This window comes from Dendropsophus ebraccatus, chromosome 9 (genome assembly GCF_027789765.1).
Source record: "Dendropsophus ebraccatus isolate aDenEbr1 chromosome 9, aDenEbr1.pat, whole genome shotgun sequence".
NCBI classification, from domain to species: Eukaryota; Metazoa; Chordata; class Amphibia; order Anura; family Hylidae; genus Dendropsophus; species Dendropsophus ebraccatus.
In genome coordinates, this window is record NC_091462.1 from 14,785,101 (window position 1) to 14,857,189 (window position 72,089).

Genomic DNA, 72,089 nt, shown 5'->3' on the forward strand with positions numbered 1-72,089 from the left:
CCTGACTTGCAACTGAACCTGGGCACGGCAGTAAGAGTGTATATTACTAACCACTAGACCACCAGGTATAGAAGCAAAACTATGCTGAACACTTTCCTGGAACTGAATCTGGAATGTGGCAATGAGAATGCTGAGCCCTAGCCACTAGATGACTGGGAATTGAAACTAAGCTGTGAAAGACATAGCACTGAATCCTAACCACTAACCCAGCTGGGCTATCTTTACCTTCTTCTATCCAACTAGTGATGGAGTTAAAAATTAGGTGCAAATCATATAGACACTGATCAGGTAGTAGTATATGTTAGTGTCCACTCAGTAGTGTCAGGATATTGCTTCAATACCTGCCCTTGCAGCAATGCCATAAAGTAGCGCTTGCAGACAGTAGTGCCCATATAGTGCCCATCAATGTCACCCACATATATCCCACTACTCCTTATACTGCTCAGTATGAACCCTCTGAAGAATTTATTAGGTGCAACAATACTGGTGCAAACCCGGTGCTGCTGACAAAAACGTATCTCATTTGGGGAATTGGATGTTTTTGCACAATATTGTAAAGCTAAGAAGAGTCGGAGAATACAGTCATTGCATTGTCTCCCAGTCCGCACGTGGTAACATCTGACACCTGCTCAACTGTCTTTAGATGGTGGGAGAAGTCTTGGGACGCACGTTACAGATGTTTTTTTCATCAGGTGTAAGCATATTTCCCGCCAGCGGAGGCAGCAGAGAGCGGTTTTGTTATTGTGTATGTTGTACTTGCTGTATATCTTCATATCACTACATAGATAGATGATGTTTTCATTATATTTAATTAAATTCACTGACAGCAAGCAGAGGCTGTGATATTGGTAATAAAGTGATATCGCAGGTTTCATTATGCCATAAGGTCATAGAGTTGTTGTTTTTCATGACATTCGCACTTCTTGTGGCACTTTGCGCAACAAAACCACCAGACTACCTCACCGACAATGTGTAACTAACTAACGCCAGGTGCTCATCTGATAATAGACGTAACAGCGGTAACAGAACGCTTGTTTATTATTTACACTCCAATGCTTCTAACCAAAGAAACAGGTGATGGGCGGAGCAAACCGACCATCAAAGCGGACGTCTGCCGTCATTTACCAACATAGGACATATATAAGAAGGACAGAGGCATCGGGAAGTGACATGCAAATCGATAGTGATGGCTACTAACTGACTGAAGAAGCAAATCAAGTAGTTACAGTATATTTATCTGTACATTTACTCTGGCAGGAGTGTTCTGTGTGCATTGTCGCCCCCTACTGCTGGTGAACTGTAAAAAAGAAGGGGGGGAGGGGTGATAAGGATCTGAGACAATTCTGACTAACAGTATACTTCCGCCAGTAGTAGAAGCTGAACAACATGTTTACCATATTTACTTCTATATTACCTATGTACAAGAATGTAACTACTATAATACTGCTCCCTATATACAGGAATATAACTACTATAATACTGCTCCTATATACAAGAATATAACTACTGTAATTCTGCTCCTATATACAGGGATATAACTACTATAATACTGCTCCTATATACAGGAATATAACTACTATAATACTGCTCCTATATACAGGGATATAACTACTATATGTCACGGCCTCCCTCCATCTCATGCAGCTGCCGGGGTTCCTGTGCAGGGACCCGGCGCTGCTACATGTTCGGCCCCGGGGGGCGCCTTACCTGGTCCCGCTCCTGCCTCCGTCTGTGCCGGCCGGCGCGCGCGTCCCCGCCTCCTAGGGCGCGCGCGCGCCGGCTGTCTCAGGTTTAAAGGGCCAGTCCGCCCCTAATTGGCCAGTTGCACCAATCACTCCCTATTTATTCCAACCCTGCCCCACCACAGGTGTTGGAGCCTCTACATGCTTCCTTAGCGTTTGGCCCAGCTCCCTGTTGTTCCTGATTCCCGTCCGCTACCTGGTTCCTAGTCCCTGTTCCTGATTCCTATCCGCCACCTGGTCCCTAGTCCTTATTCCTGGTCCCTGTTCCCCTGCGTCACCACTGTTCCGGTGTACAGTCTGTCACCTGCGGTTACGTCCACTGACCTCTGCAGCACCATCTCCTGCCTACTGCTCCTGCCACGCCTCGCCTGCCGTCACCAGCAACCAAGCCAGGGGTAGCGACCTGGGGGTCGCCTGCCGCAGCAAGTCCATCCCGCCTTGCGGCGGGCTCTGGTGAAAACCAGCGGCCCCTTAGACTCCGCCCCCTGGGGAGGTTAGTGCCATCGCTGGTGACGGTCCAGTGGATCCACTACTCCAGGCGTTACAGTAGGCTTCAACCATGGATCCTGATCCCATGGTGCCTGATATCCGCGAGGTAGCCCGAGTGGTCGCCCTACAGGCTCAACAGATCCAGCAACAGTCACAGCTGATCCAACAACTGACTGCAGCCGTACAGCAGCATACCACAGCTCAGCAGTCATCACCCCCGGCAACCTCTTCAAAACTACGACTGGCTCTCCCAAGTAAATATGGAGGTGACCCCAAGTTGTGCAGAGGATTCCTGACCCAGTGCACTATGTATATCGAACTTTTAAGCAGTCAGTTTGCCACCGAGCGCTCTAAAGTGGCTTTCATTATCAGCCTATTGGAAGGTCGAGCTCTGGCCTGGGCCACACCACTATGGGACCGTAATGATCCGGTTGCTGCCAATTTCCGAATCTTCCTGGACGAGTTCCGCTCTGTCTTTGAGGAACCTGCCCGTGCGTCTTTGGCTGAGACTGCTCTTCTCAATCTATCCCAAGGTACTTCCTCCGTTGGTGATTACGCCATCCAGTTCCGCACCCTGGCTGCGGAACTAGACTGGAATGAGGCCGCTCTGATTGCCACCTTTAAAAAGGGCCTGTCCAGTCAAGTGAAGGATGTGCTCGCTGCCCGGGACCTGCCTACCTCCTTGAACGAACTTATCCTACTGGCTACCAGAGTCTACACCAGGTTCTCCGAGAGAGAGGAGGAGGTCCGGCAAGGACGGCGTCTGAGTCTGCCCCGTCGCCATCCTCGGCTGGCACCGGTGTTCCAGAATCCCGTGGCTCCTATGTCCCAGTCGCCTCCAGAGGTTCCTATGCAGGTGGAACGTGCTCGCCTGACGACTGATGAGAGGAACCGTCGACTGGACCAAAATCTCTGCCTCTATTGCGGTGGCGCGGATCACTATCGGCAGAGATGTCCCCAACGCCCTCAGCGTCCGGGAAACGCTCGCACCTAGGTCCGGTGGGAGAGGCCTCCCTAGGTGTGAATGCCACCTCTCCAAGGTTGACTATGTCCGTCTCCATCCAGACACCCTCAGGGCAAGTTTTCCAGACTACTGCCCTCATCGACTCTGACTCTGCTGGCAGTTTCATCTCTGCTTCGTTGGTCCAAAGATGGCGGCTACCCGTTATCCAGCTAGCCCAACCCCGGTCTATCTCTTCGGTTACGGGGGAGATTCTTACCGAAGCTGTGTACAGCCAGACGGCACCCCTAGTCCTCCAGGTGGGCGCCTTACATCAGGAGAAGATCTCCTTCTATGTCTTGCGCCATTCCTCTTCCAACCTCCTGCTGGGTCTTCCTTGGCTGCAATTCCATACCCCTAAGCTGGACTGGAGAACTGGGGAGGTTCTCAGCTGGGGCCAGGACTGTCATAACCGGTGTCTGAGATCTCCTCAACCTAAGTGCTCTACAAGGTCACCTGCTTATGTCAAGCCTCTATCCGGGCTACCGGAGGACTACCAAGACTTTGTCGATGTGTTCTCGGTCAAGGAGGCGGACTCACTACCACCTCATCGAGCCTATGATTGCCCCATAGACCTTCTTCCAGGGGCTTCTCCTCCACGTGGTCGAGTATACCCTCTCTCTGTGCCCGAGACTGAAGCCATGTCCTCCTACATCCAGGAGAACTTACAAAAGGGCTTCATCCGTAAATCCACGTCTCCAGCTGGCGCCGGATTTTTCTTTGTTCAGAAGAAGGACGGTTCCCTCCGCCCATGCATAGACTATCGGGGCTTAAATAAGGTGACTGTTAAGAACCGCTATCCTCTTCCGCTTATTCCTGAACTATTCGACCGTCTTCGTGGAGCTAAGATCTTCTCCAAGCTGGATCTCAGGGGAGCGTATAACTTGGTCCGTATTCGTAAAGGAGACGAATGGAAGACCGCTTTCAACACCAGAGATGGGCACTACGAATATCTGGTCATGCCATTCGGCCTATGCAATGCCCCAGCGGTCTTCCAGGAATTCGTGAACGATATCTTCCGAGACCTCCTCTATGTCTGCGTCATTGTCTATTTGGACGACATTTTGGTCTTCTCCCCGGACCAGCAGACTCATGTGGCACAAGTGCGTCAGGTCCTACGAAGACTACGGGCCAATCATCTATACGCCAAGCTAGAGAAGTGTGTTTTCCATCAGCGCAGTCTTCCATTTCTTGGCTATATCGTCTCCGATCAGGGCCTACAAATGGATCCAGCCAAGCTCGCAGCTGTCCTTCAATGGCCACGCCCTGTGGGACTTAGAGCTATCCAACGTTTCCTTGGCTTCGCCAACTATTACCGGCAATTCATCCCTCACTTCTCTACCCTGGTCGCACCCATAGTGGCTCTCACTAAAAAGAAGGCGGACCCCAGACGTTGGCCTCCAGAGGCCGAACAAGCCTTCAATAGCCTCAAGTCTGCCTTTGCCTCTGCTCTAGTCCGCCCGGATGTCTCCAGGCCGTTTTCTCTCGAGGTCGATGCTTCTTCTGTGGGCGCAGGAGCCGTTCTCTCGCAAAGGGACACATCAGGCAAGACCAGAACCTGCAGGTTCTTTTCTAAGACTTTCTCCCCTGCCGAGAGGAACTATACCATTGGGGACCGTGAACTCCTTGCCATTAAGTTGGCACTGGAGGAGTGGCGTCATCTATTAGAGGGGGCTAAACACCCTGTTAACATCTACACGGACCACAAGAACCTCCTCTACCTCCAATCGGCTCAACGCCTCAATCCCAGGCAGGCTCGGTGGTCCCTCTTCTTCTCTCGGTTCAACTATACCATCCACTTCCGTCCAGCCGAGAAGAATCTAAAGGCCGATGCATTATCCCGAGCATCCGATGTCATGGGGCAAGAGGAATCTCCTCGTCACATAATACCTCCCGACCGCCTAGTACCAGTCGCCACTTCTGCTCTGCAGAGACTGCCTCCCGGGAAGACTTATGTGCGCCCCGCACTCCGTAAACGCATCTTGAAGTGGGGGCATTCCTCCTTGGTAGCCGGGCATCCAGGAGCCCAAAAGACCGGGCAATTGATCTCCCGTCACTACTGGTGGCCCAATCTCCTCCAGGATGTCAAGGATTTTGTGGCTTCCTGTGCAGTTTGTGCCAGGAATAAGTCTCCCCGTCAAAGATCTGCCGGCCTACTATTGCCCTTGCCAGTCCCGGACCATCCCTGGCACCACATTGGGATGGATTTTATCACAGACCTACCTCCATCTGCGGGCAATACAGTCATTTGGGTGGTGACGGACCGCTTCTCCAAAATGGCTCACTTCGTGGCCCTTCCTGGTCTGCCCTCTGCTCCTCGTCTGGCTCAGTTGTTCTTCCGACACATCTTCCGCCTGCATGGACTTCCTCTTCACATTGTGTCCGACCGAGGCTCTCAATTTGTCTCTAAGTTTTGGCGTGCCCTCTGCTCGCAACTCCAAGTGAAGCTGGACTTCTCATCGGCCTATCATCCTCAGACTAACGGGCAAGTGGAGAGAGTCAATCAGATTCTGGGTAACTATCTACGCCATTTTGTTTACAGCCACCAAGACAACTGGTCCGATCTACTCCCATGGGCAGAATTCTCATATAACCATCTGGACTCGACTTCCACAGGCAAGTCCCCTTTCTATGTGGTCTACGGGCATCATCCTCGTCCTCCTCTGCCTCTCTCTCCATCCTCCGAAGTCCCAGCCGTGGAGGAGTTGTTATCTGACCTGCAATCGATCTGGGAACAAACTCGACAGTCATTACTCAAAGCCTCTGAACGCATGAAGGATCAGGCTGATAAGAAGAGGAGACCTGCCACAAATTTTCTCCCAGGTGACAAAGTCTGGCTCTCGGCCAAATATGTCCGACTCAAGATTCCCAGCTACAAGTTGGGCCCTCGATTCCTCGGTCCTTTCTCGGTGCTAAGACGCATCAACCCTGTCACCTACAAGCTCCGCCTACCCCCCACTATGCGGATTCCGAACTCCTTCCATGTTTTCCTCTTAAAACCAGTGGTCCTGAACCGGTTCTCAGATAAGTCTTCGTTCTCTGCTCCTCAAGCCGTCTCTGACGACGTCTACGCTGTTAAAGACATTCTGGCCATGAAGACTGTCAGAGGGAGAAGGTTCTTCCTGGTGGATTGGAAAGGATTTGGTCCTGAGGAGAGGTCCTGGGAACCCGAGGCTAACATCCTGGACCAAGATCTCATCAAGAGGTTCCTGCAGGCTAGAAAGAGGGGGAGGCCAAAGGGGGGGGTACTGTCACGGCCGCGGCGGCGTCCCGTGCTCCGGGCCGCCGCCGCGACCTCCCTCCATCTCATGCAGCTGCCGGGGTTCCTGTGCAGGGACCCGGCGCTGCTACATGTTCGGCCCCGGGGGGCGCCTTACCTGGTCCCGCTCCTGCCTCCGTCTGTGCCGGCCGGCGCGCGCGTCCCCGCCTCCTAGGGCGCGCGCGCGCCGGCTGTCTCAGGTTTAAAGGGCCAGTCCGCCCCTAATTGGCCAGTTGCACCAATCACTCCCTATTTATTCCAGCCCTGCCCCACCACAGGTGTTGGAGCCTCTACATGCTTCCTTAGCGTTTGGCCCAGCTCCCTGTTGTTCCTGATTCCCGTCCGCTACCTGGTTCCTAGTCCCTGTTCCTGATTCCTATCCGCCACCTGGTCCCTAGTCCTTATTCCTGGTCCCTGTTCCCCTGCGTCACCACTGTTCCGGTGTACAGTCTGTCACCTGCGGTTACGTCCACTGACCTCTGCAGCACCATCTCCTGCCTACTGCTCCTGCCACGCCTCGCCTGCCGTCACCAGCAACCAAGCCAGGGGTAGCGACCTGGGGGTCGCCTGCCGCAGCAAGTCCATCCCGCCTTGCGGCGGGCTCTGGTGAAAACCAGCGGCCCCTTAGACTCCGCCCCCTGGGGAGGTTAGTGCCATCGCTGGTGACGGTCCAGTGGATCCACTACTCCAGGCGTTACACTATAATACTGCTCCTATATACAGGAATATAACTACTATAATACTGCTCCTATATACAGGAATATAACTACTATAATACTGCTCCTATATACAAGAATATAACTACTATAATACTTCCCCTATATACAAGAATATAACTACTATAATACTGCTCCCTATATACAAGAATATTACTACTATACTACTGCTCCTATATACAAGAATATAACTACTATACTACTGCCTCCTATATACAGGAATATAACTACTATAATACTGCTCCCTATATACAGGAATATAACTACTATAATACTGCTCCCTATATACAGGAATATAACTACTATAATACTGCTTTTATATACAAGAATATAACTACTATAATACTGCTCCTATATACAAGAATATAACTACTATAATACTGCTCCTATATACAGGGATATAACTACTATAATACTGCTCCTATATACAGGAATATAACTACTATAATACTGCTCCTATATACAGGAATATACTACTATAATACTGCTCCTATATACAAGAATATAACTACTATAATACTGCTCCTATATACAAGAATATATCTACTATAATACTGCCTCCTATATACAGGAATATAACTACTATAATACTGCTCCTATATAGAAGAATATAACTACTATAATACTACCTCCTATATACAAGAATATAACTACTATAATACTGCCCCCTATATACAGGAATATATCTACTATAATACTGCTCCCTATATACAGGAATATAACTACTATAATACTACTCCTATATACAAGAATATATCTACTATAATACTGCCCTCTATATACAAGAATATAACTACTATAATACTGCTCCTATATACAGGGATATAACTACTATAATACTGCTCCTATATACAAGAATATAACTACTATAATACTGCTCCTATATACAGGGATATAACTACTATAATACTGCTCCTATATACAGGGATATAACAACTATAATACTGCTCCTATATACAAGAATATAACTACTATAATTATTTCTCTAATTTCTCTAATTGTTTCTCTCTTTTCTCCGTGTATTGCACTCCTCCTGGTGAGACCCACATGACCGCAATTAGCAGGAGACACCTGAGTGCACATGGTTTTAATCCCTCCTGTCTTTTCCCATTCTGTCTGCAGCAGCTATGGTGAGTGCAATACCTCATCCAGACTTGTGCTGTTTGGGGGCGACCTTCTCCGCCGGCGGTGCTGGCCGGGTTCTGGTGTGGTGTTTTTGGGTCTGGTCCTGTGGCATGGGGGTCGCAGGGCCGTCCCATGGCCCCCGTTCCCTGACTGTGCACGCCTGGGGGGTTGGTGGCCACTGACTGGCACGGTGTGGACTTAGTGTAGGGACCCATGTGTATCAGATACCGGCACGAGGTACATGGGGCAGTATGGCTTGATCAATTCATACACAAAATTCTGATGTGTTTTTTATTTAGCCTAGCGGCACTAGTATCAGCCATAGGTGTGAGGTGCAGCGCTCTTTTTCTTCCCTGAACCGCATAACTACTATAATACTGCCCCCTATATACAGGAATATAACTACTATAATACTGCCCCTATATACAAGAATATAACTACTATAATACTGCTCCTATATACAAGAATATAACTACTATAATACTGCTCCTATATACAAGAATATAACTACTATAATACTGCCCCTATATACAAGAATATAACTACTATAATACTGCTCCTATATACAAGAATATAACTACTATAATACTGCTCCCTTTTTATAACACTATACTTTAATAATTTATACTGTGACATACTGTATAGATTCAGACATCTCCCATAGTGTTCAGTGTTGCCTACATCTGTGTGCTGTTAGCTCCCCCTAGTGCACAGAAATGAGAACCTAAAACAGACTGGTGGATATAAGGCTATAACCTTAATTAAAGGCACGGTACATTGTGAAGAGCTCATGCTATAGGTCACTATAGGGATCTGTACGCTACTCTGAACTTTTCAGACCTGTCAGTACTGATGTGTCCGGGACAGGTCAGTTTATTGATTCAGTATTGGTCCAGCTGATCAGCTGATCCTCCAGTGACTGGACTGTGACTTTATGACTGTCTGTAAGTGATTTTGCACATATACGTATAATTAGCCATTCCCAGCCACTGTCCCTTTAATAGCATCATGGTGTAGTTGTTGGGAGGATGTCGCCCCTTGAATCCCATATAACCTGCGCCCGCTCCACGTTCGCTCGGCTTGAGATATTTCCTATGATATGTTTACAGGCGATGTGGGACGCTCGCTTTAAATTTTACATTTATATGATGAATGTGATACATAACAGCTGGGACCGCTCTCCGTTCATCGATCAATATAGGAGCGTTCCCCAACCGTACAGTGCCGCAGGAAATATCGACGAAATTACACTCAACCGTATCGTAAAACAATGGGACAGAAGAAAACTGAGCGCCGGAATAACAATTGTGTTTGCACTCGAAATAAAGAATTTGCGAATTCTAATGAATGTGGAGGCAGCTGGCAGGCAGCATAGTAATGGAGGCCTGGGCAGGAGCATGGCGCGCTGCTGACACCTACTGTCCGCAAATGGAATGACATTCAGGGAATGTTAAGACTTTAAGCTTCGGCCACATTTACAGTATATATTATTATTATTGATATTATTATTATTATTTCTTGTAGTTTATTATTTTGTCAGTTGTCAGTAGAATATTGTATATATTATGGACTTCTGTGGCTTTATTGGGGTTTAGATAAAGGCTTATATGGGTACAAAAGTTTATTTCGGCCCTCTTCTGGGCATCTTCTCTTCTCGCCTGGGGACCGTGGTTCATAAGAGTAATCAATGATATTACTGGCAATATTTCCTCTAGTTACATAGTTAATAAAGTTGAAAGAAGACAAGAGTCCATCAAGTTCAACCTACAGAATCCCTACTGTGTTGACTCAGAGGAAGGCAAAACCCCCTATGAGCAGTGGCGTCACTAGGTATAATCACTCAGGCCCGAGATGGGGCCAGAGTGGGGTAAAATTTATGTGTGTGTGTGTGAAGGGGGGGGGGTAGTTAGTCAGGTGGTGTAGTATGTGTGTATGGAGGGGGTCAGGTGAGGTAGTATGTGTGCAGGGGCGTAGCTAATGTCTCCTGGGCCCTGGTGCGAGAGGCCAACTTGGGCCCCCCCCTCCTTTCACGACCCCCCCCGTCCCCCCCCCCCCCTCCTTTCACGACCAAGTGATGCTATTGTTGTGTGTGTGTGTGTGTGTGTATATATATATATATATATATATATATATATATATATACACAGTGGTGCCTTGGATTATGAGCATAATTCGTTCCAGGACCGTGCTTGTAATCCAAATCCACTCTTAAACCAAAGCAAATTTTCCTATAAGAAATCATGTAAATGCAGACAATTGGTTCCACACCCCAAATATATTTATTATTCTGTACTGTACAGTAATGGAGAGGATGGGAAACACAAGGGCTGACAGAGACTGCAGGGAGCATGAAGGAATGAGCAGTACAGATGTGGGCACATACATGCAGCACTCTCTGTCCGGGGAGAGAGGGGTTACAGCTATGGAGAGATTACCCCCCCCCCCACAGTCCTGTCCCCTGATGTAAGCCCCAGCCTGAAGGGGATCTGCTATGATTTGGAAGGTGTTTAGAGTACAGTGCTGTAGACCCCGCTATGCAGGCCATGCCCCTTCTCCACTCGCGCTCCCACCCAATACAGGAAGTTCTTAAACCAAAGCAATGCTCTTAAACCAAGTCACAATTTTGAAAAACTGTGAGCTCTTCAACCAAAACGCTCTTAAACGAAGTTACTCTTAAACCAAGGTACCACTGTATATATATATAATATATATATATATATATACACACACACACACACACCAAGACAGATATTACCTATTACCGCCATACTGTTACCGACCAAATCCTGTATACTGAGACCAATATTACCAGTAATACCAGTATATAGGGAGGAAACATTACCGCCACACCACAACCACTACCATCACCACCATATTGTTACTGACCAAATCCAGTATACTAAATCACCTCATCCAGTCATATAGAGGTGGCCCCAGCTCTACACAGGCTCTATACACCATATACATTACAGTGCAGTTATATCAGGTGACTCACAGGGGGACGTCTTCTCTGATCGGAGTTCTTTCCTTTTCATTATCTTCTCCATCTGCCCAGGGCCGTTATGAGAACTTCTCCGAGCCACGAATCCACAGAATCTGCCAGACAGATATATTAGGCTCCACACTCTGACACCATCTCCATCTCTCTACACACTGCACATCTGTACTGTCCCCTTTACACCCTCATTTAGTGGGTAGCCTGACTCTATGTGACCTCCTAATATATGCCCCCCTCTGTGTATTCCCTCTCCCCCTATGTTGCCCCCCCAAATAGATGGCCCCCTCTACCCCCTCCCTTATAGATGGCCCCCTCTACCCCCTCCCTTATAGATGGCCCCCTCTACCCCCTCCCTTATAGATGGCCCCCTCTACCCCCTCCCTTATAGATGGCCCCCTCTCTCCTCATCCTCCCTTATGGATGGTCCCCTCTCCCCCCACCCTCCCTTATAGATGGTCCCCTTCCCCCCCCTCCCTTATAGATGGTCCCCTTCCCCCCCCCCCTCCCTTATAGATGGTCCCCTTCCCCCCCCCCTCCCTTATAGATGGTCCCCTTTCCCCCCCTCCCTTATAGATGGTCCCCTTTCCCCCCCTTTATAGATGGTCCCCTTCCTCCCTCCCTTTATAGATGGTCCCCTTCCTCCCTCCCTTTATAGATGGTCCCCTTCCCCCCCCCCACCCTCATAGATGGCCCCCTCCTTTCCCCCCACCCTCATAAATGCCCCCCTCCTTCCCCCCCACCCTCATAAATGCCCCCCTCCTTCCCCCCCACCCTCATAGATGGCCCCCTCCTTTCCCCCCACCCTCATAGATGGCCCCCTCCTTTCCCCCCACCCTCATAGATGGCCCCCTCCTTTCCCCCCACCCTCATAGATGGCCCCCTCCTTTCCCCCCACCCTCATAGATGGCCCCCTCCTTTCCCCCCACCCTCATAGATGGCCCCCTCCTTTCCCCCCACCCTCATAGATGGCCCCCTCCTTTCCCCCCACCCTCATAGATGGCCCCCTCCTTTCCCCCCACCCTCATAGATGGCCCCCTCCTTTCCCCCCACCCTCATAGATGGCCCCTTCCTTTCCCCTCACCCTCATAGATGGCCCCCTCCTTTCCCCCCACCCTCATAGATGGCCCCCTCCTTTCCCCCCACCCTCATAGATGTCCCCCTCTTTCCCCCCACCCTCATAGATGGCCCCCTCCTTTCCCCCCACCCTCATAGATGGCCCCCCTCTTTCCCCCCACCCTCATAGATGTCCCTCTCTTTCCCCCCACCCTCATAGATGTCCCCCTCTTTCCCCCCACCCGTACAGGCTGATAAAAAAACAAAACTTAACTCACCTGACATCGCGCTCCCACGTTGATCCTCACTCCTTCGCCTTCGGTCTGTCCCCGGCTGCTGCGCGGCTGCCGGGGGTGTCGCGTCTTATCCCCGGCAGCGCGCGCATCCCAGAACTCCCTGCGCGCCGGAAACCGGAAGTCAGGGCCCAAGGCGCGCAGGGAGTTCTGGGATGCGCGCGCTGCCGGGGGTAAGACTCCACACCCCCGGCAGCCGCGCAGAAGCCGTGGGAAAGACGGAGCCAGTCTCTTGTGACCGCAAGCAAAACAATGCTTGCGGTCACAAGAGTGATTGATCGGGGGGCCCCGCGGGCCCCCCTTGTGGCGGGCCCGGTCGCGGCGGCGACCCACGCGACCACGGTGGCTACGCCACTGTATGTGTGTATGGGTGTATGGAGGGGGTCAGGTGAGGTAGTGTGTGTGTGTTGGGGGGGGGGTCTAAAATGGGGCCCAGGTGGGGTAGTGTAAGTGTGTGGTCTGGTGGGGTAGTATGCGTGTGTGGAGGGGATCTGGTGAAATTGTGTGTTTGTGGGGTAGTGTGTGGGGGGATGAGGTGGGGTAGTGTGTGTGTGTGTGTGTGGGGGGGGTCAGGTGGGGTAGTATGTGTGTGTGTGGGGGTCAGATGGGGTAGTGTGTGTGGGGATGGCGGTCAGGTTAATTGCAGGCAGGAGGGGAACTTAATTACTATGGTGGGTGCAGCAGGGGCATTATTACTATATATGAGCAGAGCAGGGGCATTATTACTATATATTAGCACAGCAGGGGCATTATTACTATATAGGAGCACAGCAGAGGGCATTATTACTATATATGAGCAGAGCAGGGGCATTATTACTATATATGAGCACAGCAGGGGCATTATTACTATATATGAGCACAGCAGGGGCATTATTACTATATATGAGCAGAGCAGGGGCATTATTACTATATAGGAGCACAGCAGGGGCATTATTACTATATATGAGCAGAGCAGGGGCATTATTACTATATAGGAGCACAGCAGAGGGCATTATTACTGCATGGGGGCACAGCAGCGAGCATTATTACTATATGGAGGCCACAGCAGGAGACATTACTATATGGAGGGCACACTGGGGGCATTATTACTGTATGGAAGGTACATTGGGGGCATTATTACTATATGGAGGGGGCAACAGGAGGCATTAATACTATATGGGTGCACAGCAGGGGCATTATTACCATTGGGGTGCACAGCTGAGGTCATTATTACTATATGAGGGTGCACAGTAGAGGACATTTTACACTGTGGGGTAACACTGCAGGAGGCATTAATACTATGGGGCACAACACTGGACATTATTACTATATAAGGACACAGCAGAGGATCCTACATACAGGGGGCAACACACTTACCTTCCTACTCACTGACACCAAGCAGTGGAATTATTACTGTATAGGAGCCTATAGGAGGGGAAAAGGGAAGGAACAGGAACTTGAAGGAAAATTCCAGAGCCTAAGATGTTTGTCCGGCAGGTTCTAAAGAGATGAATTGTAGCTGGAAGAAATCATCATGGTGGTCCGGGCCAGATGGAGAGGAAAAGGGAAAGAGAACATCTCAAATCAAAGAAGACGTCACCTGTGATTTACTGAATGAGGTTTTTGCAGTTCGTAGAATGTTATTTGGTAGGAGCTCCCCGAGGTAGGAAAGGTTGGGAAACACTGGCCTAGAGGATAGGAGCTAGGGCAGACCTCCCAGTAGCTGTGAAGGAGCTGCCTGGGCTATGGACAGCACCAGTACCGATGACAGTGACCTTGACAGGAGACAATGGCGGGTGGCTGCCTGTGTCTGTTTAGCCGCAGTTATTATGAGTGGCGGCAATAGAGCTGGGCTAATAGAGCGATCATTGGGGTTACTAGCTTCTGCACTGGGCTCCTTTGCTAACCGCTTACGACAGCACTCAGAGGGCCCGGGCAACACCCCTGCCTATGAGGCAGATGCCAATTGCCCCATCACTGGGAGAAAATTCCTTCCCGACTCCAATGGCGATCAGAACAATCCCTGGATCAGCGTCCTATCACATGTAATCTAGTGCCTATAAATTGTTATATTATATTGTTATGTATATTGTTACTATATTGTCACTGTGTGGTTACAGAGATTTTGATGCTGTGTGACAGGAGAGCTGACCATACAATGCAAGCACCCCCGGAAGTCTCTGCTTCTGAATGTGCACATGAGCAGTGAAGTGAGACACCTAGCGGTCTTATGTATAAAGTTGAAGTAAACATAGAAAACATTAAGAAATAGAATATATTGCAAAACTGCTCGTGATCACATCATGTTTTCTTCAAACTTTTTTTTTTCTCTTTAAAGATTATTGCTGGTCTTCAGAAGTGTAAGGGTTAGTATACCAGAAGATCTACAGCACAGGTGTAATTTACTTCTGTTAAAAAATCTTCAGTCTTCCAGTACTTATCAGCTGCTGTATGTCCTGCAGGAAGTGGTGTATTCTTTCCAGTCTGACACACTGCTCTCTGCTGCCACCTCTGTCCATGTAAGGATCTGTCCAAAGCACTAACAAATGCTCTACCGATAGGAAAGGATACATCACTTCCTGCATGACATACAGCAGCTGATAAGTACTTAAAGACTTGATACTTTTAATAGAAGTAAATTACAAATCCCTGGCACTTTCTGGCACCAGTTCTTTGAAATAAATATCAAGACAGCTCAGCATCGCCACCTGCAGGACAGTTGCATCATTGCTGGGGATTTCTGCTCCATTAATCCTGCAGCTGGAAGGGTTTGCTTGAAGAAAGTCTAATGAAAAAAAGTTTTGATAAAAATAAAAAATATTCAGGGAAACTGGAACAACCTTCTCATGCTACAATCTGCAACATCTGCTTTCCTTCTGCTTTAGCATTAAATATGCATACGGAGAATACAAAATATAACAATAAAAGTGCTCGGTTCAGTTTTAACAGAACTTCCAGAAATTGTCATTTTTAGTTGATATATTTTAGTAGGTTCAGTACAACAAATACAGGGACTAGTACTGTTACCAATTCACTATTCAATAGATACAGATGTCATAAATGATATTGATACACAACAATATTGTATCTTAGGCTGGGTTCATACTGCAAAAAAACGGATGAAAAAAACGGATGCATTTATGTGTATCTGTTTTTCCATTGAATCCCATTATAAAAAACAAACAGACAACAGATCATAACACAGTTGTTTTTATTTTTGCGTATACAAAAATGTGGTCAGCCATGTTTCTGTTTATGCTAAAAAAACTAATTGTGTTTTGATCCTTTTTTTTTTTTTAATCCTTGTTTTATAATGGAAGTCAATGAAAAAACAGATGCACACAAATGGATTTTTTTTTTTTATCCGCTTTTTGCATAAAACAGATTTTAAAAAATGGATTTAAAAAATGCAGCGTGCACCCAGCCTTATAAGAGAAACTGAAACTGGGGTAGAGTTACACTGGGGTAGGGTCAGACTGGAGTAGGGTCACACGGGGGTAGGGTTATACTAGGGTAGGGTCAGACTGGGGTAGGGTCACACTGGAGTAGGGTCTGACTGGAGTAGGGTCAGACTGGGATAGGGTTACACTGGGGTAGGGTTACACTGGGGTAGGGTCAGACTGGGATAGGGTCAGACTGGGATAGGGTCACACTGGGGTAGGGTCACACTGGGGTAGGGTCACACTGGGGTAGGGTCACACTGGGATAGGGTCACACTGGGGTAGGGTCACACTGGGGTTGGGACTAGAGATGAGCGAATTTGCCAAAGTTCGGGTTCGTATGAACCTGAACTATCGGCTTCTGATTCCCGCTGTCTGCAGCCTCCGAAAACAGGGTGGATACAGCGTAAGGACCGCCTGGAAAACTGGAATACAGCCTATGCCAATGTCTGTATCCCAGTTTTCCGGACGTCCGTAAGGCTGTATCCACCCTGTTCACGGAGGCTGCAGATAGCGGGAATCAGAAGCCGATAGTTCAAGGGGTACTCCAGTGTGGGGGCACTTTTGTGCTGGAACGGGGAGGAGGTGGCTGAGGGAAAAGACGTCCACTCACCTCCCCGGTTCCAGCAGTGGGTCCCGCATCACGGCGCTCCGGGAACCGCTTCCGGGTGTCTGACGCGGGCCCGAGACTAGACGTCTCAGGTCCTCTCAGCCACTCAGTGAAGGAGCGAGATCCGTTTCCAGTCCGCTCAGATCCCGCCTCTGTCACTGACTGGCTGAGCGGACCTAAGACGTCTAGTCTCGGGCCCGCGTCAGACACCCGGAAGCGGCCGGGAACCCGGAGCGCTGTGATGCGGGACCCGCTGCTGGAACCGAGGAGGTGAGTGGACGTCTTTTCCCTCAGCCACCTCCTCCCCGGTCCCAGCGCAAAAGTGCCCCCCCTGCTGGAGTACCCCTTTCAGGTTCATACGAACCTGAACTTCGGCAAATTCGCTCATCTATAGTTGAGACACACGGTTTTCTGTAGATTTTCAGCAGCAAAAAAATGTATAGTAGAAGCAATGCTGAGAAAAAAAAACAGTCCAGAAATTGAGCTGTTGTGCATGCAATTTGGGTGTCGCAAATGCAAATATTGCAAATTGACTTCAATGGGGAAGTCAAAATCTGCAGAATATCTGCAGTGTTGCGGACATTTCTGCAGAAAAGCTCCACTGTGGAAACTGTGAAAGAAAGCTGTCAGCGATCCCACACAGTTGTGCAAACACATGTATGATCGGTTTAGCCGAACATTCATGTGTTTTCAACAGCGAACTGCTCTCAAGTTTCTCTGGCAGTGGCTTATTTCCTTTCTTCCTTTTTAATATGTGTTTTTAAACAACATAAATTTCTTTGTATGTAATAAATAAAGTATTTTCTGATATATGTAGAATACTGTCCAGCATTGACATGTATCTATGTGTATGGCCAGCTTTGTTTTAGGAGACTCCTGGACAATCTGGGTGAATAGGTAAGCCTTATATTTATCTGTCCAGTACTGGGAACCACTGGGAGGTGATCAGCGCCTTATCTATAAGGTCTGCAGAACTTGCAACTGCAACCGGGCCCCTGTCTCCATGCTCAGGCTGGTGAGAAGTCTGACATTTCTGAGTTGGGAGACCCCATTCACATTAGACAGTCAGCCAATTCTTACAACTTATTTTTGTTCTGTTTAGGTGGTACATGTTGGAGTTTGGTGCACGGAATAGCACAGACTGTTGTGTGCTTAAAGGGTTAAAAAATGTTTTCAACTGCCGGTGGAGAAAAAGATTTGTGAATGACTTCTATTCAAAAATCTACAGTCGTCCAGTACTTATCAGCTGCTGTATGCCCTGCAGGAAGTGGTGTATTATTTCAATTCTGACACATTGCTCTCTGCTGCCACCCCTGTTCATGTCAGGAACTGTCCAGAGCAGGAGAGGCTTTCTATTGGGATTTGCTTCTGTTCTAGATAGTTCCTGACATGGACAGAGGTGGCAGCAGAGAGCACTGTGTCAGACTGGAGAGAATACATCACTTCCTGCAGGACACACAGCAGCTGATAAGTACTGGAGCATTGGGATACATATATATATATATATATATATATATATGTAATTTACAAGCCTGTATAACTTTGTGACACCATATGATTTAATAAAATAATATATATATATTTTTTTTTTCAGAGTTCCCCTTTAAAGGATCAAGGCAATAGCCCCAGATCCTACCAATGAGGTACACAAAGTTTTGTTCTTAAAGGGGTGCTAGCAATAGAACAACACACCATGGGAGATCGATCTATGCCAAGAAAACAAAGGCAATTTATCTTAGATGGTATTAGGTTTATTTTAAAACACAATGTTTTTAATTTTGATGGACGGTTTTTTATTCAGTGCCGGGGTACTGCAATGGGCACGCGTTTCGCACCAAGTTTTGCTAACATCTACATGGGCGAATTCGAGAAAACATATAAACAGTTGCCCAATAGGTGGTCTGATAACATCGTTATATATAAACGATATATAGACGATTTGATATTTATTTGGAATGGTAGTAGTGACAGCCTGATGGAGTTTGTGCAATACTTGAATACCAATGACTGGGGCTTGAGGTTTACACATACATATTCTGAGTCCAGTATTGAATATCTGGATCTGATTTTATAGGCTAATAATAATACGGTTTACACGAAAACCTTTTTTAAGAAGGTGGATTGCAATAGTTTGTTAGACTTTAGGAGTTCCCACTATAAGAAGTGGAAAACTACAGTCCCCTTCGGACAATTCAAAGGACTCAGACGAAATTGTACCAATGTGAAAGACTATAAGACCCAATGTAGAGTCATGACCAAACGTTTTAAAGAAAAACATTATCCCACACAAGTTATTAACAATGCATATCTAGTAGCCCGGGATCTATCCCAAGATGTCTGCCTAACAGGGAACGAAGACTCAACTCAGAGGAAAAAGAATGGGGTGGATTATAAATATAATTTCATCACTACTTTTAATCATTCTGCTAGAAACATCAGGAAAATTCTCTCTAAGCAATGGCACATATTGCATAACGACCCATATCTGAAAGAAATCCTCCCAAAAAATCCTGGTATCACGTATAGACGAGCTCGGACCCTTAGGAATCATATTGCTCCGAGCAAATTGAGAACGATTAATCGATTTACTAAGTCTGAACTAGGTTCAAAACCATGTGGTAGCTACAGATGTAATAACATGCGGTGTAAGTGTTGCTCCACTATAAAACATAACCAACATGCATTTCAGAGCAACATCACTGGAGATTCCTTTGAGATTAACCATTTCATGAACTGTGCCACTACATATGTCATATACCTACTAGAGTGCCCATGTGGGCTACAATATGTAGGGAGGACACAGATGAGCCTACGCACTAGATTAAATAAACATAGATCTAATGTTATTAATAAGTTTGACAAACATAGCGTGTCACGCCACGCCAGTATTTGCCAAAATGGGTCTTTTGACGTTTTTTCTATCGTGCCAATCGAATATGTTCCCCAGGGGCACAATAATCGTTTCGCCACGCTACGACGTAGAGAAATGTACTGGATATACAAAATTTCTTCACTTATCCCCTGGGGATTGAACGAAGCCATTGAGAGCAACATATAGGATCGGGCGAGTATGTAGATAGGAAGGTGGCACCTTATTATCCATACGCTTTTATGCGCCAAGGTCCTTGACCGACGCAGAGTCCCGGAGAGACGCTATGAGGGAGCGCATGGTGAGTTTATGAGATGTACCTTTTATTTATTTATGTATTTATGCACTTTGAATCATGCGATATGCCACAGCTATACGATGCACATTTGGGTTATGTGACTGTAGTATAGTTTGTTATGCAATAGATTGTGACTGGACTTCCGTTGCGGCCCGTATGTGGGCAGGCCTGACATATGTATGAGGGTATATATGGACTTCGATCTGTGTATCGTTTTTAATCATCCTGGAGGTTTGATAAAGAGAGCATAAGACTCTCGAAACGCGTTACCTATGGATATTTATGTACCATTAAACTAAAGATTTCATATATGGTCTGCGCGAGGACAGTATCTCTTTTTTGTTTTTTGGATTTTACTTTTGTTCTTAAAGGGGTATTCTCCCCTGAGTCATGTATAACATACCCACAGGATAATGAGTTATGAGAGAACCCCTTTAATTTTGTTACCAGAGTTTCCCTTAAACCATCCTAATCCTTCTGTCTCCAACTTTTCTCCACTTCGGCTAATCACAATGTTGAGCGGCTTCCTGCGGATTTCACTGTAAATTGAGCTGTTCTGAAAGATGACAAATTAAGAGACTGGTGGCGAATACACCGCGCGCCGGTCAGGTGCAGAAATCTCCCAGGAAAAAAAACAATCTTTCACATGCCGGAACGTGGTGCTAAATCATTGATCAAGGCAGCGTCCTGACAGCGGGATATGGCTTACCCCGTCAGTGCCGGGGGGGAGCGGCGGTCATATATTAGGCAGTCTCTACAATGATGCGGTCTCGTCGGTGCCGGGGGGAGCGGCGGTCATATATTAGGCAGTCTCTACAATGATGCGGTCTCGTCGGTGCCGGGGGGGAGCGGCGGTGATATATTAGGCAGTCTCTACAATGATGCGGTCTCGTCGGTGCCGGGGGGGAACGGCGGTCATATATTAGGCAGTCTCTACAATGATGCGGTCTCGTCGGTGCCGGGGGAGAGCGGCGGTCATATATTAGGCAGTTTCTACTGTGATGCGGTCTCGTCGGTGCCCGGGGGGAGCGGCGGTCATATATTAGGCAGTCTCTACAATGATGCGGTCTCGTCGGTGCCGGGGGGGATCGGCGGTCATATATTAGGCAGTCTCTACAATGATGCAATCTCGTCGGTGCCGGGGGGGAGCGGCGGTCATATATTAGGCAGTCTCTACAATGATGCAATCTCGTCGGTGCCGGGGGGGAGCGGCGGTCATATATTAGGCAGTCTCTACAATGATGCGGTCTCGTCGGTGCCGGGGGGGAGCGGCGGTCATATATTAGGCAGTCTCTACAATGATGCGGTCTCGTCGGTGCCGGGGGGGAACGGCGGTCATATATTAGGCAGTCTCTACAATGATGCGGTCTCGTCGGGGCCGGGGGAGAGCGGCGGTCATATATTAGGCAGTCTCTACAATGATGCCGTCTCGTCGGTGCCGGGGGAGAGCAGCGGTCATATATTAGGCAGTCTCTACAATGATGCGGTCTCGTCGGGGCCGGGGGAGAGCGGCGGTCATATATTAGGCAGTCTCTACAATGATGCGGTCTCGTCGGTGCCGGGGGGGAGCGGCGGTCATATATTAGGCAGTCTCTACAATGATTCGGTCTCGTCGGTGCCGGGGGGAGCGGCGGTCATATATTAGGCAGTCTCTACAATGATGCGGTCTCGTCGGTGCCGGGGGAGAGCGGCGGTCATATATTAGGCAGTTTCTACAATGATGCGGTCTCGTCGGTGTCGGGGGGGAGCGGCGGTCATATATTAGGCAGTCTCTACAATGATGCGGTCTCGTCGGTGCCGGGGGGGGGAGCGGCGGTCATATATTAGGCAGTCTCTACAATGATGCGGTCTCGTCGGTGCCGGGGGGGGGGGGGGGAGCGGCGGTCATATGTTAGGCAGTCTCTACAATGATGCGGTCTCGTCGGTGCCAGGCGTGCGGCAGAGGTTGGCAGAGATGAGGATCATAGTGAATGTCACGCCTGGATTCCAAATCCCAAGAACTACCGGTGCTTCCACATCATCTGGACAGCCGACCCCAGCGGGGACACGTCCATAATGCCGCCCGCCGCAAAGTGATGGCCGACGGAAATTAATAGAACTCCCATCCATGAATCTTGTAGTTTATGGAGAAATATTTGACACCACTATTTTTCTGTGTCAGTTTGACAAAAATTTCGCTTCCTCTCCCTATAAGTCTCCATCTCTGACTTCTCGTTTGCCTCCATGCCGGTTCCTGGGTTCTTATTTCTCTTCGGGAACCTAAGGACTTAATCCGTAGCTCCCAAAGCATCGGGAACTATATTACCCCCTTCCCTTACTGCCATAGACCACTAGACACTTTACTGTCAACTTCACTACTTAAAGGGAATGTGTCATCAGAATCACTTATAGTATAAATAATGTTTTTTTGTTAAACCTATTTTTTAAAGAATTTTTGGGACATTTTTTCAAATTTTCCATTTTTCTATCTATATTATAAAATAATCCTAATATCTTGCAGTTCTCATTCTCACCACTGGGGCTAAAACTAAGCTGAGACTTCCTGTTGTGTCTGTGGTGATAAGAGGAGGCTGCTGTAAAGTGATCTATACAGCATTGCAGCGTCATGTGACACCAGTAGATAGAGGAGACTATAGCAGCTCCCTGTGTAATGACCTCTTCACAGGTCAAAGAGCGTGCTCAGTAATGTTTCACATTCATCTCAGACTCTGTCTATTGTCTTTGTCCATGAGTCTTGCTGTAAAGCATGTCACTAAATGCTGTTAAGACATTCTCAGGCAATATGGCCGCCCTCATAACAATTTTTTTTTTTTTTAAAGTGAAACAATAAAAAAGAAATTAAGTCAGAAAATAGAAAGTTTTAGTATCTGACTCTGATCAGTAAAAGAAATATTAGGTGACAGATTCCCTTTAAGAATTATATGGTGGTGTTACAATAACACTGAATGGTAGTTTTTTTTGTCAGCATTGCATAGTAGTAGTATAAAAACACTATATGGTAGTATTATAAAACACACAATAATAGGTTAGTAAAGCATTGTACGGTAGTAGTATAAGAACACTATATGGTAGTATTATAAGAAAACACAATAATAGGTTAGTAAAGCATTTTACGGTAGTAGTATAAGAACACTATATGGTAGTATTATAAGAACACACAATAATAGGTTAGTAAAGCATTTTACGGTAGTAGTAGTATAAGAACACTATATGGTAGTATTTTAAGAACATTATATGGTAATATTATAAGAACACTATATGGTAGTATTATAAGAACACTATATGGTAGTATTATAAGAACACTATATGGTAGTATTATAAGAACATTATATGGTAATATTATAAGAACACTATATGGTAGTATTATAAGAACACTATATGGTAGTATTATAAGAACACTATATGGTAGTATTATAAGAACACTATATGGTAGTATTATAAGAACACTATATGGTAGTAGTATAAGAACACTATATGGTACTATTATAAGAACACACAATAATAATTTATTAGAGCATTGTATGGTAGTAGTATAATAACATATGGTAGTATTATAAGAACACTGAATGGTAGTATTAGAAGAACACCCAATAGTAGTTTTATTAGCGCATTGTATGGTGGTAGTAGTATATGAACGCTTTATAGTAGTTTTTTTTAGCTTTAGCCATTTTTTATGGCATGTACGTTGCTGTAAAATGAAATTATTCTGCAGATCAGTCCGATTACATCAATATTCATACAGTATGTTTAAACATTTAAATTTTTTTTATACATTTTTAAATAACTTTGCACGTCCTGCCCCCTATAGCTCTGCTATTTTCTGGCTGCTGAGCTGTGTCAGGGCTCGTTTTTTCCGGGTTAAAATGTATTTTTCGTCGGTTCGTTTTCGGGCAACCCTTTTAACTTCCACAAGCATCTAGCAGCATACAGCAGTTATTATCTGTATATTGCGTATTTCTCATATCTCTTGCCTACAATGCATTCTGTTTAAACAACCATAACTTGTTTTTCTGTTGTTCCTTGAGATCGCTGCTCTTAATGGAACATAAAGCTGCCTTCACAACTAAAAGCTTTTTAGCAGATCACTGCGTAAAGTTGTGAAGCTGTTCCATCAAGTGACATCATCGCCGCATTCTTCTACTGTAGAAAATATAGATTATCCGTTATTCCGGCTCATAAGTAAAGGAAAAGTAAAACAGAATATTTTGACACATGTCAAATGTTGAGACTCATGGGGGGGGGGTCTTAAAGGGGACACATTCCAAGAATTTCTTGGGTGGCTTAGAAGTTACGGCTACATTAGACAGCCTATATACCGAAACCCTTTAACCATCACCTACTACATAGAGTGGTGTGTCGGGGCTGTCCCTGGGCATTGAGTTTCAGCTCCCACCAAAGATTTTCTATTGGGTTTAGGTGTGGAGATTGGCTAGGCCACTCCTTCATCCTGAAATGCTTCTTACGGAGCAGCTCCTTAGTCCCCCTGGCTGTGGGTTTTGGGTCACTGTCCTGCTGTAAGACCCAGCCACCTCCCATCTTTAATGTTGTTACTGAGGGATGGAGATTGTTGGCCAAAATCTTCCCTTTGGTATGGTGTGCTCATCCTGTCCCCTTTGTAGAAAAGCCCCCCCAAAGTATGGTATTTCCACCGCCTATGCTTCTCGGTTGGGACTGTGTTCTTGGGGTTGTACCCGTCCTCCTCCTTCTTCTTACAAATTGCGGTAATACCAAAAAGTTCTGTTTTGGTCTCACCTGACCACATGACCTTCTCCCACGCCTCATCTGGATCATCCAGAAGGTCATTGTTGAATTTCAAATGGGCCTGGACATGTGCTGGTGTGAGCAGGGGGACCTTGCGTGCCCTATAGGATTTTAATCCATGACGGTGTAGTGTGTTACTAACGTTAATCTTTGAGACTGTGGTCTCTTCAAGTCATTGACCAGGTCCTCCTGTGTAGGTCTGGGCTGATTTCTGACCTTTTTCAGAATCACCCCATGAGACGAGATCTTCCATGGTGCCCCAGATTGAGGAAGATTGACAGTTATCTTGTGTTTCTTCCATTTTCTAACAGGGTTTACCTTCTCACCAGGCTGTTTGTCTATCGTCCTGCAGCCCATCCCAGCCTTGTGCAGGTCTACAATTTTGTCCCTGGTGTCCTTAGACAGTTCTTTGGTCTTGGCCATGATGGAGAGGTCGAAGTGTGATTGATTGAGTGTGTGGACAAGTGTTTTTATACAGGTAAAGAGATTAAACAGGTGCAATGAATACATGTAATGAGTCCAGGTAATGTTGCTAAAAAGTGCCTGCATCTGAGATTCTGGAGACAGGACGGCCCTGACTGCTTCTCTAACAGTGTCGGACTGGGGTACCTTGGCCCACCAGGGAAATTGATTCTTGGGGCCCACCCAATATATAAAGACATAATCAGCGCAAAACCTTTCACGTTAGTACAACAACTTTGCATAGAGCTGGTATGTGACCAGCAACGCTAGTGCAGTGCCAGTCACTTATACAGTTGTTACTGATTTATGCAGTTGTGGTAAAACTGCACCATTTATGTAGAAACTTTAATGAAATTCCAACAATATTGCTGTAAAAACACATAAAAAATGTCATGTGTGAACACAGCCTCAGAAGATGAAGGAAAAAATGACCATCTAGTCTGCTCCTCTATTACAATCTCCAGCAGAGGAGACCCATGACGGTTTATTCTAGCCTCACCATAAGGTGTTGGGCTGGAATGAGACTTTAAAGGACCATCATGAAAGGCATATCAGTGGTCAGCGTGTAAGCCTGGCTTTAAAATGTAATCTGCCATTTTATACATCTACTAGTAGAAGAGAGAGAACACCATGCGGCGCACATAGCGTATTACTGCAGAACAAATGTGTGTAAGTGGCTAAACTTGCTGCTCACCTCCGGCGGTCATGCTACAAGCCCAATACCGCCAGTCACTTTAGCGGTGGTTTGTACACCTTGATGCCGCTTGCAGCCCTTTCAACAGAACCAGGAGACTTGGTACAATAATTCAGCAGCGAAGACAGCACCAAAGTAGTACAAAATCTTGTGACTTTATTCACTCCCTCTTGTGCAATGTTTTGCCTTATCAGAGCTAAAACGAAACATCGCGCTAGAGGGTGAGAATAAAATCACAAGAATTATTACTACTTTAGTGCTGCCTCTGCTGCTGCTCCGGAGGGGGTGCAGTCTGGTGAGGGGGTATTATCCTACCTATCACTGATACTACTGCTCTGGAGGGGGTGCAGTCTGGTGAGGGGGCATTATCCTACCTATCACTGATACTACTGCTCCGGAGGGGGTGCAGTCTGGTGAGGGGGTATTATCCTACCTATCACTGATACTGCTGCTCCGGAAGGGGTGCAGTCAGATGAGGGGTACATAATCCTACCTATCACTGATACTACTGCTCCGGAGGGGGTGCAGTCTGGTGGGGGGTATTATCCTACCTATCACTGATACTACTGCTGCTCCGGAGGAGGTGCAGTCTGGTGAGGGGGTATTATCCTACCTATCACTGATACTGCTGCTCCGGAGGGGGTGCAGTCAGATGAGGGGGGCATAATCCTACCTATCACTGATACTGCTGCTCCGGAGGGGGTGCAGTCTGGTGAGGGGGTATTATCCTACCTATCACTGATACTGCTGCTCCGGAGGGGGTGCAGTCAGATGAGGGGGGCATAATCCTACCTGTCACTGATACTGCTGCTCCGGAGGGGGTGCAGTCAGATGAGGGGTGCATAATCCTCCCTATCACTGATACTACTGCTGCTGCTCCTGAGGGGGTGCAGTCAGATGAGGGGGGCATAATCCTACCTATCACTGATACTGCTGCTCCGGAGGGGTGCAGTCAGATGAGGGGGGGGCATAATCCTACCTATCACTGATACTGCTGCTGCTCCGGAGGGGGTGCAGTCAGATGAGGGGGGCATAATCCTACCTATCACTGATACTACTGCTCCGGAGGGGGTGCAGTCAGATGAGGGGGGGGGGGCATAATCCTACCTATCACTGATACTGCTGCTCCGGAGGGGGTGCAGTCAGATGAGGGGGGGGGCATAATCCTACCTATCACTGATATTACTGCTGCTGCTCCGGAGGGGGTGCAGTCAGATGAGGGGGGCATAATCCTACCTATCACTGATACTGCTGCTCCGGAGGGGGTGCAGTCAGATGAGGGGGGGGGGGCATAATCCTACCTATCACTGATATTACTGCTGCTGCTCCGGAGGGGGTGCAGTCAGATGAGGGGGGCATAATCCTACCTGTCACTGATACTGCTGCTCCGGAGGGGGTGCAGTCAGATGAGGGGGGGCATAATCCTACCTGTCACTGATACTGCTGCTCCGGAGGGGGTGCAGTCTGGTGAGGGGGTATTATCCTACCTGTCACTGATACTGCTGCTCCGGAGGGGGTGCAGTCAGATGAGGGGTGCATAATCCTCCCTATCACTGATACTGATGCTGCTCCGGAGGGGGTGCAATCTGGTGAGGGGGGCATAATCCTACCTATCACTGATACTACTGCTCCGGAGGGGTGCAGTCAGATGAGGGGTGCATACAGGGCCGCCATCAGGAATTCCAGGGCCCCATACTGCCAACTTGTCTGGGCCCCCACATTACCAAATGCAATAATCCAAAAAAACGTAAACTCAGGACATACGTTTAGCTATTTAAAGACCATAATATGTGCTAAATTACAAGTCAGTTAGGCCATGTTTTCAGCCTTAAAAATAACTATTGGTTTATGCAAGAATGGCTGAAAATGTCATTTTTCCACAAATAATACTGACACATCATATATTCATATACGATCACCCCAATTGACTGAATAATGCTGCCATATATCAATACTGAATAAAATGACCAGAAAATCCTACAGCAACACCATGACCACAAATTCCCACACCCAAATGACTGGATAGCACTATCATACTGCTTATTATACAAAACACAATATAAAGACCAACATTAGACCCATATAGTCACTACAGTGTAGCTACATCCAGTGACTCACAGGTGACGTCTTCTTCGTTTGGAGTCGTTCACTTTCCTTCTCTCTTTCTATCGGCCTCGTCTCCGCAGAATCTGCCAGACAAAAATCTTAGGCTTTGCACTTTTCCAGCATCCTACACTTATACAAACTTCATATATACAGTATCACAGGGGATTTCACACTGTGAGTTCCACAGCTGTGATGCTCTGTAGTGTTATTCCTATGGCTTTAGATAATTCGCTGCGGAAATGTAGCCCCTGCTCACTTAACCCACCACTGCCGCACTCCTGCCTGCTTCTCTGGCTCCTGGCTCCCTGACGTCCAATCAGTGGCAGCGGCGGGACATCGCACAGTGGCTGAGCAGGAGGCCAAGGACCCAGAGAAGCAGATGGGAGCGCAGCCAGGTGACATATTAGCCCGGCAGCTGGTGGATTAAGTGGCAGGGGCTACATTGTCACAGGGAATGAAAAATCTGCTGCAAGAATGTAGATTCATAGGAAATGACAGTATTGCAGCGGATTTTGCTGCGGAAGTTGCAGCATGAAATCTGCTGAAATACTGTACGTGTGAAGTCACCTGCCACTGGAATACAGCGACTGTCTGGGAATCTGGGGCACGTAGAGTGGGGGCTGCAACACAATATGTGAGCAGCTATGGGCCCCCTGAGAGTCCTGGATTGCCCCCTATACCACCCATATTACAGTATAATCCATCAATGTATATACATGTGCTACATATCCACACACTACACCAGGGGCTGGCTGGCAAATTTTAGCCCGGGGGGCAAGCACACAGCACTGGCCCATAAGTAGCAGGCTGGCGGCCCATCCTTTAAGGACCACTCTGGCCCTTACCTATAATCTTACCTACATCTTCGTCATTTGTGACCAAATATCCTACTGTGCCCTGTGAAGGGATCAGAAGTCACTTTCCTGTATAAGTCTATGGGGCGGCTCAGCGATGACACGGAACGTACCCATAGACAGATGCAAGGAATGCTGGGTGACCTCTATCGTACTGAGTATATGATGCTGGAAAGCTGGTTTACCTTCATCAAACTGAGTATAAGATACTGTGAAAGCTGGGTGATCTCCATCATACTGAGTATAAGATGCTGGAAAGCTGGGTGACCTCCATCCTACTGACTATAAGATGCTGGGAAAGCTGGGTGACCTCCATCATACGCAGTATAAGATGGTGGAAAAGCTGGGTGATCTCCATCATACTGAGTATAAGATGCTGGGAAAGCTGGGTGACCTCCATCCTACTGACTATAAGATGCTGGGAAAGCTGGGTGACCTCCATCATACGCAGTATAAGATGGTGGAAAAGCTGGGTGATCTCCATCATACTGAGTATAAGATGGTGAGAAAGCTGGGTGACCTCCATCCTACTGACTATAAGATGCTGGGAAAGCTGGGTGACCTCCATCATACTGAGTATAAGATGGTGGAAAAGCTGGGTGACCTCCATTATACTGACTACAAATACAAGATGCTGGGAAAGCTGGGGTTTCTGTATTTTTTTTTTTACAATAGTTTATATCACTGCTGTGGTCCTGTGGGTATAGGCATTCCTCTTTTTAGAACACCCCCCTCGTGTGTGCACCCCCCATTAGTAAAAATAATAATAAACAAAACAACAAACACACATACTTATATGTATCCTCTATGTACTCCTGTATATATGTATCCTCTATGTACTCCTGTATATGTCTCCTCCTGTATATATGTCCCCTCTATGTACTGCTGTGTATGTCTACTCCTGTATATATGTATCCTCTATGTACTGCTGTGTTTGTCTACTCCTGTATATATGTATCCTCTATGTACTGCTGTATATATGTATCCTCTATGTACTGCTGTGTAGGTCTCCTCCTGTGTGTGCGTATATACATATATATATATATATATATATATATATATATATATATATATATATATTCACACGAGGGAATATGCAATGCAGGAAAATTTGGATCAGTGTAACTATATATAAGGGGATGCATATATACAGGAGTACATAGAGGAGACATATATACAGCAGTACATAGAGGAGACATATATACAGCAGTACAGAGGAGACATATATACAGCAGTACATAGAGGATGCATATATACAGGAGTACATAGAGAATATATGATGTATCCTCTATGTACTCCTGTATATATGTATCATTTATATACTTCTGTATATATGTCTCCTCTATGTACTACTGTATATACTGTATGTATCATCTATATACTTCTGTATATATGTCTTCTCTATGTACTCCTGTATATATGCATACCCCCCAACTTTTGCTGGGGGGAAAGAGGGACATAGCCACGCCCATAACTGCGCTGTATGACCCCATAGCCACATCATCTATTACCATTATATAAGTAACAAATATTATCACCACTCCTTCACCACATAGTTACTTATACCACCATACCACTGGTGCCTCCATCTAGGTAGGGTGTAGTAGTGGAGGTATAGTGAATAAGGGGTGTAGTAGTACAGGTAAAGATTAGGGGTGAGGTAGTACAGGTATAGATATGGAGGGTATTAGTAGTACAGATGAGGGGGATTAGTAGTACAGGTAAAGATGTGGGCTGTAGTAGTACAGGCAAAGATGAGGGGTGTAGTAGTAATACGGGTATAGCTGAGGGGTCACTGGGGGAAACTGGGGGTGACTGGGAGAGCTGGGGGTGTACGGGGCAAACTGGGGGAGCTGGGGGTGACTGGGAGAGCTGGGGGTGTATGGGCAAACTGGGGGAGCTGGGGTGACTGGGAGAGCTGGGGGTGTACGGGGCAAACTGGGGGAGCTGGGGGTGACTGGGAGAGCTGGGGGTGTACGGGGCAAACTGGGGGAGCTGGGGGTGACTGGGAGAGCTGGGGGTGTATGGGGCAAACTGGGGGAGCTGAGGGTGACTGGGAGAGCTGGGGGTGTATGGGGCAAACTGGGGGAGCTGAGGGTGACTGGGAGAGCTGGGGGTGTATGGGGCAAACTGGGGGAGCTGAGGGTGACTGGGAGAGCTGGGGGTGTATGGGGCAAACTGGGGTTGACTGAAGGGGGACTGGGGACAGTTGGAAGTTGGAATTGACTGAAGGGGGACTGGGGCAGACTGGGGATGATGGAGGGGAAATGGGAAAGACTGGGGGTGATTGAGGGGCACTGAGGCAGACTGGGGGTGACTCTAGGGAGACTGGGGCAGCTGGGGGTGATTGGGGCAGGAGTGCACATAGCCCTCCTACTCTTCCTCTCACCCTGGCACACAAGTTCCCCTCCCGGCCACACGTGCAGGTCCCCGGTCTTTGAAGGAGGCCGCAGGGACTGTAGTGGTGATATCACCACTACAGTCCCTGCGGCCTGCTCCAGTGACCGGGGACCTGCACGTGTGGCCAGGAGGGGAGCAGGACGTGATATTTATAGCTCGGGCAGGTCAGTCGCAGCTCTGTTAGGCGGACTGCCCGACCGCCCTGCACCTCACCTCCGGCCCAACACTCCACGCCATACCTCCCAACCGTCCCGGATTTCGCGGGACAGTCCCGTTTTCGGGGTTCTGTCCCGCGGTCCCGGAACGGCCCCCAGTGTCCCGCATTATACGTGGCCCCAGCGAAAAAAACAATAAACCAGTAACTCACCTGTCCTCCGGTCCCAGCAGCTCCTCTCCCGGCAGAGCGCGCACTCCCGTCATCCTCCGGGGCGGGCAGCGGGGTATACAGACACTGACTGTACCGGAAGTGACCTGTAGCCTCCATCATGAATCACTTCCGGCACAGTCAGTGTCTGTATACCCCGCTGCCCGCCCCGGAGGATGACGGGAGTGCGCGCTCTGCCGGGAGAGGAGCTGCTGGGACCGGAGGACAGGCGAGTTACTGCTTTATTGTTTTTTCCGCTGGGGCCACACTAATGGGGGGTATTGGCTACTCTGTGGGGCATATATGGGGGATTGGCTACTATGTGGGGCACTATATGGGGGATTGGCTACTATGTGGGGCATATATGGGGGATTGGCTACTATGTGGGGCATATATGGGGGATTGGCTACTATGTGGGGCATATATGGGGGATTGGCTACTATGTGGACACTATATGGGGGGCATTGGCTACTATATGGGGCATATATGGAGGGATTGGCTACTATGTGGGGCACTATATGGGGGATTGGCTACTATGTGGGGCACTATATGGGGATTGGCTACTATATGGGGGATTGGCTACTATGTGGGGCATATTTGGGGGATTGGCTACTATGTGGGGCACTATATGGGGGATTGGCTACTATGTGGGGCACTATATGGGGATTGGCTACTATGTGGGGCACTATATGGGGGGATTGGCTACTATGTGGGCATATATGGGGGATTGGCTACTATGTGGGCACTATATGGGGGCATTGGCTACTATGTGGGGCACTATATGGGGGATTGGCTACTATGTGGGGCACTATATGGGGGCATTGGCTACTATGTGGGGCACTATATGGGGGATTGGATAATATGGGGCACTATATGGGGATTGGCTACTATGTGGGCACTATATGGGGGGATTGGCTACTATGTGGGCACTATATGGGGGGATTGGCTACTATGTGGGGCACTATATGGGGATTGGCTACTATGTGGGCACTATATGGGGGGATTGACTACTATGTGGGGCACTATATGGGGGCATAGGCTACTATGTGGGGCTCTATATGGGGGCATTGGATACTATGTGGGGCACTATATGGGGGCACTATATGGGGGCATTGGATACTATGTGGGGCACTATAATGGGGGATTAGATACTATATAGGGCATTTTTGGTGGAATTGGATACTGTATAGGGAACTATTCAGTCAGCAGCATGTGGTGACTGTAGGGGAGTGGCTATGGAGGGTTGCTATGGGGGCGTGGCTATGAAGGGTTGCTATGGGGGCGTGGCTATGGAGGGTTGCTATGGGGGCGTGGCTATGGGGACCGCGGCGCACATGTCCCTCTTTGCTCTTTGCAAAAGTTGGGAGGTATGCTCCACGCACCGCCATAAGCCCGCCATGCACCTCACCTCTGCGCCGCCCGCTTGACCTGCACCTCTTGCCCGGCCGCCAACCCGACAATCCATGCTGCTCCGCCTGCAATGATTTTTTGTGAAAATTTAATTTAAGATTTTTACAAAAATCTAATCGATTCTAACCTTCTGGGCGAATTAATTTGTTTATTTACCCAGCCCTAATTCCTCTGTATGTCTCCTCTTGTATATATGTATCCTCCATGTACCCCTGTATATATGTCTCCTCCTGTATATATGTATCCTCTATATACTCCTCTGTATGTATCCTCCTGTATATATGTATCCTCTATATACTCCTCTGTATGTCTCCTCCTATATATATGTATCCTCCTGTGTAGGTCTCCTGTATATATGTATCCTCCTGTGTAGGTCTCCTGTATATATGTATCCTCCTGTGTAGGTCTCCTGTATATATGTATCCTCCTGTGTAGGTCTCCTGTGTATATGGATCCTCCTGTGTAGGTCTCCTGTATATATGTATCCTCCTGTGTAGGTCTCCTGTATATATGTATCCTCCTGTGTAGGTCTCCTGTATATATGTATCCTCCTGTGTAGGTCTCCTGTATATATGTATCCTCTATGTCAGGGATAGGGAACCTTGGCTCTTCAGCTGTTGCAAAACTACAACTCCCATCATGCATGGACAGCCTATGGCTGCCCAGGTATGATGGTAGTAGTAGTTCTGCAACAGCTGGAGGCAGGGGCTGGCTGGCAAATTTTAGCCCGGGGGGCAAGCACACAGCACTGGCCCATAAGTAGCAGGCTGGCGGCCCATCCTTTAAGGACCACTCTGGCCCTTACCTATAATCTTACCTACATCTTCGTCATTTGTGACCAAATATCCTACTGTGCCCTGTGAAGGGATCAGAAGTCACTTTCCTGTATAAGTCTATGGGGCGGCTCAGCGATGACACGGAACGTACCCATAGACAGATGCAAGGAATGCTGGGTGACCTCTATCGTACTGAGTATATGATGCTGGAAAGCTGGTTTACCTTCATCAAACTGAGTATAAGATACTGTGAAAGCTGGGTGATCTCCATCATACTGAGTATAAGATGCTGGAAAGCTGGGTGACCTCCATCCTACTGACTATAAGATGCTGGGAAAGCTGGGTGACCTCCATCATACGCAGTATAAGATGGTGGAAAAGCTGGGTGATCTCCATCATACTGAGTATAAGATGCTGGGAAAGCTGGGTGACCTCCATCCTACTGACTATAAGATGCTGGGAAAGCTGGGTGACCTCCATCATACGCAGTATAAGATGGTGGAAAAGCTGGGTGATCTCCATCATACTGAGTATAAGATGGTGAGAAAGCTGGGTGACCTCCATCCTACTGACTATAAGATGCTGGGAAAGCTGGGTGACCTCCATCATACTGAGTATAAGATGGTGGAAAAGCTGGGTGACCTCCATTATACTGACTACAAATACAAGATGCTGGGAAAGCTGGGGTTTTCTGTATTTTTTTTTTTACAATAGTTTATATCACTGCTGTGGTCCTGTGGGTATAGGCATTCCTCTTTTTAGAACACCCCCCTCGTGTGTGCACCCCCCATTAGTAAAAATAATAATAAACAAAACAACAAACACACATACTTATATGTATCCTCTATGTACTCCTGTATATATGTATCCTCTATGTACTCCTGTATATGTCTCCTCCTGTATATATGTCCCCTCTATGTACTGCTGTGTATGTCTACTCCTGTATATATGTATCCTCTATGTACTGCTGTGTTTGTCTACTCCTGTATATATGTATCCTCTATGTACTGCTGTATATATGTATCCTCTATGTACTGCTGTGTAGGTCTCCTCCTGTGTGTGCGTATATACATATATATATATATATATATATATATATATATATTCACACGAGGGAATATGCAATGCAGGAAAATTTGGATCAGTGTAACTATATATAAGGGGATGCATATATACAGGAGTACATAGAGGAGACATATATACAGCAGTACATAGAGGAGACATATATACAGCAGTACAGAGGAGACATATATACAGCAGTACATAGAGGATGCATATATACAGGAGTACATAGAGAATATATGATGTATCCTCTATGTACTCCTGTATATATGTATCATTTATATACTTCTGTATATATGTCTCCTCTATGTACTACTGTATATACTGTATGTATCATCTATATACTTCTGTATATATGTCTTCTCTATGTACTCCTGTATATATGCATACCCCCCAACTTTTGCTGGGGGGAAAGAGGGACATAGCCACGCCCATAACTGCGCTGTATGACCCCATAGCCACATCATCTATTACCATTATATAAGTAACAAATATTATCACCACTCCTTCACCACATAGTTACTTATACCACCATACCACTGGTGCCTCCATCTAGGTAGGGTGTAGTAGTGGAGGTATAGTGAATAAGGGGTGTAGTAGTACAGGTAAAGATTAGGGGTGAGGTAGTACAGGTATAGATATGGAGGGTATTAGTAGTACAGATGAGGGGGATTAGTAGTACAGGTAAAGATGTGGGCTGTAGTAGTACAGGCAAAGATGAGGGGTGTAGTAGTAATACGGGTATAGCTGAGGGGTCACTGGGGGAAACTGGGGGTGACTGGGAGAGCTGGGGGTGTACGGGGCAAACTGGGGGAGCTGGGGGTGACTGGGAGAGCTGGGGGTGTATGGGGCAAACTGGGGGAGCTGGGGTGACTGGGAGAGCTGGGGGTGTACGGGGCAAACTGGGGGAGCTGGGGGTGACTGGGAGAGCTGGGGGTGTACGGGGCAAACTGGGGGAGCTGGGGGTGACTGGGAGAGCTGGGGGTGTATGGGGCAAACTGGGGGAGCTGAGGGTGACTGGGAGAGCTGGGGGTGTATGGGGCAAACTGGGGGAGCTGAGGGTGACTGGGAGAGCTGGGGGGTGTATGGGGCAAACTGGGGGAGCTGAGGGTGACTGGGAGAGCTGGGGGTGTATGGGGCAAACTGGGGTTGACTGAAGGGGGACTGGGGACAGTTGGAAGTTGGAATTGACTGAAGGGGGACTGGGGCAGACTGGGGATGATGGAGGGGAAATGGGAAAGACTGGGGGTGATTGAGGGGCACTGAGGCAGACTGGGGGTGACTCTAGGGAGACTGGGGCAGCTGGGGGTGATTGGGGCAGGAGTGCACATAGCCCTCCTACTCTTCCTCTCACCCTGGCACACAAGTTCCCCTCCCGGCCACACGTGCAGGTCCCCGGTCTTTGAAGGAGGCCGCAGGGACTGTAGTGGTGATATCACCACTACAGTCCCTGCGGCCTGCTCCAGTGACCGGGGACCTGCACGTGTGGCCAGGAGGGGAGCAGGACGTGATATTTATAGCTCGGGCAGGTCAGTCGCAGCTCTGTTAGGCGGACTGCCCGACCGCCCTGCACCTCACCTCCGGCCCAACACTCCACGCCATACCTCCCAACCGTCCCGGATTTCGCGGGACAGTCCCGTTTTCGGGGTTCTGTCCCGCGGTCCCGGAACGGCCCCCAGTGTCCCGCATTATACGTGGCCCCAGCGAAAAAAACAATAAACCAGTAACTCACCTGTCCTCCGGTCCCAGCAGCTCCTCTCCCGGCAGAGCGCGCACTCCCGTCATCCTCCGGGGCGGGCAGCGGGGTATACAGACACTGACTGTACCGGAAGTGACCTGTAGCCTCCATCATGAATCACTTCCGGCACAGTCAGTGTCTGTATACCCCGCTGCCCACCCCGGAGGATGACGGGAAGTGCGCGCTCTGCCGGGAGAGGAGCTGCTGGGACCGGAGGACAGGCGAGTTACTGCTTTATTGTTTTTTCCGCTGGGGCCACACTAATGGGGGGTATTGGCTACTCTGTGGGGCATATATGGGGGATTGGCTACTATGTGGGGCACTATATGGGGGATTGGCTACTATGTGGGGCATATATGGGGGATTGGCTACTATGTGGGGCATATATGGGGGATTGGCTACTATGTGGGGCATATATGGGGGATTGGCTACTATGTGGACACTATATGGGGGGCATTGGCTACTATATGGGGCATATATGGAGGGATTGGCTACTATGTGGGGCACTATATGGGGGATTGGCTACTATGTGGGGCACTATATGGGGATTGGCTACTATATGGGGGATTGGCTACTATGTGGGGCATATATGGGGGATTGGCTACTATGTGGGGCACTATATGGGGGATTGGCTACTATGTGGGGCACTATATGGGGATTGGCTACTATGTGGGGCACTATAAGGGGGGATTGGCTACTATGTGGGCATATATGGGGGATTGGCTACTATGTGGGCACTATATGGGGGCATTGGCTACTATGTGGGGCAATATATGGGGGATTGGCTACTATGTGGGGCACTATATGGGGGCATTGGCTACTATGTGGGGCACTATATGGGGGATTGGATAATATGGGGCACTATATGGGGATTGGCTACTATGTGGGCACTATATGGGGGGATTGGCTACTATGTGGGCACTATATGGGGGGATTGGCTACTATGTGGGGCACTATATGGGGATTGGCTACTATGTGGGCACTATATGGGGGATTGACTACTATGTGGGGCACTATATGGGGGCATAGGCTACTATGTGGGGCTCTATATGGGGGCATTGGATACTATGTGGGGCACTATATGGGGGCACTATATGGGGGCATTGGATACTATGTGGGGCACTATAATGGGGGATTAGATACTATATAGGGCATTTTTGGTGGAATTGGATACTGTATAGGGAACTATTCAGTCAGCAGCATGTGGTGACTGTAGGGGAGTGGCTATGGAGGGTTGCTATGGGGGCGTGGCTATGAAGGGTTGCTATGGGGGCGTGGCTATGGAGGGTTGCTATGGGGGCGTGGCTATGGGGACCGCGGCGCACATGTCCCTCTTTGCTCTTTGCAAAAGTTGGGAGGTATGCTCCACGCACCGCCATAAGCCCGCCATGCACCTCACCTCTGCGCCGCCCGCTTGACCTGCACCTCTTGCCCGGCCGCCAACCCGACAATCCATGCTGCTCCGCCTGCAATGATTTTTTGTGAAAATTTAATTTAAGATTTTTACAAAAATCTAATCGATTCTAACCTTCTGGGCGAATTAATTTGTTTATTTACCCAGCCCTAATTCCTCTGTATGTCTCCTCTTGTATATATGTATCCTCCATGTACCCCTGTATATATGTCTCCTCCTGTATATATGTATCCTCTATATACTCCTCTGTATGTATCCTCCTGTATATATGTATCCTCTATATACTCCTCTGTATGTCTCCTCCTATATATATGTATCCTCCTGTGTAGGTCTCCTGTATATATGTATCCTCCTGTGTAGGTCTCCTGTATATATGTATCCTCCTGTGTAGGTCTCCTGTATATATGTATCCTCCTGTGTAGGTCTCCTGTGTATATGGATCCTCCTGTGTAGGTCTCCTGTATATATGTATCCTCCTGTGTAGGTCTCCTGTATATATGTATCCTCCTGTGTAGGTCTCCTGTATATATGTATCCTCCTGTGTAGGTCTCCTGTATATATGTATCCTCTATGTCAGGGATAGGGAACCTTGGCTCTTCAGCTGTTGCAAAACTACAACTCCCATCATGCATGGACAGCCTATGGCTGCCCAGGTATGATGGTAGTAGTAGTTCTGCAACAGCTGGAGGGCCTTGGTTCCCTCCTCCTGCCCTATGTCCTGCTGTGTAGATGTCCTGCTGTGTAGATCTCCTCCTGTGTAGGTACCTGGCTTCCTGCAGACACCATCTTCTCGGTCTTCAGGCTCTTCTAGCCCAGACACAGGAGAACGAGCTGGAAGGAGAGAGCGCACTCTGGTGGCCGGAGGAAGATACTGCGTACAGCAGTTTGCTTTTTACCATAAGCCTCATAGGCTTATAGAAAGCATAATAGCCATAAAGGAGGCGGGGCTTCCCGTCATGGGGGCGGGGCTTCAGCGGCCGCTTCCAGCACAGACCGGATCCACAGCACAGCCACAGGTAAATATGACAGAAGAGGGCCGGGGCTGTAAGCAGGGGAGGCACTGAGGACTCCAGCCAGCTGTCAGCAGCCATGCGGCCCTGACAGCTGGGGGAAGACCGGCCCGGGGGGCATGTGCCCCCCTGCCCCCCGGCCCAGCCCGCCCCTGCACTACACACAGGACATATATTGTACTACCACACAGAAATACACACGACATAAATATATAATAGATGTGCAAACCCATACTGTACAAATAGGCAGATATACACAAGTAGGGCGGGGCGATATGGCCAAAAAATAAAATCTCAATTTTATTTTTAATTTGGACGATTCTCGATCCCCCTGTGACTGGGGAAGACTGGGGGTGACTTAGGGGAACTGGGGGTAACTGACAGGCTGTCAGGGTATGCTGGGGGTAGTATACACAGGCTGTCAGGGCATGCTGGGGGTATTATACACAGGCTGTCAGGGCATGCTGGGGGTAGTATACACAGGCTGTCAGGGCATGCTGGGGGTAGTATTCACAGGCTGTCAGGGCATGCTGGGGGGTATTATACACAGGCTGTCAGGGCATGCTGGGGGGGTATTATACACAGGCTGTCAGGGCATGCTGGGGGTATTATACACAGGCTGTCAGGGCATGCTGGGGGTAGTATACACAGGCTGTCAGGGCATGCTGGGGGTAGTATTCACAGGCTGTCAGGGCATGCTGGGGGGTATTATACACAGGCTGTCAGGGCATGCTGGGGGGGTATTATACACAGGCTGTCAGGGCATGCTGGGGGGTATTATACACAGGCTGTCAGGGCATGCTGGGGGGGTATTATACACAGGCTGTCAGGGCATGCTGGGGGTATTATACACAGGCTGTCAGGGCATGCTGGGGGTATTATACACAGGCTGTCAGGGTATGCTGGGGGTAGTATACACAGGCTGTCAGGGCATGCTGGGGGTATTATACACAGGCTGTCAGGGCATGCTGGGGGTATTATACACAGGCTGTCAGGGCATGCTGGGGGTAGTATTCACAGGCTGTCAGGGCATGCTGGGGGTATTATACACAGGCTGTCAGGGCATGCTGGGGGTATTATACACAGGCTGTCAGGGCATGCTGGGGGTATTATACACAGGCTGTCAGGGCATGCTGGGGGTAGTATTCACAGGCTGTCAGGGCATGCTGGGGGTATTATACACAGGCTGTCAGGGCATGCTGGGGGTATTATACACAGGCTGTCAGGGCATGCTGGGGGTAGTATACACAGGCTGTCAGGGCATGCTGGGGGTATTATACACAGGCTGTCAGGGCATGCTGGGGGTATTATACACAGGCTGTCAGGGCATGTTGGGAGTAGTTATACACAGGCTGTCAGGGCATGCTGGGGGTATTATACACAGGCTGTCAGGGCATGCTGGGGGTATTATACACAGGCTGTCAGGGCATGTTGGGAGTAGTTATACACAGGCTGTCAGGGCATGCTGGGGGGTATTATACACAGGCTGTCAGGGCATGCTGGGGGTATTATACACAGGCTGTCAGGGCATGCTGGGGGTAGTATACACAGGCTGTCAGGGCATGTTGGGGGTATTATACACAGGCTGTCAGGGTATGCTGGGGGTATTATACACAGGCTGTCAGGGCATGCTGGGGGGTATTATACACAGGCTGTCAGGGCATGCTGGGGGTATTATACACAGGCTGTCAGGGCATGCTGGGGGTATTATACACAGGCTGTCAGGGTATGCTGGGGGTAGTATACACAGGCTGTCAGGGCATGCTGGGGGTAGTATTCACAGGCTGTCAGGGCATGCTGGGGGTATTATACACAGGCTGTCAGGGCATGCTGGGGGTATTATACACAGGCTGTCAGGGCATGTTGGGGGTATTATACACAGGCTGTCAGGGCATGTTGGGGGTATTATACACAGGCTGTCAGGGCATGTTGGGGGTATTATACACAGGCTGTCAGGGTATGCTGGGGGTATTATACACAGGCTGTCAGGGCATGCTGGGGGGTATTATACACAGGCTGTCAGGGCATGCTGGGGGTATTATACACAGGCTGTCAGGGCATGTTGGGAGTAGTTATACACAGGCTGTCAGGGCATGCTGGCAGTAATAGTTATACACAGGCTGTCAGGGCATGCTGGGGGGGTATTATACACAGGCTGTCAGGGCATGCTGGGGGTATTATACACAGGCTGTCAGGGCATGCTGGGGGTATTATACACAGGCTGTCAGGGTATGCTGGGGGTAGTATACACAGGCTGTCAGGGCATGCTAGGGGTAGTATTCACAGGCTGTCAGGGCATGCTGGGGGTATTATACACAGGCTGTCAGGGCATGCTGGGGGTATTATACACAGGCTGTCAGGGCATGCTGGGGGTAGTATACACAGGCTGTCAGGGCATGCTGGGGGTATTATACACAGGCTGTCAGGGCATGTTGGGAGTAGTTATACACAGGCTGTCAGGGCATGCTGGGGGTATTATACACAGGCTGTCAGGGCATGCTGGGGGTAGTATACACAGGCTGTCAGGGCATGCTGGGGGTATTATACACAGGCTGTCAGGGCATGTTGGGAGTAGTTATACACAGGCTGTCAGGGCATGCTGGGGGTATTATACACAGGCTGTCAGGGCATGCTGGGGGTAGTATACACAGGCTGTCAGGGCATGTTGGGAGTAGTTATACACAGGCTGTCAGGGCATGCTGGGGGGTATTATACACAGGCTGTCAGGGCATGCTGGGGGTATTATACACAGGCTGTCAGGGCATGCTGGGGGTAGTATACACAGGCTGTCAGGGCATGTTGGGGGTATTATACACAGGCTGTCAGGGTATGCTGGGGGTATTATACACAGGCTGTCAGGGCATGCTGGGGGGTATTATACACAGGCTGTCAGGGCATGCTAAGGGTATTATACACAGGCTGTCAGGGCATGTTGGGAGTAGTTATACACAGGCTGTCAGGGCATGCTGGCAGTAATAGTTATACACAGGCTGTCAGGGCATGCTGGGGGTATTATACACAGGCTGTCAGGGTATGCTGGGGGTATTATACACAGGCTGTCAGGGTATGCTGGGGGTATTATACACAGGCTGTCAGGGCATGCTGGGGGGTATTATACACACTCTGTCAGGGCATGCTGGGGGTATTATACACAGGCTGTCAGGGCATGTTGGGAGTAGTTATACACAGGCTGTCAGGGCATGCTGGCAGTAATAGTTATACACAGGCTGTCAGGGCATGCTGGGGGTAGTATACACAGGCTGTCAGGGGATGCTGGGGGTAGTATACACAGGCTGTCAGGGCATGCTGGGGGTAGTAGTTATGCGCATGCTGGGGGTAGTAGTTATGCACAGGCTGTCAGGGCATGCTGGGGGTAGTAGTTATACATAGACTGTCAGGGCATTTTGGGAGTATTATACACAGGCTGTCAGGGCATGTTGGGAGTAGTTATACACAGGCTGTCAGGGCATGCTGGGAGCTGTAGTTTGGCAGTAGCTGGCCAGTCACGCGTGAGCTGGTGTGGTGACACTTCCCCAGCACTTCTGGCGGCCATTCTCCTCTATTAGAGCAGGAAGAGATGAGTAATCCCGTCCCCGCTATAATAAAAGCGCGGGAAGTCAGTCAGTGTGCGGGGACAGCGGGGTGTCAGGCGGCAGAGGGCGCCCTGCTCTCAGTCTCTCTCCTCTTTGGATCTCCTGACCTTATCCACCTGCCATGGCCTCCACCCCATTCACGGCAGCGCCCGCCGGCCCCACACTGCCCATCTCTGGACTGCTCGGCCACCCGCCCTTCTTCTCTCGCTGCTCGGCCGCTCGCCGTCCCGCCCTCAATGATTTTTTGTGAAAATCGAATTTATGATTTTCACAAAAAATCAAAACGATTCTAACATTCTGAGCGAATTAATCGCCCAGCCCTATACACAAGTATGCTCAAACACATCACATAGATACAAACCCAGGAAGATTACATATATAGATCCCCAATACATGTATACACACACAGATAGGCAGATTACAGGATACACAAATATGCCAACATAGAGAAACTACACGGATACAAACACATGCAGATCCCATATATACCTCTACACAGACCCACAGCATAGATACAGACACACACATGCAGATCCCATATATACCTCTACACAGACACATAGCATAGATACAGACACACACATGCAGATCCCATATATACCTCTACACACACACACAGCATAGATACAGACACACACATGCAGATCCCATATATACCTCTACAGACACATAGCATAGATACAGACACACACATGCAGATCCCATATATACCTCTACAGACACACAGCATAGATACAGACACACACATGCAGATCCCATATATACCTCTACAGACACACAGCATAGATACAGACACACACATGCAGATTACATATATACCTCTACAGACACACAGCATAGATACAGACACACACATGCAGATTACATATATACCTCTACAGACACACAGCATAGATACAGACACACACATGCAGATTACATATATACCTCTACAGACACACAGCATAGATACAGACACACACATGCAGATTACATATATACCTCTACCAGCACACAGACACACATGGATACAGAAGCACACACATGCAGATTACACAGATATATGGTCACACACACACACACACACACACACACACTTACTTTCTATGCAGGACGCTCCAGGGGGGTCACTAGTGAAGTCTCTGCTCCCAGCCCAGTCTGCAGCCCCTCCCCCTCTGCACCCGACTGCAGAGCTGTATACAGGAGGGAAAAGACGTCACAGCTGAGAGGGAGAGGGAGGCAGGAGAGAGGAGAGGGGGCCCCCTGCATCTTCCTGTCTCCTGGGAGAGCACTCAGGCCGGAAGTCACTGTGTCAGAGCCAGGGAGCTGCTGAGGACGGAGCCCGGTCCGTGGGGGAGGGGGAATTCTGCAGCCCGGTCCACAGAGTGCAGGGAGGAGGGGGGCCCCAGCAGTGTGGGAGCTCCCGATATAAGGCAGCTTCCAAATGGGAAGCCCCTCTCTGGCTTAGGGGAAGGGCCCTGCAAGAGGGAGGAGGGGGTGGGGCCCACCGGGGGATCCCCCGGCTCCCCGGTGGCCCAGTCCGACACTGTATATATATATTTACACACACACACACACACACCAATAGCATCACTTGGTCGTGAAAGGAGGGGGGGGGGCCTCTCGCACCAGGGCCCAGGAGACATTAGCTACGCCCCTGGGTCCAGGGGTGTCCCGGGGATTCCCAGGCAGCACAGGTGACAGGCTCGGAGTGGCTTGGCGTCCGCCGGGGGCCAGGGTAAGTACTTCTGGTGCAGGGACTTCAAGCACTAACAAGCGCTCCTGTGTACAGGCTAGGGGCGGACTCTGAGCTCACTGGTACCGGTGCTTCCGGGGATGCTGCCCCCCCTTGCCACCGTATTGCTGTCCCGGCAGCACAGGTACCGGTGAGCTCAGCGTCCGCCCCCAGCCTGTACCTCCGGCACAGGAGCACTTGTTAGAGATGCACCCTGCGCCGGAAGTACGTGCCCCGGCGGACACTGAGCCACTCTGAGCCCGACACCTGTGCTGCCCGGGGATCCCCAGGACGCCCCCACCCCCGGGAGAAGAGGAGAAGACAGCTGACGGGGGAGTTAGGTGATTGGTGTTTTTTTTTTTTTTTTCTATCTGCTTTGCAAAGGGGGATAATACAGGGTGGGGCCATCTATGGGGGATATACAGGGGGCCATCTATGGGGTATATACAGGGGGGCCATCTATGGGGGATATACAGGGGGGCCATCTATGGAGTATATACAGGGGGGCCATCTATGGGGGATATACAGGGGGGCCATCTATGGAGGATATACAGGGGGGTTATCTATGGGGGATATACAGGGGGGACATCTATGGGGGATATACAGGCGGCCATCTATGGGGGATATACAGGGGTGACATCTATGGGGGATATACAGGGGGGACATCTATGGGGGATATACAGGGGGGACATCTATGGGGGATATACAGGGGGGGCATCTACGGGGGATAATACAGGGGGCCATCTACGGGGGATATACAGGGGGGACATCTATGGGGGATATACAGGGGAAGCATCTATTGGAAATATACAGGGGGCCATCTATGGGGGATATACAGGGGGGGGCATCTATGGGGGATATACAGGGGGCCATCTATGGGGGATATACAGGGGGCCATCTATGGGGGATATACAGGGGTGACATCTATGGGGGATATACAGGGGGCCATCTATGGGGGATATACAGGGGGCCATCTATGGGGGATATACAGGGGGCCATCTATGGGGGATATACAAGGGGCCATCTATGGGGGATATACAGGGGGCCATCTATGGGGGATAATACAGGGGTGCCAATCTATGGTGGATTATACAGGGAGGTATACATAGGGGGATAATACAGGGGGCCATCTATAGGGGTACACCATGAGGGGGCATTTATAAGGGGACCAAATGAGAGGGCATCTATAGGGGGACGACATGGGGGACCATCTTTAAGGGGGATGGACAACACGGGGGGTAATTTATAAGGCGCCAACAAGGGTGGCATCGGTAAGGGGGAATACACAGAGGGGCATATACTATAATGGGGTCACATAGTGTCAGGGCTATCCACTAAACAAGGGGGTAAAGGGGCCAATACAGATGTGCAGTTTGTATAGAGATGAGGATGGTGACAGAGTGAGGAGCCTAATATGTTTCTGATTCTGTGGATTCTGTGGATTCGTGGCTCGGAGAAGTTCTAATGGCCCAGGAAGGATGAAGAAGAAAATGATGGAAACAACTCTGATCAGAGAAGACGTCCCCTGTGAGTCACTTAATATAACTGTACTGTAATTTATATGGTGTACAGAACCTGTGTAGAGCTGAGTGTGTTGATGGCGTAGTGGTCGATTGAGGGGGTGGGGGCCCCAATCAAAAGTTTGCTATGGGGCCCAGCCATTTCTAGTTACGCCCCTGGTTGGAACCTACAGCTGTAGAAGTCCATTATACGTAGAGGTAAAAGGTAAAGAGGCAACAGTAATATCTCTTTAAATTTACAATATGGCCGAACACTATAAAATATGGAAAAAACAAGAAACAATTGCCCATAAACAGAGCAGCGCCTGTGATTTATAAGCTACCTTGTAAATAAGAGCCCTGAATTTCTAATGCTTTTCACCATATCCTTTAAAATCCCGTTTATGACCCAGAACACACTTAACTGGCTAATGTGGCTCCTTAGAGAATAGGAGCCGCCATGAGCTGGAAAGGCAGCCGCCCACCCCACTGATCCCCAGATCCCACCGGACAATTAAATGGTGCCGCCGAGCAGGGAAAAGTGATGTTATTTTCCTGGTTTCTGTAAATGGCTTTAGCATCGAATTCTCTCCGGAATACAAATACACATCAACTAAGTAGGTTTCTAATCCACAAATCCCTACAAGCTCATTTACCGCTGGAGGGGAATATATTATTTACTCAGCAATTGTCTAAAAATCTAATTAGTTTTATAAGTTGTCTAATCAAGCGAGAAATCTCGGCAAATTCCCATTTATTAGTTGTCGTTCATTCACTTGTTCTATATAATTAATTGCTTTGTAATCAACAAACAGCGATATGCCGAGCGTCCCCCGAGCTTCGTAATGATGCCCAACTTCCTGTGCGCAGGAGTCGCGCTTCAGCTTAGGGAAACGGCGACTCTTGACCCTGTTTGTTTTTCTTCCTTTAACCTCTTTTCTAGTACTTAACTAAATGTTATAATTAGCCGGATCCGAAGATGATGGGGAGAGGCCCCAGCTGTGTCTATCTATCTGCTCATACATGACTGCTCATCACATATTGGAGATCTGTTCTCTACTGTGTCTTAGAGCCGTATTACACAGCTTGAATTGCTATGTAAGCGAGCCGATTACACAACTCGATGATTGTTAGTGATGTCCTTGCTATTCCTATTCTGGCATATATGGAATATAATAAAGTTATACTTACCTCTCCAGGCTCCCCTGTGTCCTCCTACCTGTTTCCCACTCACTCACCACAGTTGCCTCCGACGAAGCCACCTCTACAGTGGCTCTAAGACGGGACAGCATTGTGGCCATCGTGATTGGCTGTCACTGCACAGACAGGATAGGAAGGGTCATCGGTGGTTGTGGTGACAGGGGAACACGCAGGAGGACACAGAGCGGAGCCTGGAGAGGTAAGTATAACTTTATTATTTTCTATACGCTTTTATCATCAAACGACCATGCACCACCGATTACAAGGAGCCATGTGTGGTCAGCGGCCAATGATTTTCAAAGTTTCTGAAAGACAGTGAGCAGCCGAAGATTTACTTTTTTGGCCGATTGTTGCCTTAATTGCTTGGGGTGCTATCTGCCCGATTCTGCCTAATTGTGCAGATTATGTAATAGGGCTGTAAGAGTAAAGGCCCTGTTCCATGGGCCGACGGAGAGGAGCAAACTAGCGCTGTCAGTGCTCGTTTGCTCCTTGCTCCCCGCTCGCTACCACCGCTATTACATGCGACAGCAGCAAGTGAGTGCGGGAAGGGCCGCGGGGAGCTTCGGGGGGGCTGCCCGGGTGATCGCTAGATCGTCCAGGCAGCCCGTAGAGGATAGCGGTGGCCTGCTGCCGCCACTCCTTTTTCATGGGGCGACGGCAGCAGATCGCTGCTATATCAGTCGCTTGTTTTTCAACATGTTTGAAATACAAGCGATGCAAGGATCATTGCCCTCTATTCCACGGGCCGATTATCGGCTGTAATGGCCGATATCAGCCGAATACGGCCGATAATCGTTCTGTGGAATAGGGCCTTTATGGATCCTGGGTGGACAGGAAGGATACTGTCAGGCCCCAGATTCTTCAGGCATTGTAGGTAGAATAGAAACAGGAGATGTTAGTGGTTGATTATAGAAATATCAAACATTCAGGGATACTAAAAATTCCACAGTAGTCTATGAGAAGTTGATAAAAGAGCCGAGCGCTAGAGATGAGCGTACTTGCTGAAAGTTTGGATTCACACGAATCCTGAATCCTGTATCTGAATCCTGCTGCCTGGAGAAGGTGGATGCAGTCTGAGGACTGCCTGGAAAACATGGATATAACCTATGTCAGGCAGTCCTCGGCTGCATCCAACTTCTCCAGGGATTCAAATGGCGATCGTTCGGGTGAACCTAAACTTTCGGCAAGTTTGCATGTGTCTACCGAGCACCTATATCCATAATACTATACTATAGAAGGAGCCACATCCGGCTCTAAGTCTTCTCATTCACTCTCTGTCCTAGTTCTAGGGAGCATTAGAGGACATGGGACCCCTATTCTCCCCATCTGACATTTACGCTATTCCTCCAGAATTGCACTATGAATTATTGAGTGGAGAGGATGACTCAGGGTCTTGTATTTCCAGGTATTTCTGCTTTTTGTATTTTGCCCCTGACATTCTGTTCCTTGTGATTACAGATGGAGCGCCTCCCTCCGCCTAATAGCCGGGCACATACAGAATAGGGACAAGCAGACACTTTGTACATGCAGTCTGAAGGACTTTACGCTTCCGCTCTTGTTAGATTGCAAATTGAAATGATTTTGTTGGATGTTACAAGAACGAATTGTTTTTTTCCCATAATTCTCGGTGGATTCTCAGGCCATTTTACCTGTCATGTCACATTCATCTCCGCTCCGGCTCCCAGAGGTCTGATGCATCCTCCTGCGCCGCCCCATATCCCCCTGACAGTACTTGCCCCGCTGCTGGCCCATAGATTATTTAGTATTTATCCCAGACTTGTGTCGGTGACTATATAAATCTTCCGGATAAAAGGTTCTGCTTCAGATTTACAGTCACTGGCAAAGAAAAAAAAAAAAAAGGATCAGAACTACATGATAGAATAGGAAGCCCATGATCAGCTGATCAGTTTACTTTTTATTGCTTCTCTAGCTCATTCTCTAGAACTATTCTCATTATTCACATATTGCAAACTAATAAAATTGAGCAAATTTTTTTTTAAGCACTAAACTATACACATATATACTGCAGACCACGCAGCTGCTATGGGGCCCGCAACAGTGAAGCATGGTCTTCCTGAATGGTGCAATTCACACCAGCATCCCCACACAGCCCCCTAGACAGTCGAGAGCCCAGACATCATCAGAGCTGCCCCTTACCTTGGACAGCCTCTGTCAGCGCATCAACCACCCCAGCAGCCACTGGCCCGCACTGGATCACCGGACCAGTATACACCTGCTCTATACACACTTGAACCAGCCCCAGCGTTCATCCCAGATCTGTGTGTGTTACAGTGCAGTAGAGGTTTTCTTTAGGGATTTGCTTCTGCTCTGGACATTTCCTGACATGGACAGAGGTGGCAGCAGAGAGCACTGTGTCAGACTGGAAAGAATACACCACTTTGTGTAGGGCTCTAGTCATTCTCTATGGGTGTCGGACTCATCTCAGATTCCGACGGCGATATTGCGTCGGTGGGAGCGGTTTAAGAACAGGGACTTCAGGGAAGGGGTAAGTATATGGTGCTCCACCGGGGGGTCGGGCGGGCATCACTCCGGCACGGGGGTGGGGGGTGGGACTGTGACAGGTTCCCTTTAAGTAGAATTATTTTACAAATCTGTGTAATTTGAAAAAAGTATTTTTTTCCTCCAGAGTACCCCTTTAACAGTGTTATAACAAGACTCTTAAAGGCGTTACCCCAGGATTAAAATTAATCCCTATCCACAAGAACTGGCACCAAAAAGTAGCCAAACAACATCACCATATGCAGTATAACCAATGTCTGTGTATGGTGATATAGATGGGAAGACTTGTATGCAGTACGTGCTATGGATTGCCCCGATGCGTAGTGGACGTTTGGGCTATTATTTTTTTCCCGATTATTCTGTAGAGGAAAAGAAAACTTTGCCTTGTATATTGGATATGAAGAAGAATGTGGAGCTCGCTTTGAGCCTATCACTTTTGATTGCATCCAATAATGCCTTGCAAATCGCCATCAATTGTGATGATTTGTGAAGATGTGCTCAAGGCTAAATGCATGGTAATGCCCGACGATCCCGCAGACGCTCCGCAATGCATGAGATTCTCATAATGAAATAAAATGTTCACAATCAATGGATGTCTTTCCATAGACACTTAACTTATTATCTCCAAATCAATGTTAGTAAGATGGAAGAGGAGCCGAGCATCCCGCGCCCTGGCCTGTGCATTGTTCATTAGGTGCCGGAGAATAGAAGAAGGATCGGTGCAAAAGGACAAGTCGTCCAGCCACCGCCGGTAATTCATTAAGTTAATGAGATATAGAGGCCTGACAGGCCGCATGTATAAAGGTCAGCATCCAGGACAAGCTGCACCTATTAGGATAATTGGGACAAATGCTTTTATGGCTAGACCTATCTGATGGTATGATTTGTCTCTCGGTCCTATGGAGCTCCGAGGCTTAGAGATATCCTGGACAAAGACCGTATACACATTATGGGAGTAGACACGAGGGAATCGATACCCTGTATTGTTGGTACGTTAACCGATCAGGCCGCCATTAGGGTGGACCGGTCGAAGCCATTTGATACTATTGATTGCCTTTTTTTGGATTTTATATTTAGGCAAATCAATAATAGTAATCGGCAAAGTGAATCACTCATTCTATTTGTTCATGTCAGGGAAGTTGGCAATTCTCCATTTTTAGTTTTGGAGTTATTTGATAGGAGTGGTGTACAGTAGCTACCATGACGGTAGACCACGCAGCTGCTACAGGGCCCAGAACTATGATGGAACCACTCTCAAAGCCCCCTCCTGATTGCAGTAGCACCATGACCTATCACCCTGGAAGGTGACAACAACCCCCCTGATCACAGCTGCACCTAATCACCCCCCCCCCCCCCCAACAGTTCCGGGGGTAGTGGGATGGGTGCTGTCTGAGGGATTCCATCTCTGAACCCAATACTCACCTGGCTGGCGCAGCGTTACTGCATTCTCTTAGCTTTACTGTGCCAGCAACCTGTCAGAACTATGGAATGCTGCACCGGGCCAAGTGAGAAGTGAGTATGGGGTTCAGGGATGACACGCCACCAACAGCACACCTCCCCCCGGACAGCTGGGGCAGGGGTGCCCATACCGGATTCATGGGGCCCCATACAGTTTTTTGCTTAACCCAACTGTTGCTGGCCATATGGTGCAGGACATCAGCAAGGGAGACATAATGGCTGATGAGAGCACCCATTGGAGAAGAAGATTGTTCTGTCAAATTGAATTAGAGAAAAGTAAGAGTCACCAGCAAAGTTGTGTATTCGGAAATTGGTATAAAAATGACTACATGATTGAGGCAAAACAGAGCTGCAGAGTAGAGATGATCGAACAGGTCTCCTCTTTGGACTTTCCCCTAGGAGCCAAGGAGGAGGTCTTCATGTGGTCGGTTATTCATTGCCAGCAGAGGAAATGTAATGTATGGTCAATGAAAATTCCCTGGGTGATACCAGCTGATTGTTGGAGACCCTATGAGTTAGATAGGACACAATTCCTTCCTGTTTTACCAGCTGTCTGATTGCTCCGATATCCGCACTACTGTGTACAATAATAGAATATTGAGATGTTCAAAGTGTTTGCCGAGACTATGAAGAAGAGAAAGTGTTAATCCAGTGCGTGGGCTTCTTATTACAGAAACTTACACAATAATAAAATGAATTAATAAAAGTCTCCTGCTGTTCTTCCCGCTAAGAATAAATGCTGAGAAAAAAAACCCACTAAGGAAGAACCCATCACCAAAGAAATTGGATAGAAGAACGTTTTCTAATTTGGAATAAGGAGGTCTGATTGCTACAAATTCTTGCTTTTAAAGGGAAAAATATATGATATAAGTGGCATAAATGGATTCCGGCACACCACATGGGGCGCACACACGTGTATCCACAGGCGTTAGACTTCCCTGCAGGCGGTCGGCCATTAGCAGAAAGCTGGGGAACCCAAGGAAGATGCCGATAAAAACACATGTGGACTATTTTCTTGATGCTCAGGGAGGCATAACGGGATCAGGACATTTACCACGTGAACTATACAGGAAGCTTCACCCGTGTCCTTATCCTTCTCCATACTGTGAAAGGTCATGGATTAGAATATACTTGGCAACTCTGTCAGAATTTTCTGAAAAATGCGAAACAAGGGGAGATCTTGTGGACTAGGAAGAGCTGAAAAATATCTAGAGCCCCACATACTCACCTTGTCCCATTCAAGCACCACTTTTTGCTTCCCGGGCAGTTCAGCGTCAAGACTGTATCTACAGAGGGAACAGAGGGAAAGCACAGGAGCGGGGAGGGGTGAGCAGTGAAATGTCTGGTCTAGGGTCTGTAACAAATTGTGTGTGTGGAGGGGGGGTCATTAAACAAGGGATCTTAACCTATAATTGTAATGGGGGGGGGGGGTTAGTCTTGGGTGAGTCTACAAGTATGTCTGGTCCGTGTTCTGGCCTCGGATCTGTAACAAAAGGAAGGGTGGTGATGATCAGTAAATAGGGGATCTGGACTTGGATTTGTAATGGGGGTCTGGTCTAGGGTGAGTCTGCAGGGTATTTGGTCTGGGGTCTGTATACAGAGGTGGTCTGGTCAAGGTTCAGTCTGCAGATGTGTCTGGTCTGGGCTCTGCATACAGGGGGGGGCAGGAGTGGTCTGGTGTCAGTGTATAGGCTTGTTTGGTCTGAGATTTCTATACAGAGGCGGTATGGTCGAGGATCAATTTACAGGGATGTCAGGTCATAGGTCTGTATATGGGAGGTCTGGTGTTAGACAACAGGGGATGTCTGGTCTGGGCCTCAGTCTGTCAAGGTGTCTGGTCTGGGGTCTGTCTAAAGGGGGTTGTGGCTTGAGGGTCTTCGTATATGTAAGGTCTCATCTGGTGGCTGTATAAGGAGGTTGTGTTTTATATGTTTATGTCTAGTGACTGATTTATATTCATTATGGGGTATAAGGGGAAATGTTTGGCCAACTATGATTGCCACTTTACGTCCTATCTTTAGAATTATTTTTATTATGTCACCTCTTAAAAGTTGTAAATTAAAGTTTAGCAGCTCAGTTCCTTGAAGATGTGTCAACCAAAAGCCACTCACAACAAAAGATCTAACCTGCTTATATGTCCCTATTGCTCAGGAGACGCTGAGGAGGAGGGTATGCCTCTTAGCTTCTTCCTTGGCTCCGCTCTGGTGCATTTAGTCATTCGCTCCACAGTGCGGTAAGACTGTTAGGAGCACTGGGGCATCTTTTAGGAGTACTGCCCACCCCCATAGTGTTGATCCGCCCCCGGACGGCCGTAATCAATGGAGTGGGATGGCCAGGGGTGGGCTGTATCAGCACTATGGGAATGGGGCAGGGCTCCTAACGGTCTTACCAGACCAAGGAGTAAACAAATAAGTGCATGGGAACAGCACCGAGGATGAAGGTAAGAAACATACCATCATTATGCCTGGCCTCCATTAGGAATGTATTTGATGTTCAGCGGGGTGCACATCCAGTATCATGGGATGCAGTAGCGGATTATAATAGGTCCTTTTCGGGCGGTAGCCCGGGGCCCATGGCCACCCAAAAAGACTTATACTTTCAGTGGTGTATTGTCTCCTGGCTACAGTTCTGCCATGATTTGAAAAAAATTGCTGCTTTTTTACCGCAATTTAACACAAATCAGGGCATCATGACATTATCTATCCTCTACTATGAACACCATGCTAGTGTTACCATAGTTACAGTGAGGTTTGGGGGCCCAGGCTTGGTGAACAGCCCGGGGCCTATGGTAAAGTTAATCCGCCCCTGATGGGATGTGCACAAAATGTTTTAGTGTTTTTAACCATTGTGCTGGATTAATAAAGTTGATATATTTTCTGATATTTCTCATACGCTCAAATTATCTTTGCCCTAAAGCAGCTCAGACTCATACAGGACTGGAGAAGGATGAAGATATTTCTGGAGAAGGAGAAGGATGAAGCTCTTCAATTGGGCAAACACTTCCTGTTTCAAAGCTATGGCGGCCATATATATTTAGCAGAACCTGGATGATGGTTGAATATATAATGAGCAATCCTTCTGTAGTTGCATCCATATGCATCTTAGTCCATATTGGCCGTTACTGTTGTCCAAACTGGCCACGTGTGATCGATGGCAGTGGATGAAGAACACACCATCTTTCTGGGATACCATCGATCCTTGATCCTTTTGAATCATTGGTTTGGTTGAAATTCCATTTTCTCAAACGTTATTCTAATGTATATGGGTCCCTATATGGTGGAGACGGAAAGGAGTTCCCCATATTGTTGAGCGGACTTGCCGAACTCTAGATGCCGGGAGTCAAATGTCTAGTGTATAGATTCTGAGAATGTTGCCAATCCTGAAGTTCGGCAAGTCCGCTCAACACTAGTTGCCAGTAGACCGAAGAGATTGGTGTGACCGGTAGACAACTGCATTGGTGTGACATCATTGCCAGGTCAGTAAATTTAAAAAGGGCACTCCTGCAAAAATCATTTTCTTTTAAATCAACTGGTTTAAGAAAGTTATATAGGTTTGCCATTTACTTTTATTTAAAAATCTCCAGTCTTACTTATCAGCTGCTGTATGTCCTGCAGGAAGTCATGTATTCTTTCCAGTCTTACACAGTGCTCTCTGCTGCCACCTCTGTCCATGTCAGGAACTGTCCAGAGCAGGAAAGGTTTTCTATGGGGATTTGCTCCTGATCTTGACAGTTCCTGACATGGACAAAGGTGGCAGCAGAGAGCACTGTGTCAGACTGGAAAGAATACGCTACTTCCTGAAGGCCATACAGCAGCTGATAAGTATGGAAAAGCTTGAGGTTTTTAAATAGAAGTAAATTACAAATCTATATAACTTTCTGATACCAGTTGATTTGAAAGAAAAATATTTTTACCGGAGTTCCCCTTTAAGCCCCTAAAAGTTACCTAGAGTCATGGCCGCTGGTATATAGAAAGAATACATACACCTATGAATGTCTATGTCTGTGTATATGCCGATATGCATGTTCCTTCCAGTAGTTCAGCGTTACGGGAAACCTGTGTTATAATTCTAAATAGATGAAGCGTTTTATCCTATAAATCGTCACTTTCTCCTTTGTATATGGAAATCAGCGATAAGAACATTGAAATGTACGGCTCCCTCCGTGACCCGCGCTGCGGCGTTCCTACATGAGATGCATCGGCGTCTGTAAAAACATATTTATGCGATTAACCTAAGTATTGTGACATTTTATGAGCGGAGCGTCTCCTCTCTCCACCGCGGCGTCACCGGCGGACGGCAGATTTGGTGTCATTAATACAAGTAATAATTCATTCCTTAAAAGTGCAATAAAAATGACCTTCAGCGTCGTCGGCAGGAGCCACTTCACCGGCAGAACATAATGGTTTATAATGAATGTGTGGAATTAGCTACTTGAGGAGGTTTATAAGATGCTTGGGGGGAACGGACGGACGTTGTAGGCTTCAGGATCTTCTTGCTTGTCTGGAATGGCAAAGCAGATAGAACAACCTCTGTGTGTCCTGAGAGTCCGTCTCGTGACCTGAATAGACTGGATGTAGAGGACAAGATGGAATTTTTCATGTAAATCAGGGAGGGAGAACCTGTGGCCCTTCAGCCGTTGTAAAATCACAATTTGCATCATGTCTGGACAGGAAAAGATATTCATTGGAGGAGATTTATCCAACATGGTGTAAAGTGAAACTGGCTCAGTTGCCCCTAGCAACCAATCAGATCCCACCTTTCATTCCTCACAGAGTCTTTGGAAAACGAAAGGTGGAATCTGATTGGTTGCTAGGGGCAACTGGGCCAGTTTCACTTTACACCATGCTTGATAAATCTCCCCAAAAGATTTGGCTCTAGGCATGATGGGAAGGGAGGGTCGAAAGTTCCCCATCCCGGATATAAACAGTGGAACAGAATTACTAGTGCAAATGTTAGTAATGTCTAGACAGATTTGTAACTTGCTTGTCAAAGAGGTGTGGCTAATTGTAGAAAGGGGCGAGGCTTTGCTGGAAAGGGCTCGGTTTAGTTTTAGGTTGTGCGGTAAATGTTGCGTAAAAGCTTTAGTGATGCATATACCAGGTATTTGCTGGGTTACACGTGCTGGGCTAACCTGACATTCATAATTCCTTTTTTTTTATTTCTTTGTGTTATGTATTTTAAGAATTTCAAAGAAATGAATAAATTCTCTCCACTTTGACTTGCAATACCATGTTTAACCATGTGGTGTGCTGTTAAAAACACAGCCCGTCTTTGAGCAGAACAAAACACTGCTTTAATTTAAAGGGGTTATTCAGCATTAGAAAAACACGGCTGCTTTCTTCCAGAGACAGCACCACTCTTGTCTCCAGTTCGGGTGCAAGTTTTACAACATGGTTCCATTGAAGTGAATGGAGCTTAATTGCAAACCGCACCTGAACTGGAGACAAGAGTGGTGCTGTCTCTGGAAGAAAGTGGCCGTGTTTTTCTAATGCTGGATAACCCCTTTAAGAAAAGATTGGTCTAGCTATAGAACAATGTTAAAGCATTCCAGGAGTTATAATTGCTAGTTGGAGACCATCGCTATACAGTTTTGGCAATACTCTATAGCGCCATCTAGTGTTTTGTTGTGGAACTGTTCAGTCCATGAATATTTTGTTCCGTGCATGGTGACGCAGACTAAGGCTGGGTTCACACTAAGTATATTTCAGTCAGTATATTTCAGTCAGTATTGCAACCAAAACCAGGAGTGGATTAAAAACACAGAAAGGATCTGTTCACACAATGTTGAAATTAAGTGGATAACCGCCATTTAATGGCAAATATTTGCTTTTATTTTAGAACAACGGCTGTTGTATTGAAATAATGGCCGTTATTTGCTGTTATATGGCGGCCATCCACTCAATTTCAACATTGTGTGAACAGATCCTTTCTGTGTTTTTAATCCACTCCTGGTTTTGGTTGCAATACTGACTGAAATATACGTAGTGTGAACCCAGCCTAAATAAGTATGCTCTGTATTATAATTTCGGATACTGCACTTTTACTACTTTCCTACCTCTCCGCCTGAATTCATCAAAAAAATGAGTTTTATGAGGACGAGTTTTAAACTTTGTTAAGAAGGCGCTAGAATCCATAATTACTGCAAACAGTATTACAAAGTAAGTTCTCGTGGAACACTTGAAGAAGAAAATGATAAAGAGTAGAGCAGAACAAAAGAATTATTACAGTTTATTGGTTTTGAATGGTTTCTGTCCCTAATGGCTTCCTACATAAACTCCCACGCAGCGCACATCACCTGATTCTCCCACATTGATTGTATTACCTATTGTTTTTGTCATTCCGTATAGGGGAGGCAGGCACGAGACTATACAGTAAGGAGCTCCAAACTTAAAAAAAAAATTAAGGATTTAAAGCGATGAGTAGAATCAATACTTAAAGGAGAAATTCACCCAAACGTTTACAGTCACATGGTAGAAGGTGTGGGGGGTACGGGGCTTGGACAATGGCCAGTTCCCAAATTTAAAGGGTGATAAAAAAAAAAAAAATCTAAAAGCAGAAGTTGTAAACTAAGCAGCACAGAATGATGAAATCCTGGTGCTAAATGGTGGAATCCACTTTAAGGTGGAGTTCCCCTTTAATTTAGTGGTGCCTTATTTGGTATAATAAAAATTTTTAATATATCAATGCAATGCACTTTTTATTTACTTATATTTATTCATTTTCTCTCCATTTCAGTAGATTTAAAGTGTTCCTGTTTGCAAAAAAAAAAAGGCCTCTAATGTGATAGTGACATGTCAGAAATTGTGATCTGTGGGGGTCCTGTTGTTCAATGCCGCTGCCTGTTCATTTTAGGGATTGTGAGGGTCTCAGGGCCCAGTACCCGCTGATTAAAACTCCTGACATGCTGCATGGATTTTTATTTTTTTTTTTAAAGAGACAAATACCCTTTAAAAAAATTGTTTAGAACTAGAAAAAAAATGTAAATGATTCATCCTGGCTTATCTACCTGGTCCCAGCCCATTCAGCCATGTTACTGCTGTGGCCAGAATGTGGCTGAGTGGTATTTTCCTGTAGGCTGAAAAAAGGGACCAGGAAGTGCTGATCACTGGGGACCAGAAAACAGCATGGATCAGGTAAGTATCCCTTATTTTTTATTTAGAACATCCTGAGCACTTAAAGGGGTTATCCAGCTTTTACATTTTTTAAAAATAAATTGCTGCCCTGTTGGTAAACATAATAAACATGTTATACTTACCTCTCCCCGCTCCCCCAGTTTCCTGATGCGGTCTCTCCGGTGTCCCCCGCCAACTAGAGCCTCGCTACTTCTGAGTCAAACTGGTGTCCTGATTTACAGCCCGCTCAGCCAATAATTGGCTGTGGAGCTGTCCCGACTGGGTCAGTGATTGGCTAAGCATGCTGTCACTCCTGAGACAACTTGGTTTCTCAAGTAGCGGGGCTGCAGTCAGCGAAGGAAGTATCAGTCCCCAGAATATTACAGCCCCCAGTATCACTCCCCCAACATATTACATAGCCCAGTGACAGTCCCCCAGCATATTACACACCCCAGTATCAGGATCTCAGCTTATTACACACCCCGATATCAGGCACCTAGTCTATTATAGACCACAGTTTTAGGTCGGTCCCCAGCATATGAAACACCCCAGTATCAAACCCCAGAAAATTATAGACCCCAGTATCAGGTCCTCAGCATATTATAGATCCTAGTATCAGGTCCCCAGCATATTATAGACCTCAGTATCAAACCCCCAGGATATTATAGATCCTAGTATTAGACCCCCCCCCCCCATATTATAGACCCTAGTATTAGGCCCCCAGCATATTACAGACTCCAATATCAGGCCCCCAGCATATTACAGACTCCAGTATCAGGCCCCCAGCATATTACACAACCCAGTATCAGGCCCCCAGCATATTACAGACTCCAATATCAGGCCCCCAGCATATTACACAACCCAGTATCAGCCCCCAGCATATTATAGACCCCAGTATCAGGCCCCCTGCATATTACACACCCCAGTATAAGACCCCAAGCATATTACACACCCCAGTATCAGGCCCCCAGCATATTACACAATCCAGTATCAGGCCCCCAGCATATTACACAATGCAGTATCAGGCCCCCAGCATATTACACACCCCAGTATCAGGCCCCCAGTATATTACACACCCCAGTATCAGGCCCCCAGCATATTACACAATCCAATATAAGGCCCACAGCATATTACACACCCCAGTATTATGCCTCCAAAATATTACAAACCCCAGTATCAGCACCATCCTCACTTATATACAAACTCTCCATCCGTATTGCTCCACATGCTCCCATGTATTTTGTGCTGCTATGAAATACTTGGGCCCTAAAATAGTACTTAGGCTCCCTCTGTGCCCTCACATAGTAATAAGCCCTTTCTGTGCCACCATATAGAAGACAGAACCCTTCTGCGCTCTAATATAGTACTTAAGTCCCCCCTGTGCCTCCCATATAGTAGTTAGGTCCCTATGTTCCCCTCTCCCTCTGTAGAGGGCCTTAACTCTAGACATCACTCCTGTAAGCACCCCCTCCCATCATGATAGGCATCATTCCTGTTATTTAACCCCTCCCCCCATCTCCTGACTATGTAGACATCCCCCCATGTGTAATTAAAAAAAAATAAAAAGTCTTACTCACCTGCCTGCAGCACACATCTTCCTGCTCTGCATGAGTGATGTCACTTAGGTGCCAGAAGCCGGGAGGAGAGTGGTTATAGGCAAAATACAGCCTGCAGCCACAAGAGGTTCTGTCAGAGAGGGGAGCAAACGGTTCCTCCCTCTGTCAGTGCACTACTGTATTTAACTATAAGCACTCATTAGGAGTACTTATGGCTAAACGCATGGGGGGGGGGGGGGGGGGGCTTCCCGGGACACACCCAGGATATTACTTTGCCGGGACCAACCCTTAAAATTCGCCACAGTCCTGACACAACCGTGACTGTTGGCAACCATGCACATAATACTGCCATTTCTATACACTGACATATTTCTGTACAAGGTGAAATAGTTTCTGACAATGTTTTCTGTGATTTTTCTTTTACTCCAGGTATTCGTCCTTGTAGGTTTTCCTGAATAGATTCTCTTCTTGTTCAGTATGTGTTTAATTAGTCATTCACCAAACTCCCCCACTGTCTGTTTTTTGCTCAGTGTAAATTAAAAGGGCACCCGGGGGTGAAGTGTCCTCACATATATATACTAGTTATACAGCAGCCTGATATTGAGATAACCTTAAAACAGTAATTAAGCTGGGAAAGTCTACATAGGTGTAAAGGTCCTATATAACAAGGGTCCTGAATTACTGTGAGCTATGTATAATACTGACGTCTAATTGAGTGGATGGCCGCCATATAACAGTAAATAACGGCCATTATTTCAATATAACAGCCGTTGTTTTAAAATAACAGCAAATAATTACCATTAAATGGCGGCCATCCACTCAATTTTAACATTGTGTGAACAGAGCCTTTCTGTGTTTTCAATCCACTCCTGGTTTTGGTTGCAATATGAGGACCACAATACTGACTGAAATATACGTAGTGTGAACCCAGCCTTAAGGTGGAATAAACAAAGCAATATATCCCAACAAGAGTTACCTCGGCACTACTGATGTCAATGTGTACGCTGGCGTTCTCTGCTACTAGTCCACCCTCTGGAATCAGTGATGCTCAATCATCCATATAGATCCAATCCATAAATATACAGTATTTCAAAATGATACAAGGATGAGGCACTCACCAGTCCATGAATACTTGATAATTTATTTCATATCGCGATACAACAGGCGATTCGGAAGCGGTCGGGTAAGTGAACGGGCGACAGCCTGTTTCGCGTGCTGTCGTGCACGCTTCCTCGGGGCCGAGAGGAAGCGTGCACGTCAGCACGCGAAACAGGCGGTCGCCCGTTCACTCACCAGACCGCGTACGAATCACCTGTTGTATCACGATATGAAATAAATTATCAAGTATCCATGGACTGGTGAGTGCCTCATCCTTCTATCTCTTGGATTAAACATAGCGACAGATTCCCTTTAACCTCCAGCTGTTGCAAACTACAATTCCCATCATGCCTGGACAGCCGAAGGCTGTCCAGGCTTGATGGGAATTGTAGTTTGCAACAGCTGGAGGGCCAAAGGTTCCCCATCCCTGCCTTCCAATATCAGGTATCTTTCCTTTGGTTACTCTAGGAATCACAGAATAGCTGCACGGTGACTATCGGCCTCCATAGAGAAGCATTGCGCAGACTTCTGGTTGCGGTTGCAAATCACTCTGGTGAAACAGATGCATTCTCACTCATTTCCATTGGAGACGCATAAAATAATTGGCTCAGGTTAGACGGAAGACCTTGATTTCTGCTAACGGGATGCGTTCTGTGAGTGAGGGGGGCCCTAAGGAACGTCTCCCCCCTCCCCCACTGCTTGGCTCCAGTTACTTTTACATATCATAAGTTAGTGGTAAGTGGCAGAAGATTTCACTCAGATCCCTCCGCATCCGGTTCAGTCGTGTTTCGTTTCACATGCCTGAGATTCCATTTATAACAAGACGGTTTTGAATAAAGTAGCAATATGACATATTCATGAGTAGATGAGACCGAGGACGGCGTCCATTAGGCAGAACTCCGGGAACAGATAGGAAAAAACCATCCATTTACCGGGATATGAACTATAGGAGCTGTGTGTGTCTGGGTGGCTAGTGTCAGCTACAGCGTCAGGAGCCTGGATGGACGGACATCCTCACTATAATATGTCTGCTGCTATCATCACGATAAGGGGACTAGGTCTAGGTCTGAAACTACGAGGCTGGCGATCTATCGTATTAAAGGGGTACTCCAGCGGAAAAATATTTCTTTCAAATAAACTGGTGTCAGAAAGTTATATAGATTTGTGATTTACTTCTATTTAAAGATCTCACAGTACTTATCAGCTGCTGTATGTCCTGCAGGAAGTGGTGTATTCTATCCAGTCTGACACGGTGCTCCCTGCTGCCACCTCTGTCCATGTCAGGAACTGTCCAGAGCTGCAGCAAATCCCCATAGAAAACCTCTTCTGCTCTGGACAGTTCCTGACATGGACAGAGGTGGCAGCAGAGAGCACTGTGTCAGACTGGAAAGAATACATCACTTCCTGCAGGGCATACAGCAGCTGATACGCATTGGAAGAGATTTTTTAAATAGAAGTAAATCACAAATCTTAGGCACTTTCTGGCACCAGATTGGAAAGGTTTTTTTTTTCTTACTGGAGTACCCCTTTAATATATGCTATGAACAATCTGTTAAAGCCCTACCATGTATCTAGTACAGGGGTGTTGCTATAGAGGGTGCACAGGTATCAGCTACACCTTAGGCCTGGTGTCAGGGGAGGCCGCTAAGACCAGCTTCATCACACTCCAAAATAGGTACAGACTAGGGATGGTCCGAACCGGGTTCGGTTCGGGTTCGTACAAACCCGAAGCCTCGGTAATGATTCCCGCTGTCTGCCCGCTCCGTGGAGCAGGCGGATCCAGCGGGAGGACCGCCTGGAAAACTGGGATACAGCCACAGCCATAGGCTGTATCCCAGTTTTCCAGGCGTTACTCCCGCTGGATCCGCCGGCTCCACGGAGCTGGCAGACAGCGGGAATCTGCTGCCGAGCGTTCGGGTTCATACGAACCCGAACCTCGGCGGGTTCGGACCATCCCTAGTACAGACCCCTAGGACTTAAAGTTAACTAGTTCAGGCACCAGACCAGACCCTCTCACACAAATACAGTCACTCCCTATATACAAACCCTCCAAATATATAGACTACATTAAAATACTTCCTACCAGACCTTTTAAGCTAATACAGATCCCAGAAGAGACCCCTAACAGAAATATGGGTACTCTGTATACATAGCCCAGACCCCCTAAATAAAAGCAGACGCTAGACCAGACTCTTTACACAAGTACAGACAGTACCTATATACACACCCTCTAAATATAGTGACAGCTAAACAAAGACTTCCTGCCAGACCCCCTAAACCAATACAGATCCCAGAAGAGACTCCTCGTAGTAATAAGGGAATTCCCTTTATATTTAGACCTCAGAACTAAATAGACTCCAGACCCCTAAAAAAGACTATGAGCAAGAGCTTGTATTTTTTAAGGGGGCTGATTTTGGGTCTTTGTTTAGGGGTTTGATCTAGAGTCTATGGGGGAGATTGATCAAACATGGTGTAAAGTGAAACTGGCTCAGTTGCCCCTAGCAACCAATCAGATTCCACCTTTCATTTTCCAAAGAGTCTGTGAGGAATGAAAGGTGGAATCTGATTGGTTGCTAGGGGCAACTGGGCCAGTTTCACTTTACAGCATGTTTGATAAATCTCCCCCTATATATTTATACTATATTTAGTCTATATAAATATCCAGAGTTTCTTTATTTAAGATGTCTGATCTAGGGTCTGTATTCATATACAGTTTCTCCAAATAAATAATCATAATCATCATGATAAATCATAAATCATATATACAGATCCAGACTCCAGACCAGACCTTTTAAACAAAAACAGATTCCTTATATACAGACCCCCAGACCTGACGCTTTGATAAAGACATCAGAACCCAGACGAAAACTCTTAAATTCAGACCCTGACCCCCTAAATACATACTGACCCTCAATTCCCCAGAAAAAAGACCTCAGATGTGGCACCCTGATGTTGACTGTTGACAATGTCCGTTCTGGCAGTGCTGCCCCTACTGCCCAGCTTCCTTTTCTCCATCCTGATACATAGAGGATGCCGGCTCAGTCGGCTGAGGCGGTTCACCATCGGCATCAGGCATTGGCTGAGCAAACATTTCCTGTGTGTATGGATAGAAAACAGGACGTTGAGGGCTGAGGGGGAGGGACCACTATAGCAGCATCGGTGGGGGATCAGTGACAGGTGAGTATATGTTTTTATTTGATCCTGTACCCCACCCTAAAAAGTTTTTCCATATAAAAATAGCTGTTGGTGAACTTAAAGTGTAACTATCATTTAATTATTATTATTTTTTTGCAGAAATAGTACAAGCGATTTTAAGAAACTCCGTAATAGATTTTATTAAGCAAAAGAGTTTCCTTCTGTCCTCAAAAAACTGTTTTCCATTGTACCCCATCAACACACTTCTTATCTGTTCATTATCAGGCAAAGCCATCTTCATTACAGAGGTGCAAAGTGAAGACGGGTTCTGCTGTTTCCATTATAACCTATGGAGGGGCCAAGGGGGATGAATGAGCAGGAAGAGGAGAGAAACAGCTCCTATAGTTTCGAGACACATAAAACGCTGTATTCACAGGTCAGACTGCTGACTCCTTATCTGGGAACTTGATGAGATAAGATTGCAGGATGTTGTGTTGTGCTCTTAAGGCCCTATTCCAAGGAATGATTATCGGCCGTATTCGAACAATATCGGCCGTTACGGATGATAATCGTCCCGTGGAATAGAAGGCAACGACCAGCCGACATTGTTTATGACGGCTGATCGTTGCGTCGTTTGTCTTTCAAACATGTTGAAAGACAAATGACCAGGATAGCAGTGATCTGCTGCCGTCGCTCCGTGGAATAGGGGCGGCGGCAGCAGACCGCCACTATCCTCTATGGGCTGCCCGAACGATCTAGCGATCACCAGGGCAGCCCTCACCCACCCGCTCGCTGCTGCCGCTATTCCACACGGGGAACGAGAAAAACGTTACTCTTCACTGTCGGCCCGTGGAATAGGGCTGCAAAACTGCTTTTTGAGTATAGAAGGAAACTTTTTTGCTTAATAAAACCTATTACAGAGTTTCTTATAATCACTTGAACTATTGATTTCTGCAAAAAAAAAAGAAAAAATGTAAAGTAGAGTTAGACTTTAACCACTGATCTATGTCCTCTCTAAGCGGCAGAGTAAAACCTTGTACTCATTGGTTATAGTCTCTGTGCCGAGCCACAGCTTGTTTGTCTCGTATAATAAATTTCCTTCATCCTTGCAGTTAATTGTGCTGCTCCTTATTGCCATCGTAACTTTGTGCACATTAGGCCCCCGGCATCGACACAAGAACATCTTCTCATCAGAGCGGCTCTTAATGAGGTTATTAAGGACACAAATGATGGAAAGTTGTCACCAAGCAATTTGCAACATTGACAAAAACATGTCACTTCATTTCCTGAGGTGGCCTTGAAACCTCTCTCGCCGCGGCAGTCACTTATAATCAGCGGCACGGTGAGGGTGATTGTACATGACAGTAAACATGGTCTTTACACCATCTGTAGCACCTAGTGCGGCAGGAATCCTCAACGTAATAACACGGACCCATCAATATTCATTGTCACTGTAATATCAGCCTCTGCGGACACCGTGCAATCTTCCCAGACAATTATAGAGTGGGCTCCCAAAATATACTATCTAGTCCCTCTAAAGAGTGCCCTCTGCTTGACAGGCGTCAGGAACAGCCTGGATTGTGTCAGATCGCATTAGACTTGTATCAGGAGATTAATGGTATAGAAGGTGGCTGAGAAAAAAAAAACGAATGAGAATCAAAATTTTTGAACCAATCAGAAGTTTTTGATAATTATTGTTTACTAGCAGTGAGTACTTAATTTTCCTACACTGCCTCCGCAGGGGAAACAAGGTATTACATGGTGCCTATAGAAATCAATGAGCTGTCTGTATAATGCACAGACGTATTGGGTCATCTAAAAAATTGCGCATATATGATAGCATCACTTACATTGCATCGAGCTGCAATATTAAGCTTAGCCACAACAATATGCCAAATGCATATGAAAAAATGTTTTAAAATCAGCTGGTGCCAGAAAGTTATATATATTTGTAAATTACTTCTACTTAAAAATCTTTAGTCTTTCAGTGCTTATCAGCTGCTGTATGCGGTGCATTCTTTCCAGTCTGACACAGTTCTCTCTGCTGCCACCTCTGTCCATGTCAGGAACTGTCCAGAGCAGCAGCAAATCTTCATAGAAAACCCTCTCCTGCCCTGGACAGTTCCTGACATGGACAGAGGTGGCAGCAGAGAGCACTGTGTCAGGCTGGAAAGAATATCCCACTTCCTGTAGGACATACAGCAGCTGATATGTATAGGAAGTCTTAAGGTTTATTTTTTTTAATGTACGTAAATGTACGTGTTAGGGGAGTTCTGAGTGGGGCTACCCTGCTCTGAACCGCCGTGATCATGGGTGCTATATGCAGCTCGGGACCGCCGTGATCGGACCGTGCCCGCTAATCAGGTAAAGTTCGGCTAAAGCTAAAGCTTCGGCTGTCCAGGCATGATGGGAATTGTAGTTTTGCAACAGCTGGTTCCCATCTCGGATCTTGAGATAATCCACACTGGAGAAACACTGCGAGTGCCCTGTATATTATTTTTTTGGGGGACAGGGGGGTTCGTTGACTGTACTACACTAGACACACCATTTACATTGTTATAGGATACGGAAGCTTTGCAGGTGTTTCCAGTAAGTGGCAGCTCCATCCATTCTGCATATAGGAAATGCCCATCCCTCTCCGCCCGGCTCAGACACTTTCTTGGCTGACTTTCTCCGCTTTTATTAAAGGTGCTGGCTTATTGCAATAAGTGGTTTTAGCATTGAAGGTGTCACACAAAGCAAGTAAAAAATTACCCCCCCTCCCCCCATGCTGGCCTTTACTGAAAAGCAGTGTAGTCTGTAAAGTGGACGCTAAAAGCATACCGTATACTTTTCAGAGCCTGGAAAACCCTTGCAATTTCTTCCCTTGTTATATTTCTGCACGACGGGGCTTCTGTCACATGACCCGTGAGTGCAGTGTTTACCTCGGTGTGACTACATGTCGGCTGTAGACTTGTCACAACCCTTACCATTTCGATGTTGTGTTGGTTCAGGTTTTCCAATCACTAAGTACTTAATTTATATATTTTCTTTTAAATAAAAAAAATATTGTCTTGAAATTTATAGGGTTACTCTGAAGAAAAAAATAGTTGTAAATCAACTGGTGTCTGAAAGTTATACAGATTTGTAAATTACTTCTATTTTAAAATCTCCAGTCTTTCAGTACTTATCAGCTGCTGTATGTCCTGCAGGAAGTGGTGTATTCTTTCCAGTTTAACACAGTGCTCTCTGCTGCCACCTCTGTCCATGTCAGGAAATGTCTGGAGCAGTAGCAAATCCCCATAGAAAACCTCTCCTGCTCTGGACAGTTCCTGACATGGACAGAGGTGGCAGCAGAGAGCACTGTGCCAGACTGGAAAGAATACACCACTTTCTGCAGAACATATGTAGTGTCCCAGCACAGGGTGCTGTCCTTATGCACCTGTGCAAAGTTTTCACTCAGGTTTACAGAGTGGGAGAAGCTGTAACTGTATTCTGTGTTTTCCCCACTAGGTGTCACTACTATGTTAGTATGTCGCTTATCCTGTGCACAGCTGGGGCTTAAGTTTTTTATGTCACATGTTATGTCTGGTCCAGTCAACGGTGCAGGTGCTTTCCCTCCCTTTTCTGACCTATGCTTTCTTCTTTTTCTCTCTCCACACACGCAGCCCACCAATCACAGGAGGGTTAAGTTAGCCCCTGTAGGGAGGATGTAGTTCCTGGTGGGAGGAGTAGTTCAGTTCTAGTGTGGTACGCAAGCAAACAATAAAGTCTCTGGAGAAGCCCAACCAGGGCCTGGCTTTGTCCAGGTCCTATAATAGCGACAAGCAGTTAGTAGTTAGTTGTAGTTGTAGTCTAGATGTAGTCTAACAGGGACACAGCTAAGCAAGTTACAGTATCTTCTTTATGAGCACTAGAACCAATATGCTGTGCTAAGCCTTCACAATGCGAGAGAAGCCTCACGGGGAACACCTTGCCCATGCCGTGAACCTCTCTAAACCATGCAGGGCAATTACCTTCAGTAACCCCTTAGTAGTGTGGTGCGCACCTGTAGTGCCCGACCGCCAAGATGATATGTCGGTGGTTGGAATATAGCTCAGCTAATGATGGTACAGTCGTGACGCCAGTGCTAAGTCAGCACACAGGTGGGTTGGTATACGTGCTTTGTTTAGTGGCTGGCGATATTAATCCCCAATGCCGGGCTGTGATGGGTCCCTTGGGTTCTTATCACGGTGGTCCACTTAGGACAGGTAGCTCTCAACTAAGGGGCATAAGGCAGTCAAGACTAGAAGTCAGCTGTGAGTACAAGTAGTCTCTATTCTCTTCTACTACACACCTCTCCTGTTCCGGCAGAGTACACTTAAACATTGGACAAGGCCCCTCTAAAAAGCACCGTCTTACTACAAGCACCTGAGTTATTACAGGCTTTATTGTTGCTACCAGTTTTCTTTGTATTGCACTTCAGCTATTCCAAGTAAACTGTTCTATTTTACTGAAGCACTGGACTCTGGCTTATCTCTTCTGCACCCGCACACACATCACTACACTTGGGTTAATTATTTTTTTGTGTGCTTGAGAAGGTGCCAAACTGTACGGGGTGGGTCCCATACCACTCCAGGCTACTGTGACAAGTGACCAAGTGACCCTAGACCCATTCAGCTATCACACCATCGTACCAGCTGACCCAACGGGAGTTCCCAACCAGACACTCTCTGCGCATTACCACAACGCACATACAGCAACTGATAAGTACTGGAAGAATGGAGATTTTTAAATAGAATGAATTACATTACATTTTGTATTATGCAAATAAAATAAATAAAATAAAATAATAATAATAAATGAAAATAAGGTTCTATATCTTTGCTTCTTCCAAATCACGCAGAGGCTGCAGTAAGCACCTGACCATGTATTAGTGTAAGTATCAAACTTCTCTATTCAGCAGTACATTCTGGTAGGAGGTTTATGTTATCTTTTCTACGGATCCAAAGAGGGAGGGGGTCACATTTGCGACTATGTAAGTTGATGGGGATACTAATCTTTGGAGATGTACTATTTGTGCCGTTTGATGTTTTACCTGCAGTCTATCCACCGTACATGTAGCTCATTATCACAACGCACTGAACCGAATGACAAACTCGCCTTTGCTAGATCTGCGCATAAGAGAAAAGAAATAACGTCGCTTGTAATTGATTCGGTCGGACGCGGCCATTAAAAATCATAACAAGAGGATGGAAATTTGAGAAACAAGAGGTCGCGTGACCGTCTTTGATTCGGATTTCACAATGATGAAAGAAGTCGCCGATGGTATCTAGCGAGTCTGAGAATATTGAAAGGAAAATTCTCGTCTGTCACAGCTGGGGATCTGCCGACTTGCGCTCACTTTCACCTCCTAATATTATTATTGGACGTTAGAAGCTGACATTTCTGGATGACAGATAAAGGCTAAAATCCTATCCAGTCTCCTGATATAAAGGAATGTCTTCTGACAATCAATGAGCGCCTAGAAAAGGAAGCCGCAATGGGAGACTTTACACCTTTGCTCTTAAAAGATATAATGTGGTCAAATGGATTCTCATTGATTTTCACTTGTGCACATCAAAGAGCGGAGTGAGCCGGGGAGCAGCATAGAGACTGGGGAGGCTTCTCCAGGCGGAGGATATCTGCAGCTCCGTTAACTCCTTAGTGATTGGAGGGGTTGTTGCAGGATTGATGTTATTAGCAGATAGGACGTGTCTCCAGCGTGATGAGGTACAACCGCTGTGACCTCTGGCTATAACAAAGTGAGCGTGACGCTAGGAAACTTCTGCTTCACCACCGCCACCATGCAGCCTCCAGAGAAAGGTGAGTAAAGTGGACAACAGCAGGAAGGAAGTGGTATAAAATCACCTGTGACATCATCATCATCACCTGTCACATCATCATCTATCATTAATAAAAACACTGGACGCTGACAATTTACAGATTAGGGTACAAACACACACACCGTATATGCAGCAGATACGCAGCAGATCTGCAGCAGATTTGATGGTGAAGACTTGATGCTGTTTTCAGTTATTTAGATCTAATCTGCTGCGTATTTGTTGCGTATTTGCTGCGTATCGCAGCAGTAAATACGCTGCGTATACGGTGTGTGTGTTTATACCCTAGAGATGAGTAAGGGTCAATTCGGCTGATTATCGCTCCATGTAATAAATACAACGATCAGCCGATGACAATGATCATCGGCTGATCGTTGATAAAGGTTTGAACCTATAATTGTTGGGCGCCGATTGCGCATCGCTACGTGTAATAGCAGTGCAAGGCCGGCGGCTGATGATATACATTACCTGTCCAGGCTGCAGGGCTCCTCTTGCCGGCTTCTACTCCCTAGGTCCTGCACGCTCTCCAGCTTCAGAGCGGCCGCTCAGCCAATCAGTGGCCGGGACCGCCGCGGCCAATGATTGGTGAGCGGCCTGTCAGCTCAGACAGGCCGCTCTGAAGTTGGAGTGTGCAGGACCTAGGGAGTAGAAGCCGGCAAGAGGAGCCCTGCAGCCTGGACAGGTAATGTATAAAGGGCTGCAAGGACATCGGTAACGATGTCCCTGTGGCCCTTGTTAATCGATAATCGGACCGAGTACTAGGCCCAGTAAACGAGCGCCGATCTAGCTTTTCTGCTCACATCGCACCTTGCAAAAACCAGTGTCAGACTGAAAATAAAACACTTCCTGCAGGACATACAGCAGCTGATAAGTACTGGAAGACTGGAGATTTTTAAATAGAAGTCAATATCAAATATGTATAACTTTCTGACACCAGTTGATTTGAAAGAATAAAAAACACCTGTGGAGTACCCCTTTAAAGGCATTGTCCAAGATTAGAAAAAAAAGGCACCAGCACCATGATGGACTATGCTTGTCACTGCATATCAGCATCATTCACCTGAATTGGAGTCAGTTGCAAAATCCAGCGGAGGCCATGGATGGTTATGTTGCTGCTTATGAGAGAACACCACACTTCTCTTACCGTTACCCTTGTCTCCTCTATTAGCTACCAGCTTCCCTATCACATGGATTCCAGCAAAGAGACAAAAAATCTCAGTGAATTTCTTAATTCTGTCTTATAGGATATTGAATCGTATATATTGTTTCCTATAAAAGTAAAAAATCTGCTTGGTATTAGAATGATTAGAATAACCCTTAAAGGGGGTTATCCAGCACTGCAAAAACATGGCCACTTTCCCCCTACTGTTGTCTCCAGTTTGGGTGGAGTTTCAAACTCAGTTCCATTGAAGTAAATGGAGCTTAAGTGCAAACTGCACCTGACCTGGAGACAACAGTAGGGGAAAAGTGGCCATGTTTTTGTAGCGCTGGATAACCCCTTTAAGAGTGCTGACATAGTTATTTCACTGCTCTCACTGCTGCCCCCTCCATGGTGCACAGCTATCTCTCATTCTCTCCATTTAACTCTTAGGGGACACAGCCAGTTTTCATTTTTGCGCTTTCCTTTTTTATGTTTTTCCACCTAGAGACTCAGATGAGCCCTTATTTTTTGCGCCACTAACTTCACTTTGCAATGGCAGACGTAATTTTTGCCCAAAATTTTCTTTAAAAACAGAAAAAAACTTGTATGTGTTGTAAAGAAAAATAATTTTTTTTTATAGCGGTGTGTGTGTGTGTTACCCTAGGGTAAAACTGGCTTGTTATACATGTTCCTCAAGTCATTACGACTACAATGATTAGCAACTTTTATTTTATTTGATGACTTTTAAAAAATTAAAACCTTTAAAAAAAATATAGGTTCCTTAAAATTGCTCCATTCCCAGGCTTATAGCGCTTTTATCCTTTGGTCTATGGGGCTGTGTGAGGTGTCATTTTTTGCGCCATGATGTGTTCTTTCTATCGGTACCTTGTTTGTGTATATGTGACTTTTTGATCGCTTTTTATTAAAATTTTTCTCTTTCTCTCAATTTTGCACTTTGGATTTTTTTTGCGCTGATGCCGTTTACCGTGCGATATCAGGAATGTGATTAATTAATAGTTCAGGTGATTACGCACGCGGCGATAGCAAACATGTTTGTTTATTTATTTTTATTTATAACATGGGAAAAGGGGGGTGATTCAAACTTTTTTTTAGGGGAGGGGATTATTTATTAAAAACATTTTTTTTTCTTTTTTTTACACACATACTAGAAGTCCCCCTGGGGTTAGGATTATTCCCCCTGGGGTTAGGGTTATTCCCCCTGGGGTTAGGGTTATTCCCCCTGGGGGACTTCCAATATTACTACACTGATCTCTCATAGAGATCTATGCAGTATAGATATA